Source organism: Zingiber officinale, chromosome 6B (genome assembly GCF_018446385.1).
Source record: "Zingiber officinale cultivar Zhangliang chromosome 6B, Zo_v1.1, whole genome shotgun sequence".
Lineage (NCBI taxonomy): Eukaryota > Viridiplantae > Streptophyta > Magnoliopsida > Zingiberales > Zingiberaceae > Zingiber > Zingiber officinale.
In genome coordinates, this window is record NC_055996.1 from 10,114,160 (window position 1) to 10,185,371 (window position 71,212).

General features: G+C 40.0%; 5 protein-coding genes across 7 annotated transcripts; all 5 read left to right on the forward strand.

Annotated features, from left to right (window-relative positions):
• The first annotated feature begins 8,299 nt into the window (after positions 1–8,299).
• On the forward strand, positions 8,300–8,815 carry LOC121990747 (zinc finger MYM-type protein 1-like). Its single transcript, XM_042544825.1, has one exon. It carries the CDS (start codon positions 8,300–8,302, stop codon positions 8,813–8,815), a length of 516 nt encoding a protein of 171 aa, XP_042400759.1.
• Positions 8,816–9,419: 604 nt separating this feature from the next.
• LOC121990748 lies at positions 9,420–16,964 on the forward strand. Its single transcript, XM_042544826.1, has 2 exons — positions 9,420–9,599; positions 16,419–16,964. Exons 1-2 carry the CDS (start codon positions 9,420–9,422, stop codon positions 16,962–16,964), a joined length of 726 nt encoding a protein of 241 aa, XP_042400760.1.
• A 785-nt stretch (positions 16,965–17,749) lies between these two features.
• Positions 17,750–21,777, forward strand: LOC121991928 (zinc finger CCCH domain-containing protein 31-like). The gene is made up of 3 exons (XM_042546011.1): positions 17,750–18,023; positions 19,095–19,155; positions 20,811–21,777. The coding sequence occupies exons 1-3, from the start codon at positions 17,951–17,953 to the stop codon at positions 21,574–21,576; spliced, it is 900 nt and encodes a 299-aa protein (XP_042401945.1). The 5' UTR covers positions 17,750–17,950; the 3' UTR covers positions 21,577–21,777.
• Positions 21,778–22,130: 353 nt separating this feature from the next.
• On the forward strand, positions 22,131–26,830 carry LOC121991929 (probable plastid-lipid-associated protein 13, chloroplastic). 3 transcript variants are annotated; one of them, XR_006114776.1, is made up of 7 exons: positions 22,131–22,489; positions 23,076–23,197; positions 23,429–23,512; positions 23,744–23,840; positions 24,437–24,674; positions 25,897–25,949; positions 26,534–26,623. XR_006114776.1 is itself a non-coding variant. In XM_042546012.1 (7 exons), the coding sequence occupies exons 1-7, from the start codon at positions 22,262–22,264 to the stop codon at positions 26,618–26,620; spliced, it is 888 nt and encodes a 295-aa protein (XP_042401946.1). In that variant the 5' UTR covers positions 22,132–22,261; the 3' UTR covers positions 26,621–26,830. The 3 variants fall into 3 exon arrangements, 2 of the variants coding, with proteins under 2 accessions (XP_042401946.1, XP_042401947.1); XM_042546012.1 differs by having other exon boundaries at positions 22,132–22,489; positions 24,437–24,653; positions 26,534–26,830; XM_042546013.1 differs by having other exon boundaries at positions 22,351–22,489; positions 23,025–23,197; positions 24,437–24,653; positions 26,534–26,830.
• A 30,112-nt stretch (positions 26,831–56,942) lies between these two features.
• Positions 56,943–61,443, forward strand: LOC121991930 (CMP-sialic acid transporter 2-like). The gene is made up of 15 exons (XM_042546014.1): positions 56,943–57,145; positions 57,523–57,586; positions 57,692–57,749; positions 57,888–57,999; positions 58,181–58,260; positions 58,657–58,732; positions 58,806–58,906; positions 59,937–60,008; positions 60,084–60,132; positions 60,234–60,275; positions 60,481–60,602; positions 60,710–60,769; positions 60,839–60,887; positions 60,978–61,072; positions 61,194–61,443. The coding sequence occupies exons 1-15, from the start codon at positions 57,119–57,121 to the stop codon at positions 61,249–61,251; spliced, it is 1,065 nt and encodes a 354-aa protein (XP_042401948.1). The 5' UTR covers positions 56,943–57,118; the 3' UTR covers positions 61,252–61,443.
• The last annotated feature ends 9,769 nt before the right edge of the window (positions 61,444–71,212 follow it).

The following is a 71,212-nucleotide window of genomic DNA, read 5'->3' on the forward strand; positions in this document are numbered from 1 at the left end:
GCTACAATCCCAAATTAAGGCATCTCATAGCGCAAAACAGATATCATTGAATTTTGAACTACGATATGAAATAACAAAACAAATATGAAATTAAACCTAAGGAACAAAAGAGCAAAGCAAGTATGAAATCTAATCCTAATTAATGAAAGACATCTTATCTATCCATTAGTAGTGATCTCATAATGCATTGTCACTCTACACTACGATTTCACCATTAACGGAACCAAACTAAGGAATGAAAGAGCAAAATATTAAATGAACCAAACCTAAGAAATGAAAGACGATGCAAATAAGACAACCTAGTCTAACTTAAGCTATGATTGCAAGGAAATTAAAGACAACATAAAGTAAGCAACTAAAGAAATTAAGCATAGAACGTAATCTAGAGCATTAAAGAAATCTAATCCTAATTGCATACAATAAAAGGACAACTATCACTAACATTTAACCAAACAAAGCATTGAAAGAAATTAAGGAACTAAAATGCATTAATCAAAGTGTTTGGGGCATTTCGTCGAACACATCAAAGGCATAAATTGAGTTGAACAAAGTGCATGCAAAAATGAACATGGGAGATCATCAATTACAAGCATTCATCAACGTTTAAACAAACATCAACAATCAATTCGAATCAAGTGAAGAAAAACTGCAACAAACAGAGCTGTCCAAATCTAATGAAGGGAAGTGCTGCTTTGTTCGGAATTTGATGAAGGAGCTTCACACAAAACACCCAGCTCCTGAACTCCCAGAACCGATGAACAACAACCAAATACCGGCTGTGCTTGCTTCAACAACGGTGATGATGAACGAATCTTCCACCAAGGAACCCCCTCGGATGGAAGATGAACGGAAGTAATGGAGGTGCTGGAATAAACCGTAGCCAACCTCTGCCTCTACCGCCCGAACCCCAGTAGGAAGAAGTGAAGAAGACCGTCGTAAGGTGAAGGATCTTGTCGGAGAACCCCTCCGACAAGGTGGATGCTCGTTGCTGCTGTCGTCGCTCGCTATTGCCGCCAAGAGATGTTTGCTACTGCCGTCACCGATTGGAATCCAGAAGAAGAAGATTGGGCAGTGGATGGCCGGCCGGCGGTGGTGTGTGGCCAGAGGTTTCCGCCGGCCGTTGGTGAAGGAGAAGAAGTGGAAGGGCGGTGGCGTCGCGAGCCCTAGCTCGAGGAGAAGCCGCGCGAGATCAGAATCGGGGGTTCTGGTATTGTGCCGTGCGAAGAAATAAAGGAAAGGGAATGGTTTTCTCCTCCTTTAATCTGGGCCATCCGATTTGATGAAGATGGATCCATTTGATCTAGCTGATGAAGAGATGAGTGGTGCGGATCTAGTTGCCTTCTTGCTTCGATCCAATGGTCCATGTAGCTTCAAATCTGGATGGAGGGTTGGATGGCTTAGATCTGAATGAAGGAGGAAGATTTCTCTTGATCTGGATCAACGGCTCATATGAATTATGCTTGATATTCATCATTTGACCTCCAAATAAGTCAAATTTGGAGGAGGAGCGTCTTTCGCGGAGGAGTCGCGAAGGAGGAGTCGGAGATAGGTTTTTGTTCGTTTGAAGAGTCACAGAGAAGTGAGTTTTAGGTTTTTTTTCATGAAGTTAAAAAAACTGTTGTGTTTTTAGGATTCAACAACATTCAATAGACAACAGTTTAATGAAACTGTTGTATATTATCACATAAGCAACACTAAAAGACAATAGTTTTTTAAAACTGTTGTCTTTGACACACATTAGACAACAGTGTTTTGAAAAACTATTGTTATTTAAAAAACATTATGGTGAACAACAACAGTTTTCAATAAAACTGTTGTTAAATGAAAAAAAGATAACAATTTCTTGAAAAACTGTTGTCTATTAGGTGTGGTTAAATCTAGAAATTCTTGTAGTGCTTCGAAGTTTTCCAAATAGTCCTATTTACTGAACTTAATACAAAACCTTAGTCTAACTGGTTAGGATCCATAAAGGGTAGCTTCGGTTAGTTCCACTTAGCTAAATGCACCAGGTCGAAGTCATATCTTCCTAGACATGCATAGATTAAGCTTCCCTAACGTACTATCATCCAAAATTTCACCAGTATCATAGGTCAAGTTAAAACTTGTTCCCTTTCTAATTAGTCCTAGTTATCGTGCCGGGTAGATTAGTTTGGGTTACCCTGTCGGGTAGGTTAGTTTTGGAGGTGATAGTATTCTGGAGCCTCCCCCTGAATTATTGGCATTTATTTTTGATTTTTAGTTCTTGGTTTATGTCTGTTCTTTTTATAGTCATAATTGACTTGGTGATATTCTAAGTCTTGGTGGAGTTTAAAATATTTAGATTTCGAATTTGTTGATCTAGGTTTGTATTTTGGTTTTTGAGTTGATTTATTTGATTTTACATAATATATTTTTTCTTTGAGTATGTAGTATTGATTAAGTCCTACTTACGTGGTTAATCACGTTTTCAAAACCCAAGCTTTACTTGATTGTTTGTGTTGATTTATTAATGATTTAAATGTTTTATTTAAACTTAACTTGTAGCTAAGTCCGATTTTGTTGTAGATTGCCTTTTGATTATTTAAAATTAGAACTAAATTCTTAGATCTTGTTGTAAATTTTTCTAAGAGATCTTTTAAATTATTAACTTCTATTTTTAAATTTTCCTCCTCAAGTGTTGGGGCTTGAGCTAGATTTGAATTTTTTATTTGTTCTATGAGGTTTTGATTTTCCTTAAAGAGCAATTTTTTTTTCTAATGTAATTAATTTACTATTTAGATATGCAATAATTTTAAATAATTTTTTTTATTTAAATTAAAATTTACCTCGTCGGGACCTTCAGAAACGAGTACGGACTCGTGGCTCGATTCGGGTTCAAACCCGTCTTCCAATTCTTCGTCCGATTCTTCTTCGAGGCCCATCAGCACGAGGTGGCTCTGGTGCTTCTGATCTTCGGCTTCCGATTCGTCCGAGGAAGAGTCGTCACAAGTCGCTTTGAGAGCCTTCTTCTTGGATGTCTTTGCCTTGTCGCTCTTAAGTTTCGGGCACTCGTTCTTGTAGTGACCCTTCTTGTTGCACCCGAAGCACGTTACGTTCTTTGGTTCGGGGGAGTTGATCTTCTGCAGGTCCTTCTTGCTGAAGCTCTTCTTTCTCCCGGTGAATATCTTCCTTACCAGGTTCACTAGGTACTCTTCATCTTCAGTCTCTTGATCAGACTCTTCTTCGGGTTCAGACTTGTTTTTAGATCTCTCCTTGGAGGAACCTGTAAATAAAGCAACACCTAACTCACAAAATAATTCATCTAGTTTTAATTTGGATAAATCTTTCGAAATTTTGTAGGCATCCACGATAGATGCCCACAAAGTGTTGCGTGGAAATGCGTTTAACGTGTACCTGATTAGATCTCGGTTTTCCATTTGGTGTCCTATCGTGTGGAGTCCGTTGAGGATATCTTTAATCCTCGTGTGAAGCTGACTCGTCGTTTCTCCTTCCTGCATTTTAATATTAAATAACTTGTTTAACAAAAGATCGTGCTTCATTACCTTGGTGTCGCTTGTTCCTTCGTATAGCTCGATCAATTTGCCCCATAGTTCTTTCGCATTCTAGTGCGGTCCGACCCGATTTAATTCTTCCTTCATCAACCCGCATTGTAGCGTGTTGAGAGCTTTGAAGTCCGTTGATGCTTTCTTTTTCATGTCGAAGTCCACTGTTCCGGGTCCAGTGGAATTCCAGAGTTGTCAACTAGTGCTCTGTAGCCTTTTGTGACGCAGAACCATTGGTCGAAATCTGTCTTTAGATAAACTTCCATCCGCTTCTTCCAGTACGGAAAATCATCCTCGTTGAACAGGGGAGGACGTACTGTGCTGAAGCCTTCAATTTGAGACATCCTACACATGAGAAAAAAGTAGACAAAAGAAGGTCCCAAGACTAGTAGTGCGGGATAAGATAGAAATAATTTAAGAACTGAATTGGTATTGCACCAATTCAGATTGATTGCGACGAAAAAAATTTCCAAAAAGGTAATAGTACCCGTTTGGAAAATTTCGAAAATATGAAAATCGAAGAAAAAAAAGAAAATGAAAAACAACTAGTTTCACCCCCAGTCTGATTGGTGGTTGCACCAAATCAGAGTGACACCTTCTCTGATACCACTTGTTGGACCGTGAATTCGATAGAGGGGGGGTGAATATCGATAAAAAATTTTGAGTAATTAAATACGCAGCGGAAAGAGTAAAAAGAATGACACAAGTAATTTTTTACTTGGTTCGGAGCCTGTGTCGACTCCTACTCCAAGGTCCGCATGCAAGGGTACTTTCGATGGGCAATTCACTAGCAATTCGAAATTGTTTACAACTTAAAGTACACGAAGGCTAATGAAAAAAACAATACTGATAAGAAAAAGAAGAATGAAAAGAGCAGAGCGTTGTCAGACTGTCTTCGCAGCGTCGTAGGAGCACCAGAGAGTGAATCGTGAGTTGTTTTTCTGACTCCAGTCTTGACCCTCCTTATATAGGAGGTTCGGGACGCTTGGAACCTTCAGGGTGCCCTGAATATGACGCAGTCGAGCCAACCAGGGTGCTGCACGTGGCAAAATGACGTTGCGGATAGAAATTCACCTCCGGGCGCCCGGAATCATCCCGGGCGCCTGGACCCTCATTTTCCAGCAGATTCTGTTGGGACCTTGACGCCCGCTAGAGGAGGGTGAATAGCGTCTCACCCAAATCGATCGCTTCCTATAATGTTAGTGCACAGCGGAAATACAAAAACAAATACTAATAAGAGAAAGCAAATCTAACACGTTGATTTAACGTGGTTCGGAGATAAAGCTCCTACTCCACGGTTGTCCGTAAGGTGGACGATCTCGATCCGTCAGTGGATGACTCCCCGGAAAACCTCCGGCTAGCTCAAGCTCTTTGTCGGTGGAGAAACCTCGCCACAAACACTTGAATACAAGCACACCGATCACACGAAGGCTTCGGAGACTCTAATAGGCTTTAACCAAGTTTATTTCATCAACCATGTCCAAGCACCTCGAGCTCTATTAAATAGAGCTCGAGATGAAAACACTAAGCTGTTTTCCCGCTACCAGTCGACTGGTGTATGCACCAGTCGACTGGTCCTTTAAGTGAAGTTGACCGTTACCCAACAGTCGATTACCAGTCGACTGCTACAGTGTATCAATTGACTGCTACAGTAACCAGTCGACTACTACAATGTTGCTACAGTGAACCTAAAACCATAAGATTGTTCCCCGAGTACAATCACTCAGCACTCGTCCTCGCCCGACCAACCTAGACCTAGCCTTCTAGCCTCCTCCATCAGCCTCGCGTCCCTCGGATGTCTCCCCATCCTTCACGTCTTGCCTTCTGGAGTTTCCTTCGGCCTTGTCTTTATTGTCGGGTCTTCCTTTGCCAAGAGGCTCTTCACTTCCGGGACTTCATCCATTGCCAAGTCACACTTGGACTTACGTTGCCAAGACTACATACTTGGACTTACACCGCCAAGACTCATCCTTGGACTTTTCTACTTTGCCAAGATCACACTTGGACTTTCCTTGTTGTACCTGTATCCTGCACACTCACAATGCATATCAAATACAACAATAAACCTAACTTAAACCTTTACCCAAACATCAAAACCTAGGGCACCTAGATTGCTCCAACAGATTCCTTCCTGCAAGAAAACGTTAGTCCAGAGGCAAATATAAGATATATATCCTGCAAAATAGAGTATTAGCACAGTTAAAAATCAAACAGAATATTAATTAGATTCCGTCTCCTTGAGACCGGAATCTAGTCATGATCTCGACTTAGATATCCGAAATGGGTCTAAGTCGGATCGACAATTAATGTTCCCTTCCCGGGAACACTGCCTCACAGTCACTCCCCTCCAGTGACTTACCTCCACTTACCTGTCAGACATCCGGTCAGCCCTTCGACCAGTCTGGGCTTCGTGCCAACTATCCGGTCAACCCGTCGACCTAACTGGACTTCGTGCCAAACGTCTGATCAGCCCGTCGACCCATTTGGACTTCGTGCCAACTATCCGGTCAGTCCGTCGACCTAGCTGGGCTTTGTACCAGATATCAGGTCAGCTCGTCGTCCTGTCTGGGCTTCTCCTGCACACTCGGTCAAAGTGTTAGATAATAACAAAACTAACTTAACCTATTTTATCATTCATCAAAACTTGAGTTAGACCGTTAGTGCTAACCGCACCAACACTTAGGAACTAAGAAAAAAATGATTAAGCAAGTTAGGTAACGTCGAGCTTGGGGTGACCGGTCCGGCCCAACGGAAGTTTCTCATCGGCCACGAGGATAAATCGAGAAGCGCTCGCAGCGGGCAGCCCAACATCTTTTAGTTGTGTGCTCTATTTAGAGAAGAAATTCCTGTAAATTCGCCATAGTTAAGGCTTGAATCGTAGATACCTGGATGATAACCTGAATGTTCTGTCGTTGCACCATAGCCCCGAGGGCGACGTAGAAGCTAAGAAGGAAATTAGGTTCGTGACCATTTATTTTTATTGGATTTTCCTATTTATATGTAAACTTCAGACGACCTGTGCTTTAGAATGGACAATTAAATTGGACTACCTCTACCTCATTTGCTTTCCATTTAAATTTTAAAGTGATATTTTGAACGTGACCCAGCGTGACGTTCCATTCCTGGCGTCGATTTTTTTATACAAATTGTTTTTCTCACCCCTCGGGCACCCCTCCTAAATGATCTTTATGCCCCTCTTTCACCTTTAAAATAACCACTCCTTTACTTGTATTGTTTTTATTTTTTAATTTGTTATTTAGTTTTTTAAATCAATTTTATTTGTTATTTTTTCATCAAATATTTTTTTATTTTATATAATTTTTAACCTATGTCAAATCTTTTCTTTAAATTATCTTCCTAATCCATATTTCATTTTTTTAATATACATTTTCATGTATTTTTTTGTTTGCAATCGCAACAGCCAGCAGGAGACGGAGAAAACGAAGAGATGAAGAAGAACAGTTCATTTTGTTAATTGTGGACCACGTGTCCACTTTGACAGAACACGTGTCCACTTTGTCATATTTCCATTCCATATATAATTTATAGAAAGGTTTATTTTTATATTTGTTTAATTGTTTTTATCTCTCCTCTCTTTGTTTTGTTTCCCCTGCCGCTCACAAAACCTTTAGGCTTTAACCTTGTGATCTTGGTCTTGCCCTTTGTTTCTTCTCTCTGCCGAGCACCGACCAAAATGGCAAAGCCGGAAAGTCCTGCGCCAAAGGCTTTTTTTTCCTCTCTTCCGAGTTCCGAGTGCCGATCAAAGCGACAAAGCCCAAAGGTGAAGCCTTCAACCTTCAAGTAAGTGGATTTTATTTTATTTTATAACTGAATTTTATTATTTTTTTTAATAATTGTTTGATTATTTCTTGATTACCATGTATGATACAATTAATAATTTAAAATTTTAATTGTTTAAATGTTTAGTTGCTTTTTATCACCTCTCTTGTTAAATTGTTCATATTACTTTATGTTGATAATTTTTTCTCATATATTATAATTTGTAGAAAATGTTGAAATATTTTGCAAAGAGACCTAGGAGTTCAATTGAATCGTCTAGTGTTCCGGATGAAGAGTCTACTCCTGCACCACAACCACCACCACCTCCTCCTCCTCCACAAATTTTATTTGAAAATATTGAAAATCTGAGTAGTGAAGTAGAAATTGTTGTTGATCCTGGTTTACGAAAATTGATTGAAGAGTATGATGTTGGTGCTAGAGATCGTATTCGAAAAGAATATGTTGCTATGGGCCCTTGTCAACCTCGAGGCCATAATTTTTCAAGAAAAAAAATGGGTAAAGACAATAGATGTTTCAGAGAGGTTTGGTTTAAAGACCGTGATTGGTTGGAGTATAGTGTTTCAAAGGATACAGCCTTTTATTTCTGGTGTTATCTTTTTAGACCTAGTAATATAGGGTTTGGAGGAGATGATGTGTTTATGAGATCTGGTTTCATAAATTGGAAAAAAGCAATTGAAAAATTCAATGAGCATGTAGGTGGAGTTGGTAGTGCGCACAATGAGGCAAGAATACAGTTTGAGGGTTTCAAGAATCAAAGACAAAGTGTGGAGTATTCATTTTCATCGGGGAAACATGAGCTTGAAGTTGCTTATCGCAAACGCTTGACTTCCATTTTAAAAGTAATTCGATTTTTGTTGTTACAAGGATTGCTTTTTCGGGGACATGATGAGTCTTCGACATCATCCAATAGAGGAAATTTTTTAGAATTGCTCAAATGGTATAGTTCAGAGTGTCCAGAAGTTGCGGCAGTTGTTGGAATGAATGCACATGAAAATAATCAAATGATTGCCCCAAAAATTCAAAAGCAATTGGTGAATGCTTGTGCAGTTGAGACCACAAATGCTATTCTAGCTGATCTTGGAGATAGGTGGTTCACTTTACTACTTGATGAGGCTCGTGACTGTTCAGTGAAAGAGCAAATGGCAGTTGTTATTAGATATGTGAACAAGCATGGAGAGGTGATTGAACAATTTATGGATGTAGTTCATGTTGCAACAACTATAGCTGCTTGTTTGAAGGAGGCAATCGACTCTTTATTTGCTAAGTATGGTTTATCAGTGGCGAGATTGAGGGGTCAAGGATATGATGATGCTTCAAATATGTCTGGAGAATTTAATGGCTTAAAGTCACTGATAATGAAAGAAAATCCGTATGCATTGTATGTTCATTGTTTTGCTTATCAAATCCAGCTAGTGGTTGTAGCTGTTGCTCAAGCAAATCAATATGTTTGTGATTCCATGTGGATTGTGTTGGGATCGTTCGTACTCGGCTAGAGAGGGGGGTGTGAATAGCCGCCCCAAATTCTCGCGTTCTTCCTACAGTTAGGGTTAGTCGCAGCGGAAATACAAGGAAGAAACTAAGGAGAAGAAAAACAAACCGATGTAACGAGGTTCGGAGATGAACTCCTACTCCTCGGCGTGTCCGTAAGGTGGACGAAGCCTACCAATCCGTCGGTGGATGAGTCCCCGGAGAACCGGCTAAATATGAGCTCCTTATGGGTGGAGAAACCTCGCCACAACTACTTCTTGCAACAGCAAGATAAGGAGTACAAATACAAGAGAAACAAGAAGTAAATACACAGCAAATGTAAACAACCCTTGCCTTCTTGTCGACTGTTGAAGAAGCAACAGCTTCTCAGACGCCAACCACAGCAGCAGCTCAGTCGGAGTCCCAGCCGAAGGAAGAAGCTCACGCGAAGCTTGCGAAGAAGAGCTCGAAGCATAACCTCTTGCAATAGCGCGAAAAAACATAGATTTGCTTCGAAATTGTGCGGCCGAACGGCATCTTCTCTTTTCTTTATTTAGAAGCCAAAGCGGGGGAAGACGAAGATCAATAACGGCCCCTGTCGAATCCTTTCCGAGGTAGGGTTCCGCTGCAATGGAGCCCGTCCGATCCCTTCCTTTCCTTCTCCTCTACGTCTCCGCCATCGCCATCGCAATCGCCATTGCCTCCGCCGACTCTTCGCACTCCCTCCTCCGCATGCGCATCGATCACGCCGGCGGCGGAGGAGCCGCCGACGGCCTCTTCTGCGACAGCTGGAGGCCGATCCAGAGCTTGGTTTTTGCCCAAACCAAGTCCCAAGACTTCAAACCAATATCCGGTCAACCTTGACCTATTGGTACTTCATCCCTAGCATCGGGTCACTCCCTTGACTGCTAGAACTCCTCGCCAAGTGTCCGGTCAATCCTTTGACCTACTTGGACTTTCTCAACACCGGATGTCCGATCATCCCCGATCCATCTGGATTTTCCCTGCTGGATTCACTCACGGGACTTTCCACACCGCCTAACATCCCGTTAGGACTTTCTCATTGCCTAACATCCCGTTAGGACTTTTCCTGTTAAGCTTCACTCACCAGGACTTTCCAACCGCCTAACATCCGTTAGGACTTTCCCACTGCTCGGCTTCACTCACGGGACTTTCCAACCGCCTAACATCCCAGTTAGGACTTTCTCACCGAGCTTCCTCCCGGGACTTTTCCGTGCCAAGTCTCCATACTTGGACTTTTCGTGCCAAGCTCCCTGCACTTGGACTTTTCCAGCCAAGTCTCCATACTTGGACTTTTCCAATGCCAAGCTCCTGCTTGGACTTTTCAAGCTCCTTGCTTGGACTTTTCCATGCCAAGTCTCCATACTTGGACTTTTCCAATGCCAAGCTCCCTGCTTGGACTCGTGCCAAGCTCCTGCTTGGACTTTTCCCGAATCAGTCAACCAGGTCAACCTTGACCTAAGGTTGCACCTACAATCTCCCGAACACCTATTCTTGTCAAACATCAAGAATACAACTCTCTCCTCGTCAAACATCGTCAAACATCAAAACACAACTCGAGTCAGGTCAACTCGAGTCAGGTCAACCAAGTCAACCTTGACCTAAGGTTGCACCAACAATCTCCCCCTTTTTGATGTTTGACAAAATCCAAAATCAAGTTAGGTTAACCCGATAACCTAACTTAGGTTTTCCAACCATCTTCCAATGTCCAATGTTCTTTTCTTGAACATTCTCCGGACATTCTCCCCTTAGGTTAACCCGATAACCTAACTTGGGTTCTCCAATAATTCTCCCCCTTTTTGACACACATCAAAAAGTATTCCAATGTTCTTCCTCGAACATTCCTTGACATTCTTCCCCTAGCTTAGGTTAACCCGATAACCTAACTTGGGTTCTCCAATAATTCTCCAATGAACGCTCTCCCCTTTTTGACACACATCAAAAAGAAAAGGAGGGTATCAAGGTCAAGAGTTTCTTCCTAATGAAAGTCCCATACCTTTCATTGAAACTCTTAATTTCCCCTTGATACTAAACTCAACAACCAACTTAGTGATAATCCCATATCACTAATTCTCAAGGAGTAAAAACTCCCCCTAAAAGTCAACTCCCCCTCGACCATTGCACCAACAATATCTTGGAGAGTTTCAAACCTTTAGAAATCCACAAAACCCAACTTCCAGCTGAAATTTCAGACCAACAGCTGAAAAATCAGAAATTCGGCACGCCCTGATCGGTCCCCAGACCGATCAGAAGCCCCCTGGATCGGTCCCCAGACCGATCCACGCTTCACCGATCGCACTGGATCGTCACTGATCGGTCACCAGACCGATCAGGCCTTCCCTGGATCGGTCCGGTGACCGATCCAGCCTCTGAAATCAGAGATTTCTGATTTTCTCCCCGGAAGAAGTTCAGAAACTCATAGAGAATTACAGAAAATTTCAAAAATTACGAAACTTTGAGGATACATTCCTCATGTCATACACTATCAAGGAAAAATAGTTTTCTATGAAAATAGTTTCCATTTTTCAATCTTGATACAAAGTTCAAAAACTTTGAAATAGTTCAAGTTTAAGTCATCTTTGTATCATCTTGCTCAATGAAGAATGCTATCACTAGGAAAGCTTCATCAAGGTTTTTCAAATCAATTTTAAAATGTTTTTAAAACCATTTGAATTTAGGACCATAATCTTAGGGCTAGATGTACATGACTTGTACGCAAGCTTTCCCTATGATCCTTAATTTCTTGAATTAAGGTCATCTAGGTACAATGACTATGCACCTTGATCCTAACTCATGATCCTAATATCTCACACACATCTAAGGTGCATCAAACCACATTCAAGTCAATTTGATGTGAGATATGGGTTAAGGTCAACTTAGGCTAAGGTCTCATGCATTTTCTAAACACAAATTTGATCTCAATATCAAGATGTGTTCTTCATCCTTAAATCAATTCAATTGATTATTAATGCAAGAGATGATGACATGGCATAAATGATATCATAAATGGAAAACATGTGCCAATGTCATGATGTCATGGCATAAAGTATGAAAACTTAAATAGAGCATGACATATAAACTAGCCTAAGCACTATCATGACATTTCAAATGATGATAAAACTAAACATGATGTCATGACATGTCATATGGCAAACAACCATGGTAAGTTAACACAAATAAAATACCTAGATTACCTATCTAAGTATCCTTAATCACTTAGTTAACTTAAATTCTAATCCTAGATTGCCCAAAGTGCTCCAAGAAAATGTCAAAACCCAAATTGGCATTTCTTGATCTCTTGTTTGATTTATACCATTTTAAAATTTTACAAGAGTAGCACTTCTAAATTAAGGCCCGGATTGCCTTGATTACCTAAGAGAATATCAAAAATCCCAATTTGATATTTCTCTAGGTTTTTCCACATTGTGTCAATTTAAAGTAAGATTAATATATTCTCACTTTGGCACACTTTACTCTTCCAAGGAGTGAATGATAAAGATTATTCCATTTCATTTTCAAAGGTTCCCAAAAACCTTGAAAATGCTCCTTGAGTGTCAATTTCCTCAAAGTTGGGTTAACTACCCTTCTTATTGGAGTTGACACTCTCTAACCCATCTATGGGGTAGAGAAAATGCTCCTAGGAACCCAATACCTACTTGAGCTCATTGGGTTCACTAAAAATTCACTAGGGATGACTTCCCTAGCAACCCTCCTAATGACCCTCTTAGGCTTTAAAGCCTTGGTCATTTGGGACTCATCAAGATCAACTCTAGGGGTGACTCCCCTTGTGACCTTGGTGATGGTCTTCCTAGCCCTAGATTTTGTTCCATAATCGAATGGAACATTATGATAAGTGGGCTTGACCACTTGGGACTTAGGTTTGTGACCCAAACCTTTCTTGTCCTTGGGCTTTGAGATTTGACCCTTAGACCCTAGAGTTGACTTCTCTAAATTCTTTAGGGCCTTTTCTAGAGTGTTAAGTCTTGACCTTAAGACTTGATTTTCTTTCTCTAAAACCTCAAGTTTTAATTTATCATTCTTTCTTGAGGTGTTCCTAGGCATATGTCTAGTTGTCTTGGGGTTTCTACCTAGGTTCTCCTTAGCCTTAGATGAGTTAATCCTAGGGTTGACCTTCCTAGTATTGTTCTTATCTAAGCTAAGATGTTTAGCACCTAAGCACACATGTTGATTTCTATGATTATCATGCTTATCATTCTTGACAATTGCAATAAGACTACTAGCATGTATCTTATTAGAAGTGCAAGAATGAACCTTAGAGGATACCTTAGGGTTTGCCTTCGCTCCCCCTTTACACGTGCTTGGTCTTTTGTCCTTGTGAGATTGCCTCCCCCTTGGACATTGACTCCTATAGTGTCCCCGTTGCTTGCATTGGAAGCACACCACGTGCTCCTTGCCCTTGCGTTTTGGGACTCCGACTTCCTTGATCTTTGGCGCCGGTGGAGTCTTCTTAGTCTTCTTTGGACATTTACTCTTGTAATGTCCAAATTCCCTACACTCAAAACACATTATATGCAATTTACTTGAACTTAAAGTGTTTGAGTTACCTAGGGTTGAGGATGGATGGATGCTCTCTTCTTCATCCCTCCCGGAGGTAGAAGCTTCTTCTTCGTGCTCCGATCTTGAAGAAGAACTCTCCTCCTCTTCTTCCTTGGATGTTGAGTAGCCCTCAACTCCCAATTCGCTTCCTCCATGATGTGAGCTACTTGGCTCACTAGGCTCATTTTCATGGAGTTTTGCCAAATTGTTCCATAATTCCTTGGCGTTGTTGTACCTATCTATCTTGCACAAAACATTATTAGGTAAAGCAAATTCAATAATTTTTGTTACCTCGTCATTGATTTCGGATTGTCGGATTTGCTCTTTCGTCCACTCCTTCTTCTTGATAGGTTTTCCTTCCTCATCCATCGGAGGGGAAAACCCTTCTTGTACACAAAACCAATTTAACATATTAGTCCTAAGAAAATACATCATCCTTACCTTCCAATATGTGAAGTTGTCGTGAGACTCGTAGAAGGGTTGAATCGTGACATCTTCTCCATAGAGATCCATCTCTAGCCCGTGCTCCCCCGGGTGTTGATCCGTCGAAGAGCGGCCTCGCTCTGATACCACTTGTTAGGATCCTTCGTACGCGGCTAGAGAGGGGGGTGTGAATAGCCGCCCCAAATTCTCGCGTTCTTCCTACAGTTAGGGTTAGTCGCAGCGGAAATACAAGGAAGAAACTAAGGAGAAGAAAAACAAACCGATGTAACGAGGTTCGGAGATGAACTCCTACTCCTCGGCGTGTCCGTAAGGTGGACGAAGCCTACCAATCCGTCGGTGGATGAGTCCCCGGAGAACCGGCTAAATATGAGCTCCTTATGGGTGGAGAAACCTCGCCACAACTACTTCTTGCAACAGCAAGATAAGGAGTACAAATACAAGAGAAGCAAGAAGTAAATACACAGCAAATGTAAACAACCCTTGCCTTCTTGTCGACTGTTGAAGAAGCAACAGCTTCTCAGACGCCAACCACAGCAGCAGCTCAGTCGGAGTCCCAGCCGAAGGAAGAAGCTCACGCGAAGCTTGCGAAGAAGAGCTCAACAAAGCTCAAGCACCAGAACAGCAGCTCTGTAGCAGAAGAGAAGAGAAAGAAGAATACGCATAAGATGCCCTCGTCTCCTTTATACTGCGAAGAAACAACGAAGAAACTAGCCGTTGCGTTGCAGCTAGAACCCCGATCGGCGTGGACCGATCATACCGATCGGTCCCCGATCGATGCACGTAGACATTCTGCGTCGATCGTGGACCGATCAAAGATACCGGATCGGTCCACGACCGATCCCTTCCTTCCTTCGCGATGCCGTCTCGATCGGTCCACGCATCGGACATCGATGCGTGGACCGATCGGTACGCTTTCTTTCGCCTCTGTTTTCCGATCGGTCACCGATCGACAAGAATCGAACAGAGATCGATCGGTCACCGATCGATCGAGAAAACAGACACCGGATCGGTCTGGTGACCGATCCAGAGCTTGGTTTTTGCCCAAACCAAGTCCCAAGACTTCCAAACCAATATCCGGTCAACCTTGACCTATTGGTACTTCATCCCTAGCATCTGGTCACTCCCTTGACCTGCTAGAACTCCCTGCCAAGTGTCCGGTCAATCCCTTTGACCTACTTGGACTTTCCTCAACACCAGATGTCCGATCATCCCTGATCCATCTGGATTTTCCCTTGCCTGGATTCACTCACCAGGACTTTCCACACTGCCTAACATCCCAGTTAGGACTTTCTCATTGCCTAACATCCCAGTTAGGACTTTTCCACTGCCTGGCTTCACTCACCAGGACTTTCCAACTGCCTAACATCCCAGTTAGGACTTTCCCACTGCCTGGCTTTACTCACCAGGACTTTCCAACTGCCTAACATCCCAGTTAGGACTTTCTCCCCGGCTTCACTCACGGGACTTTTCCGTGCCAAGTCTCCATACTTGGACTTTTCGCCAATCAGCTCCCTTGGACTTTTCCAGTGCCAAGTCTCCATACTTGGACTTTTCCAATGCCAAGCTCCCTGCTTGGACTTTTCGCGTGCCAAGCTCCCTGCTTGGACTTTTCCAGTGCCAAGTCTCCATACTTGGACTTTTCCAATGCCAAGCTCCCTGCTTGGACTTTTCGCGTGCCAAGCTCCCTGCTTGGACTTTTCCCGAATCAAGTCAACCAGGTCAACCTTGACCTAAGGTTGCACCTACAATCTCCCGAACACCTATTCTTGTCAAACATCAAGAATACAACTCTCTCCTCGTCAAACATCGTCAAACATCAAAACACAACTCGAGTCAGGTCAACTCGAGTCAGGTCAACCAAGTCAACCTTGACCTAAGGTTGCACCAACAGATTGTTGGTTCGATTGTGAACACATCTGCATCATCTTGCAAAAGGGCTGACAAACTTCGACAATTTGAACATGACAGAAAAGTTAAACTTCTTGAAAGAGGAGAGATTAGTTCTGGTAGAGGACTAAACCAAGAAACTAGTCTAGCTAGAACTGGAGATACACGATGGGGGTCTCATCATTCAACTTTATGTCGTATTGAACAAATGTGGCCATCTATTATAGAGGTTCTTCAAAATTTGATTGATGATGGTGATCGTTCTTTTAAGGGTTTAAGTAGAACTTTGGTTGAAAGAATGGAGAGGTATGAATTTGTGTTTATTCTACTATTGATGAAACGTATATTGGCAATCACAAATCATTTGTCAACCGTTCTACAAGAGAAAGATCAAAATATTGTGAATGCGATGCGTTTGATCAATAATGTGAAATGCAAATTGCAAAAGTTGAGAGATTCTGGATGGGATATTTTACTTGAGGATGTGAAGAAGTTTTGTAACACTCATTCCATTGAAATAATTAATATGACAGATAACATCAACAGCCGTAGTCGTTTGAAGAGAGATGGAAAAAATGTTAATTTTTATCACTATTACCATGTTGAAATCTTTTGTGAGGTAACTTCATAATTCTTTTTTTGTTTACCGTCAATTAAATTCTTTTAAACATTAACATATTTATTAATTTTTACTTTTGTTGTTTGATTTTTAAATTGTAGGTTATCGATATTATTCTACAGGAGATGGATATTCGTTTCTCTGAAACAACTACAGATTTGTTGATTTATATGTCATGTCTTGATCCTGGGAACTCGTTCTCTAGATTTGATGTACAGAAGTTAGTGCGTCTGGCTCATTTTTATGAGGATGATTTTTCTTGGAATGAGCGTATGTTGGTTGAACAAGAGCTTGAAACATATATTGATGACGTCAGATTAGATGAACGGTTTGAAGGCATTTCAGATTTGGGAGCTCTTGCAAAGAAAATTATTGAAACAATGAAGAACCGTGTGTTTCCTTTGGTTTATCGGATGATTGAGCTAGCCTTACTTCTTCCAGTTGCTACTGCAACTGTTGAAAGAGTATTTTCGGCAATGAATATTGTCAAAACAGATTTGCGAAACAGGATTGGAGATGAACGGATGAATGATAGTTTGGTAGTATATATCGAGAAAGATGTTTTTAATACTGTCGACAATGAACCAATTTTACAGCGTTTTCATAACATGGAGTCTCGAAGAATGCAATTGTCACGTATTCGTTAGTAGACTGCTTTAATATTTTAATATTATTGTACTAGTTTCTTTTCATAATATTGTACCTTTTTCTCCTGTATGCAAGTTATTTAAATTTTTTTTAATTATATAGAAGTTATTAACCGTTCAAAAAAAAATCGCCGCGCTCAGATCGCGGCCACCTCTCCATGATTGAATTCCTGGATCCACCACTGGTAATAGGTTCACCACCAAACGCGTCAGAGCTAAATTTGGAGACATTAAATTTCTATTTTTATATATTTTCGTATATTTTTTTTATATCTATAAATGCGTTTACTATTTGTTCGTTTGAATAAAAAATTATTCGTAAGTTATAGATATGTGTACTATTAATTGTTAGAATTTTTATTAATTTCATATATATAATTTTTATTTTGATCCATATTTTTATACTTTTAAAATTTTACAAATAATAATTATTAAAATTTACAATAAAAAATAAACAAAGATTATAAATATATAATAAAAAAATTATTCAAAAAATAAAACTGATAAAAAAAATAAAATTAGTTTAAAAAAACAAAACTATAAAAAAAACGTTAATAAAAAAACGTGAATGAGGAATAAGGAAAAGGGTATAAGTGTAAATATAATTGTAGTTTATGATGGACCGAGGAAGGGAGTATGTCAGCGGGGTGGGAAAAACAGCTATTTTTTTAAATTTAATCGCAATGCGGTGCGGAATTTAATACCTTAACATCCGAATCCGATTTAAATCCGAAGCTCCGAATTCGTGCTATAAATAACTCTCGTTCGTGCCTCGCTGTCCTCCACTTCGACGCCTCTCCCTCTCTCTATCTCCTTTCGCGTTCTCTGGAGGCTCGGCAGCTGCGTTATCAGACAAACCCTAGTTAGGGTTTCGGCCGATTCTTCTCTCTCTCGCTCTTCCTCTATCTTTTGTGCTGAGAAGAGTCCTTCGTTTCTTTCGCCTCTCCCCGCGACCTCTTCGTGTTCCGGATCTGCCCGCTGTCGCCATGGATGCGTCTCGCAAGAGATGGAGGCCTGATGCTGCCAATGGAAATGGCGTTGGATCGAAGCGGAATAAAGGTGAACGGTCTTTATTTTTGCGGCCTCTTTTTTCCTCCTATTCACCGAGGTTAGAGTGAATGATTATTTGAAACGGCGACATGGTACCGGGTTGGACGTTACCTTTCCTTTTATCTTGCTTGATTTCATCATTAAGGAATTATTTTTATGCTTCCATGATTGTATTTGCTGTTCTTTCTTATTGTTCATCTTTGTCGTAGAAATAGCGAGTTTTCCCTGTCCATCTTATGCTTCTTTTGGGAATGCCTTATTTGCAATAGCTGACATGAATGAGGCAATTCCTGTTACTATCATTATTAATGCTTTTATGTGACGGTTCTATGACGGTGCCAAATAGAAGCTCGTTTTGAGTTTACTGGAATTTCTTCCTTCTAAGAGAAAAAATAATGCAGAGTAATTATTTTTGCAGATGTTCTCATTGAAACTCTTTCATTTTTGATGCGTGTCTATTTTGGAATATAGGAATTTCAACAAGCAGCATAGTATTTTTAAAAGTGGTTTTATTCATAAAGATGATTCCTTAACTTAAATTCGTTTCTCTCTGTTGCTTCTTCAATTCCTATAGGAGATCAGACACAGACAAATACTTGCATTAACTTAAATATTTACATTTTACCCTTGTCTTTGGATGCAAAGATATTTTTGGTCTTTGAAGTTAAGTTTTGTCTAGAATATCTAAACCTTGAGGGACCATAAAGTTTTGCTCTTGAATCATGTGCTTTATGGAATGTTACTATTTAAAATATAATATCTCTGTACTCTTTAATACTTTAAGTTCACAATAATCATGAAATACCCAATTAATGTGGCATTAATGAACTAATTTATACAAATGATGTGGGTCGGGGGTAAACAGCAGTAGTAAAATTTGCATTCAAATTGAATAACTCTAAACCTATTATATTTTCTTATCACTGAGATTGTTATAGTATTTCAGCCTTTCATGTCTTTAAAATTTTGTTTTACTAGTTTATGTTCCTAATCATATGTTAATCTATTGAATAAATATTTGAACCATCAAGACTAGTAAATGGTCAGAACTTAACTGAGGACACAATCAATTTTATACAGAAATGGACTCTTTTCAACCTGGTTTAGGAGGCAAATCGAAGCCATGCACCAAGTTTTTCAGGTTATAATCTTAACTTATCTAAAATCAACACCGTGTAACATTTTTTATTGCAACTTTCTATTGCAATTAAAATAAAATTCTTGTACTTCATGAACTAATCATTTAGTGTTAATCAATCAATCAGTCATTTTAAGATTGTGATACAGGTTTATGTTCTCTAAGCAAGTTAATGGTACCAAATAAAATAAATTGGTAATTGGAAGAATTCTTTGGTCATCTAAATTCCGAAGCAACATGGAACTTCCTTGCAGCTACTGTTCAAGTTAATTTTGTGATGTGCTATTTATAATGTTATTCGTGAAACAAACTCCATATTTCTCAGTCCAATCTCTGATTCGGATAACTGAGAAGAAGCTTGGTGGGACAAGTCACTCTATGTGTCTTGTATTCACCTTGGATAAAGTATAAGAAAATTAGTACTCTTGATTGCCTCTGCTTTGTCTAATGATATATGTTAGTTCTGATCTTAGTTTTTTGAAGTATAACTAGTGCTATTGCTTTTCTGGCTTGACCTAGCAAAAAGTTGCTCAATTGAGCCAGGTGAAGCTGGTGTTGAAAATTGCTTAATTGACGAGATTTGAAATATTGTTAAACCGTTATGCAAATAACTTGAAATTGATTCATATACCTTTCACTTTCTTTAATTTTTTATGCTGATGTTGCAAATTTGTAGTGTTAAGAGATTCCATTTCCACCATATCTTATTCTTCTATTTGATTATGCTTGGAAAATAATTGTAATCATTATGATTGACAATATAGGACTATGTGACCATTCATCTCACTGTAGCGATTATGAGTGGTTTGCCTTTGCATGCTGAGTATAGATTATCTACTCAATATTACAGTGCTCTGAATAGGAACAGCTAGAAGCACTTGCTAGTTCATAGTAGCGTTATCTTTAGTGCTGCCCCCTCCTCATCTATGTTTAATTGTTTGTTAGGCTTCAGAAAATAGAGATACTTGATTGTTTCCCTGATTTGTCAGTGACAGATTCTCTGTAATGCCAGTGGCATAAAATGCAAATCTAAGTTGCAATAATTTCCATCCCTTCAAGTCATTAAAGTCAATGAAATAAAAAAACAATTAGGTATTGGTATCTTCTCGGTTTCTTTTCCCATTTAAGTGGGTACTTCAGTTAAACTACAGAACAATTAAGAGTTGGATGCAAAAACCATTTTGCATATATATATGTAAAAAAACTAATGTTTTCCCAATAGATTATTCAATTGCATTGGTACTAAGGAAAATATGATAAAATAATTTGGATGTGCTGTGGTTTTGTTTTTTGAATACCGCAAAACATATAAGCAACCTGGCATGTTTTTTTTTTTCCTTTTATGCAAGGGCTTTGGGATAAGTTGTTTTCTAGTTTCCAATTTTTTGCTTCTTTCATTGGATGCTAATTTATTCATTAACAGTTAACATTTGTGAAACCAAAAAGGATATATGGTTAAGATTCTTTGGTAAAGACTCGGATGATTTTTATTTTCATTTGCTATTTATTTAGTTCTTAGCTTTTAAGTTTTTTGTGACCTTTCTTTGAGTTCATTTACTTGGGGAACTACTTTAAACACTTGCTTTGTTCTTTTTTACAATAGTTTAATTTTATTAACATACAAACTTCTCCTTGATCTGTGAAATGCTACTTTACAGCACTGCTGGTTGCCCATATGGAGAGGGTTGCCATTTTCTGCATTATTTCCCTGGTGGCCTTCAGGCCGTGCAACAGATGACAAACCTTGGCAACCCCGTAATGGCACCCCCTGCAAGGACCTCAGTTGCCCTTCCGCCTTTCCACAATGACTCGTCTGCACCACTTGTGAAGACCCGTATATGCAACAAATACAACACCGCTGAAGGCTGCAAATTCGGGGAGAGGTGTCGTTTTGCCCACAGCGAGCGGGAGCTTGGCAAGCCAGTCCTACCATCCAATGAAGCTTCAATTGCAGCGCCACTGTCTCTGGGTGGAAGGATGGGGCCTCGATTTGATCTGGCACCTCCTGGTGTAGATCCCGCCGCTAGTTTTGGAGCCTCGGCCACTGCAAAGATCAGCGTGGATGCATCCCTGGCCGGTGCCATCATCGGGAAGGGTGGGGTCAACACGAAGCAGATATGCCGGTTGACAGGTGCAAAGTTATCAATACGTGACCACGAGTCAGATGCTAACCTGAAAAACATCGAGATGGAGGGAACTTTTGATCAAATTAACCAGGCTAGCGCAATGGTAAGAGAGTTAATCGTCAACATCTCTGCTAGCACTAAATTGCCGCCTAGGAATCCAGCTCCAGCAGCTCCGACCGGGCCTGGAAGCAACTTCAAAACCATAATGTGTGACAACTTTGCAAAAGGGTCTTGCACTTTTGGCGACCGGTGCCATTTCGCACACGGGGAAGCCGAACTGCGCAAGGGGCTTGCCTGAGGCTACTTTTGTTGTGCAAGTTGTTTTTTCAACGTTGGATTCTGAGTTAGAGACATCTTCAACTTTTAGCATCTGTGCCACTGATTAATGCTGCTGCATTTGTTGTTGTTGATTCCTTTGTGTTGGTGCTGACAAGGCTGGATCTTTGTTGTAGTCAAATTAAAGAGACAGGTTTATTGAACTGGATGCTTGTTTGCTTAATTTCTTGTGTTAGTGTCACTGCCATTATCTTCTGAATTTTAATTATCTAGTTATAATACACAGTGTATTTATCCAGGTATATGAATTTAGATTAATAATTGCATTTCGTTATCTTTTTTCTTTAAAAAATGGAATATAATTGTAATCAATAGAATATATTAGCTACAATTTAATTAATTGTAATTTAAGCTAAAATAATTCTTTCCTGGTAGCAATCTGGTATTGGTTCAAGTAATCATGGCTTCAAGGGTAATGATTTCTCTTCCATTTTTTGCGTGAGTTATTTCCTTTCTCTTGTTTACTCCCGTCAAGTAAACACCACGTACAGGGTAGACTGCTTGGTGTGCCACGGAGGACGGAATTGCCCTTGGCCGTAGATGAGGACGGCAGGCCGCCACATCACTCCGTGTAGCTCCCTCCTCTCGCTTCGTTTCTAGGGCTCCTATTTCGTTTCTCCTTCTCCTCCTTCGATCAGCCATCGTCGATGGCCACCGCTTTCCTCCCTGGGATCTCTCATTCCTGCACCAATTTTCCTCCGCCAGCACCGGCTCCGGAGAAGAGCCGCCGATCGGTCCGACCCTCCCTCCGCAGGTGCCGCAGTGGGGCAGGGCGGTTTCGGGCCATGGTGCAGCAGCAGACCTTCCAGGGCCCCCCGGCAGCCTACGCTAGGGAGATGGAGCGCCTGTCCGCCAAGGAATCGCTTCTGCTAGCCGTGAGCCCTCTTCTTTGCTCTTTTTTGTACGTTCAACAAGTACCTGTAGAAGATAAAGTTGGACGCTTGTTTTGGATTCTACACCATAAAATAATGATGTTTGTTGACGGAATGGGATGGAACTTAGTGAAAACTATACTGTACGAAGTGTGAATTTCGCTTTCTTGGCGAAATGGGATTTAACCTTGGTAAAAATGTCCCATTCCTTTTCGAAGTTTCCTATGAAAATTCAGATTTTAGTTTTAGGCTTTTTTGGTTGAAAATTCTTGTTTCTACATTAAGAAAATGTAAATCACGCTTGATTATCTGAATGAAATTAGCCCTGCTCAAAATTTTCACTCCTTTAAAATTTGAAAGTACAATATGAGGATTTGAGATGTTTCCCTCCTTTCTATTGCTTACGTGTCTTCTGTGTTGGAAAAAGGAAATTTATTTTTCTTGTTATATAACAATATTTAGCTTGTATTGTTCTTCTGACGATTTTAAATACTATATACCAAGCTAAAATAGTTTCTCGTTCTTTACATTTTGTCAGTGTATTATCTTTGAAGTGTCCGTGGCTTGATTTATGTAACTATGATATCAGTTCAAGGATGCTGGTGGCTTACAGTCGTTGATCAGTGGGAAGACAACAGAGATGCAGCGGATTGATGTCAATGAGAGAATAGTTGGTCTCGAGCAACTGAATCCCACTGCCCGTCCTACGACGTATGTTTAATTGTAACGAGAGTTTGCAACAGTTGTAAGGATCAGATTTTATCCTTTCAATGTTTGGAATGGATCAACAAAATCATTTACCACCTTATGAGGCAGTTGGTAGAAGGAAGGATAAATAAACTTTCCCTCTTTTGCTTATAGTCAATAACTCAAATTTCTTTTAGCTTATGTCTAACAAATGAATAACTGGTATTTTTACATTTTTGCTTATTGTTTTCTCAGATCACCTTTTTTGGATGGTCGATGGAACTTTGAATGGTTTAGTGCTGGAAGCCCTGCATCATTCGCTGCAAGATTTGTGTTTGAGTAGGATTTTCTTTTTTTGAAATATTACCCTTGAGGTCATACACATGGTGTCTAACCATTTTTGTAGTGAAAAATAATCATATGTGTATCGTTCAATATTATTTCTAATTCTTTGAGTTGGTTTGTGTTCATATAGATAAGAGGCATAGTAGCTATAAAACATGGTCATGGTATTCTGTAGCAATATAATTGTTGTTGGACACATTCTAATGCAAAATTTAATATTTTCAGGAGATCACCTACAACACTAGCAAATTTATTAGGCTTGGATATGCTGTTAAAGGATGGGTACTCAAAGATCACAGCAAATCTTAGGTTTTTGAACTCTGTAAGACCAATAAAATGTCTTCATGTTTAAAGATTTTCACTTTTTATCATGCATATGTACACATCAAGGAATTAACTACCATATATTCCTTCTATTTATGCAGTTAAATGGTCTGAATAAGAGATCGGTGTTTGATATGATGTAATATAATTTTTTCCTTACTACTTTCTTGGTTTCCTCTTGTCTTTGCTAGTGAAAGTTCAGCTTAGATGTGCTGATTTTCTGTGCTTTTAAGATATCACATTAGCACATTATTAAATTCCCCACATTTCTTTTGACTTGGAGTTTTTTCTAATCTTGTTGACATTGATTTTTATGACAGAAATTTCATTTAGAGTTTCATTTAATTTTCTTTAAATTTTAATATAGACAAGCCATGTATGATGATTAGCATCTCTTGTATTGCATTATTCTTAAAACTAGCAGCAGTATTTGCTAATGAAAAATTGTCATTTGATTTTCTTCTGCTGGCCTTTTGTTCCTAAGTGTTTAAACAGGAATTTTTTAAAAGAATTTATATTTATTGGCCACATTGTATTTTTTTTTCCAGAATATTTGTTCCTTTCTCAACAATTTGATGTGCAATTTGGATGCAGATAGAGAGCAAGTTCTTTCTAACCACCAAATTGTCATTAGAAGGTCATATGCGGATGAAAGAAGAGTATGTTGAGGCTTTGTTGGATACACCAACAGTTAGTCAAGAGGTCGTACCTGAACAGTTGAAGGGGCCACTTGGACAAGCAACGGGTGCTTTGGAACAACTTCCACTACCAATTAGAGATGCCTTTGCAAACGGAGTGAAGATTCCACTGAGTAATTCCAGTTGAATTAGTAGTTAGTTACAATATCTTTGGAATTTGTTTGTTAAAATATAATTAATTTGGTATTATAATATGAATATGAAGTATGAAATTTTAGATGTTATGTGGGTCTGTGCCTAAAAGTTTACTTACCCACATGTGGCTATCAGCCAGGTCAATTGTTTTGGAACAACCCCATGCCAGGCTGGGGCAAAAGTTAATCAACTTTGGTTCCAAAGTGCTCTGTCAAATATCTCTTTAGTGTTTTTTTTCTTATTTTTTTTAATTCCTACAATATCCACACTATATGAGAGTAAAATAGTGTTTCCTTTGACAAGCATAATGATCTTTTTTGTTAGCTGACGACCTTCAATCAGATTGGTTTCCCTATGTTTCCCTTCCCTGGTTAAACATGGATGTTAGGTAGTGTAATGACCCATAGATCCTCATAATTATGGTTCTGAAGGAGGTATTTGCAACATTTTTTTTTTTTGTGTGTGAATATTGAAGAAATTCCCTATACAACAATGCCAGTTTCTAGATAGTCAAGCTATTTCTTAGCTGCTTAATGATGTGTTTCTATGGTTCTAAGTTGAATTTTGAAGGGGCAAGTAACATTATCCAGCTTTTGCCTGATTCACTTGGCACAAATTTTTCTTTACAGACACCATTAAAATTGTAGCACATTTCTTTGCTATAAATCTAGAGAGAACAGAAATGGAAGAATTTATCTATGAGCACTAAATTTGGAGAACATTATGTAGGTTGGAGATATACACTCAATGCAGCTTTAGATGCCAAAATTTAGAGGAACTAATGTTAGTAACTAGCTCATGTTCACATTCTTGATTCTTGCATCGGAAATCTCTACTGTAAGCATCATTGCATCTTAACTGAGAGTTGTTTTCAGACTTGAACTATGGGAACCTGAGCTCATCAGGTGCAACATTTTCTAGTTAGAATTTCCTAGAGCATCCATCTCGTATATGATTCCATGTATCATGCCCTTTGACGTAAGAAGACGTGATGTCAAAACATCAGTTAGTAATTTCAAGCACTGCCAGATGTAAAATGAGTTTTGATGTATTATGGAAGTTGCTGTCACAGTTAGAATTTATTTTTCTCTGGAGCTTCAGTATATGTTTTTATTTATGTTTCTTTGATACACCTCGGTATGGATGTCAACCTAATTTTCATTTTTATTTTCAATGTACCTACTGCTATCTGATTTTCTGAGATCAACCATCTCACTTCAGGTGGAACTTTTCAACGCCTGTTTATTATCTCCTACTTGGATGATGAAATATTGGTAAGTGATGTGTCATGTTCATAATTTGTTGAGCTTTTCTTTGACTATCATAATTCATAAGAACACATTTTTGGAAATACTCCAGTCTAAATTTCAGATCATGTCTTTGATGTCAACTTGACAATTGGTCATTTTGCAAACCCAAGATTTCTGGGTTGGCCGCCGCGTGCGCTTCCCGATTTATCTTGGTGGCCGGTGGAAAATTTCCGTGTGGCCGGGCCGGTTACCCTCAGGGATAGTCAATGAAGTTAATTGAGATTATCATTTTGCAAACCCAAGACCTGTGATTATGCTTTTTAGGTTCAAGTTGCTGTAGTAGTGAAAAGTATCCGTTTGTTCGTATATTTCAAGTTCAATAAGCAAACTCCTGCAATATTTTTTAACGAGTACTTCCTTTCCCATCTGAATCTGTTACATTCTTCTCATGATTTGCTAACTAAACCTGATAACGCTAAATGTTTTTTTCTGTGCCAAGGCCTTCCTATTTGATACATGGAACATTTGTTCTTGCTAAATGATTTAAACAGATTTAATTTTATCTGTCAATAACACTGAATAAACTATCTGGTTGTCCTTGCCTTCAGATCACAAGGAACTCAGCCGGAGCTCCTGATGTTCTTACAAGATTGGAAAGTTCTCCGGCATCGGCACCATCAGACACAGTGATCTAGGAGCATGAGAGTTGAAAAACTTCTGGGAAAGGCATCCTCCTGCTTAATTATTTTGCTTCTACGATCAATATTGTAGGTTAAATATTTTTCTTTTTTTGGTTCAGCAGCAACTAAAACCCTGCTTCTGTTGTTGCATTAATTGTTCTTAGAGCATCATTTTAACCTTTTATTTTCCATATGTGAAAGGGTCTCAAAGTCTATTTGTTTTTATGCCTGTTTGCTCGAGGAAGGAGGCCAGAGAAATTAATGGACGAAATTGACAAGAAAAAAAGTTATTGTAGAAAAAATGTTATTGTAAAAAAGTATATAAATGAAGGTGTTTTTTAGTTTGGTTCACAAAGTGGACAGATGGTTTGCGATTATCTTTATGTTTAATTTGTAGAAATAATTCAAGTGATGAGATATTAAGAAAATTGTTGTATTGCCCCCCACATCGGGATCTTCTGTTGGGGGGCATGTGTCGACGTTTAATTTGGGAAAAACTGGGTCGAGATACCACAGTCTGAGACTCTGAGTAAGCGGTTTGGTGGAAAAAGACTGGTCTAGCGGAAAAGATTGTGTACCTAATTCCACAGTCCAGTACCTAATTCGGGGTTAGCACAGCCTTATAGGGATGGTAAAGAATGCGGAGGCTGGTTATCGGCATATTATTGCATATGATACTGGAGATAATCAGAGGGTATCTTATAGTTTAGGGAAAGTCAATAGTCATATTGGGATGAAGATCAAAGTCAATGAAAATATGATACCTGATTCTACCCAATCCCGACTTTAAATAGCTCCCGAGCTTTTGACTCCGTATAATCCCCAATCCCCGACTTTGTACAATCTCTGACTCCACACAGTCCCCCCTGACATTTCACACATCCTCCGACTACAGATTTTTTTAGAATCAGACCGATGACTAATGTACTTGACTTCTGACGAGCAATGTGTTGCATCATTACTTACAGAAAATATGGACAATGCGGTCGTTTTCCCCCTAAGAACATGGGAAACACAACTATTTAACCCGGAAGAAGTGGCCAACGTAATCATTTATTTTAGAAAACGTGAGTAATATAAGCATGGATTTCGGAATACGTGGAGAATGCGAGAGCACATCTATCATTCTATAAAAGGTCGTCGGCCCTCGCGGGCGCAAGGGATAACTCTCTAAACCTAAGCAACTTCTACTACTCTTCTTCTCCGTTCTCCTTATTGTACAATGACTTAAGCATTGGAATGGATAAACCGGGATACCCTCGTCCATCATTCTAACTCTCTCGTTCCTTTACTTCTAGAAAAGATTTTGACATATCTCTCTACAAATCCTTATTGCCTCTGGGTGATTGACGGCTTGGTCAATGTCAACGCCAACTCACCAATGGTTTGCTCATCGGTGATCTCAGGTAGGATCAAAAAGGACGCAAGGCCACTTCTGGGACTATAAATGAGCAGAATGCCCAGTTGACCCTTGCAATTGATGTAACCAATGCACAGGGAGCCTCATCTTCACACCAGCAGCAAACTCAGCAAGTTCAGAAGGATGGAACTGATACAAGGGATGGATTGCAGCGTGCCAATGAATCTCAGCAAGCCAAGCCAATCACTGGGAAGCAATCTGATTATTGCTTGGGATTTCTGAAACCGGAACAAATAGCTAAAGGCGGTAAGGTGACAAGATTGATTCAACAAGAAGTACCATATGGAGCTCCATGTGTACCTCTAGAGAAGCATTTCCAGTTGGCACTACAAAGGAATCAAATACAAAAGAACCAACTAAGAGTGGGCTTCAAAGTGAGTAGCAGAAGACCAAAATCAGTGCACCACAAACTCAACTGCAGGAAAAAGCAGAATCTAGATAAAACTTTTGAATTACATCAGAATATGGCACAAGACTTGCTTCACCACTTAGGCAATGCAGCCATAGCCTCTCATTCCAACAGCAAGGGACCAATTGGAGCAAACCAAATCAAAACCCAAATGCAGGAGGGATTTTCAAACACTGAACGTTGCTCTCGAAACATTGCCCAGCTGGGAATTTTAGATACTGGACAATGTAATCAAACAACTGAATACTGCACAGATGGGGACCTCAGTTACTGGACAGTGTGTTCAGGATAGTGTACACATGGTTGTGCCACCTGGACCAAAAGGAGCACAGATCACTGCTGAACAACAAGCTAACTATGACTCACAGCAATCACATTCACAGAGCAGGGTAGAGAATCAGATGGCTCTGGAACTTGTCACTAGTCAGCCCAACTAAGCTCGAAATCAGTTTGAGGCCAGTGAGAGCACAAAGTCCAGGTTAGATTCAAGTAGCTCACAAAATTCAAAAACAGGAGGCAGTGGCTGCTCATCACCAATGTAAGGCTTTCTTAATACTAGTTATAGCAATACTCTCACTAGTGATCCAGAAAATGGCATAGCAGTAGAGATGGACTCACAACAACAGTGGACAGTGCAGACCAGAGATAGATCAGCCAAAAGACATATGCTTGCAAACCAAACACATGTCAGTGTACTGCATGGACAAGAGATTCAACTTGTTTCAGCATTGCCAGCATCAGACTATCACCAAAGTCTGTACATGCAGAAAACAGGAAACACATTGCTGGATTCTGCAGCTATACAGGAGCATGGTCCTGTCAAGAAAAAGGGTAACAAGTAGCAACACACTAACACCCAGCACCTATCTGAGCAGCAGAGAACAAAAGGACATGATGGGCAACGAAAGAACAGATTTTCGACAAGCAAACAGAAGGCTACAGCAGGGAACAAGTCTGGTTTTTCACTGTGCAGCAATGAGGGTGGTATAGATGAGAGGGTTCAAACTCGAAACCAAGTGGCAAAGCGGCCACGACCGTCTACCTCTACATGAAGATTGCGTCATGGAATGTGAGGGGCTTCAACCAAGGCCCCAAATAGAAAGAAGTTCAGAGCTTCTTTCTGAAACACAGATTAGCAGTGATGGGCATCATGGAAACAAAATTGACGGCTCAAGCGTTTCAAGGAATGAAATTAAGAAGGTTTCATCATTTGGAAATGCAATAATACATCAAGAAGGGCCCCTCTAGAAGTAGAATGTTGCTGATTTGGGACCCTTGCAAGGTTACCTTGGATATAGTAGCCTGTGATGAGCAATATATACATGGAAGACTCACTTGTCAAGCATCACAGAAATCTTTTATGTTCACATTTGTTTATGGTCAGCTCAACATACGGAATAGAAGGAGATTATGGGAGGGTTTAAATACGCTTGGTACTGGTATGGATGCCCCTTGGATACTACTTGGGGATTTTAACTCCCCACTCTCAGTTGAAGACAAACAAGGTGGAATGCCGATCACTACTTACTAGGTTACCGACTTCCAGGATTGCGTCATGCACAATGGGCTAGAGGATCTTCCTCAAGTGGGTTGTAAATACACTTGGTCTAACAATGAGGTCTTTTGCAAATTGGACCGATGCATGATTAATAAGATGCGGTTAGAGCATAACATAAGAGGGATGATTGATTTTCTGCCGCTAGGTTTTATCTCTGATCATACCCCATGCTTGGTCACCTTAATGGGAATTATGGATCACATCAACAAGTCATTCAAATACTTCAATATGTGGACCACTCATGACACTTACAACAGCGTGGTGGAGGAGAAATGGGCCAGCTTAGGATCGGGTTCAAGGGCAAGAACATCACAGTATCGACTCAAGCTAAAGATGCAAGGTTTAAAGGCCACGTTAAAGAGTGCAACAAGCTCCATTTTTAGCACATTAAAGAAAGAGCATGCTGGGCACAAGAGGAGCTTCAACAAATGCAACAATTGGACTATACTACTCGTGTTTTTACAGGAAACTACCAAGCAGCCCGTAAGCATGCCGATCAACTCAGTCGTGCTGATTTTCTATTTTGCGCTCAAAAGGCCAAGTGCCAGTACTTCCGTGAGGTGGATAGGAATACATCCTAATTCCATGCCTTAGTCAAAAGAACAAATAGGCGGAGAAAAATAGTGGTGCTTGAGAGAAGAGATGGTGGTACCACAAACACCTTGGATGGGATTGTAACCGAGTTCATAGAGACATTCAAAGAACTGCTCGGCACTAGTATCCCACGGACACACCTTCAAGCCGAATGCCTTTTTTTGAGAAAACTCTCAATTCTGAATAGCAAGCAGCCTTGATACTTATGCCAACGGAAGAGGACATCAAAAAGGCCCTCTTTAGCATCGGTGATCAAAAAGCCCTAGGGTCGGATGTGTATGGATCCAAATTCTTCAAGCATTCATGGGACACTATCAAAGGAGATTTGGTGGCTTCCGTACAGGAGTTCTTTAGACATGGAAGGCTCGTCAAGCAATGGAACCACGCACTCATATTACTAGTACCAAAAGTACCACAAGCTAGTCGACTTGCAGATTTTTGATTTATATCATGATGTACGGTCTTCTATAAGATAATTTCGAAGCTATTCGCATCTAGACTTGTTGATGTTGCTAAGCACCTTCTTCACCTGGCCCAGGCTACATTGGTCAAGGGGAGAACCATCACGGATAACATACACCTAGCACAGGAACTGCGAAATTACACAAGGAAGCGAATCCCCAATGCATCATGAAGATAGACCTCCAAAAGGCTTTTGACACAGTACATTGAGATTTCCTACTGGAGGCACTAGTAGGGTTGCAGTTCCCACCCACTTATATTGTTTGGATACGAGAGTGCATCACTACGACCAATTTCTCCTTGTCCGTCAATGGTGGCATGTATGGACATTTCAAAGGCGCTAGAGGACTACGACAAGATGACCCTCTATCTCCTTACCTTTTTGGGATATGCATGGAATACTTGGCCCGGATGATCAGTCAGTAGACACGACATGCAGATTTCCACTTCTATCCTAAGTGTCATGGACTCCGTATAGCCCACCTTGCATATGCTGATGACCTCTTGCTATTTTTCAAGGCGACTGTTCCTCCACTAGTATTCTCATGAGCTATTTAGGGAGCTTTGGCATGATGGTAGGCTTGCGGCCGAACCTGAGTAAATCCTGTATCTACATGACTGGAGTTAAGGAGGACGTGAGGCAGGACCTGCTCACCATCATGGGGTTCTAGGAGGGACACATGCCTTACAGATATCTAGGGATCCGCTTGGCCTCAAAGAAGTTGAAGATTGTGGAATGCACCCCCTTGATTGATGCTTTGAGTAGGAGGATCAGTGCATGACCGAAGCTCACACTCTCCTATGCGGGGAGAGCGTAGTTGATACAGTCGGTCCTGCAAGGGGTGGAATGCTACTGGATGTCGATTTTGCCACTGCCGATTGGAGTTATTAAGATTATATATAGCTTATGTCAGAGTTTTCTTTGGAGATTCAAGCACCCCCCTATAGCTTGGCTTGAAATGTGTAAACCTATAGAAGAAGGAGGACTGAGATTTAGAGAGTTAAAGGCGTGGAATACTGCTATGGCACATATATGATAAGCAGGACACCCTCTAGATTCGATGGGTTCACCACACATACTTACAAGACACGGATATATGGAGGTGGAGGGCCAAGCACACTGATTCTCCGCTTCTTAAGCGAATAGCCCAGATACGAGACCAGATGATCACCTCAGTTGGTTCCATAGCGATGGCGCAACAGACCCTGGCTGACTGGTTTGGCCAGCATAGTCCGAGCAGCTGCGGGACCAATCAGGCATATGATTTCTTCCGAGATACTGGAGTCCGTACACTGTGGGCAGGGACAATATGGAAGAAGCACATCTAGCCCAGCCACAGATTCACTCTATGGTTAGTCGCGCACCGTAGGTTGCCTACCAGGGATCGATTGAAGTACCTTGAGGATGTTGACCGAGTCTGCATCTTCTGCGGCATTGCGGAGGAGACACAGGAGCACCTATTATTTGGATGTCTACAGACGCGACAGATGTGGGACCATATCAGAGCCTGGTTATGCATGACACATAAGATGACGACTTACCGGAGGATGCTACGAGTTTATGCGTGCCATTTTCGAGGGAGAGGGATACTCATGCGTGCACAACATGTTGCTATGGCTGCAATGATACACTATATCTGGCAGGCCTGTAGCCACTTGAGGTTCAAGAGTGAACTGTTGGACTCAGACCTGGTCTTCAGGAGGATCCAGACCCACGTCTACCATACTTTGGACGCCTGCCAGGACCAGATACCGCGCCAGCCACCTTGATGCGCCACTTGAGGGGACCTGTTGTATTTTGTGAGGAGAGGTCTTGCATGTGAGGGATATATATATATATATAAAGAGAGAAAAAAGAAAAAAGAAAGAAAAGAGAAAAAAACATTGTACTCAGCTTTGGCCACTTTTGGACACTCTTTTCACTCCTCTGGAGATGGTACGCATGCTTATGGCGCCTTACTAGAGAGATGACTACTTGCCTGGAGTCTGCCGACTATGGAGGGACACGTAGGTGATCAGAGTCACATCACCATTGGAGACCTGCACTGACACCTACGGATGTTCCTGCACTGCCATGGAGTCCTGCAGCGGGGCTTGCTTTTCTATGGGTACCTCTTCTGTCGCACTATGATGCTCTCAGGCATTTCCTCAGAGATTGTTGCATTTTCTATGGGGCCCCCACCTGTTGAGCGATCACCTTCTTGGAGTCGCTTGACGGAGGGTCGCATCACCCATGGAGACCTGCATGGAGGCTATCTTGGAGCGATCACCTTCAGAGTAGACCTACGTGGATAGAGTTATATAAGAGGGGAGTACGGATATGTGACTGTGAGGGCCCCACAACTTGTTTTGTGTGGTGGGGTCATTCTTGTATTGTACAATGAGGGAGATTGTATAGTGTGCAGTGAGGGGCCATTATGTTGAGAGGGGTGGTTGTGTGGCATTGTACACTGGTCTGTGAGTGGGGTAGAAAAGGTGAGATATAGGTGAGGATGATGAATAGATCCACCATAATGATCTATCTAGTCCGCAACAAACAACTCGTGGTAAGGACAAGACCAAATCTGTTGATGCTGGGGGCTTTGGCAAAAAGCCTAAGAGGGTTCATAGATCGACCAGAAAGATCTATCTAATTCACAACAAACGGCTCGCGGTAAAGACATGCCAAATTCGTTGATAGCTGACCACTTACTAAAAGTGGGGTGACGACACATTGCGGGATGACAACCTTCGTCTGGGTGCCCTCATTACCCTATGTGGATTGGTAGTGACACTATATACTGGGGATGGACTGAGCACTATAGCAGGTGGATGCTGATACTGTAATGGACAGGGTGATACCAGCGAACGAGGTTGAGGATGAGATACGACCAGGGCTGGATACACCCATGATGCGGATACTAGTGGGCCTTGTACTTCTGAGTTGCAGGATGCGGATACTAGTAAGTTGCAGGATGCGGGTAGCACTGGGACACACATTGCATCGTGCTGGGATTGACGCCTTATTGGCATCTTCAAAGGCTAGTGCGGTGGAGTGCATGATGTTGATTGTATTTGGGTGGATAGTATAGTGAGAACATGTGAGACTTGATGTATTTTGAGAGGATGGTACAGTGAGAGTACATTGCATGTATATGGGCCTTCTAGAGTCCATATCTCAGATAGCCAGCTGGATCTGACACTTCGTCAGAATTGACTGGATACTCGAGGACATGTAGATTTGCACACCTTTTCTTGATGATATATAATTTACCATTCATAAAAAAAAAAGGGGCGCAAGGCTTACCCATGTCAAAAACTACTTGGGTCTAAGGATCTAATAAACAAACACAGATGCACCTCAGTCTTGGTTTTAAGCAGCTTGGTGGGGCATATACAATTAGCTATCAGGTAGATAAACCGAAGGATGACCAAAATGCTGCCACCACTATTAGACTAATGGTCATTCTTGTTAGAATGTATACTAAAAGTCTAGCTTTTTGTAAATATTTATTTTGAAATAAGAATCACATTGGTCAAATGTCTACTATGTAGTTGTCCATTTAATTTATATTATAGATAACATGGTGTTTGGTGTGATATAGAAGATCATGTTATCAATTTCTTATTAATTATAAATAGTAGCTCACAACCAAGATGGAATGAGGCAAACCATTGGAGTGATTATAGTGCAATTTGGTATTAGTTTATTTTAACTATAAAATTACACTAGTACACTATGTGTGTATTGAGCAGGACCATTTGAGGTTGTTCTTTTATATTGACTGCATAAAAGAACAAGACCTCTGTTATTATGAAAGTGTGTGCTCTTAATCCTGATATAATAACAAGCACATATACTTAGTATTTATTTCTTTAATTTATCAATGGGTGAGATTTATTCAGTTGGATCAATAGGCCCGATAAGTTGGGAAATAATATTATTTATATGGTGTGTTGTTGATTATAAAAGAAAACTGTGTCCTAGTAAATCTAGGCTGATGATGTCCCCTTGAGGAGCTCATAAGGATTGTCATGTAAATTCTGCAGGTGGACCTAGTCCAGCATGACAATGAAGTTGAGTGGTACTACTCTTGGAGCTAGATGTTAATTAAGTGAATGTTAGTAACTTATTTGATTAATGGACATTCGATATCTTAAACACAGGGAGATTAACACACTCATAATAAGAAGGAGCCCATAATATAATTTGGGATTGGTACGGTAGTTCAATAATAACTCTTTAGTGGTATGAGTTATTATTGATAAACTTGAGTTGGGTGTTCGGGGCGAACACAAGAAGCTCAAGTTCATCGGGAGACCAAAACTAATTTCTCCTCTCGGTCCCTGTTGTAGCCTCTATAAATCCTTATATCCATAAAGTACACTTCTTACCCAAGTAATGGGTCGGCCACATCCTTACTTGGTGCAAGGGGATCGACCAAGCATGGGCTTGGAAGCCAAGAGGTGGCCGGCCAAGTTTGGTGCCCAAGCTAGGGGCCGACCACTAGAAAAGGAAAAGGAAGTTTTGTGTTTAAAACAAAATTTTATTAAAATTTTTTCTTATTTGTAGTTATCTATAATGGTTAAAAGAGAGATTTTATTTTGTTAAAATCTTTCCTTTTTTGTAGTTATCTACAATGGTTAAAAGAAAGTTTTTAATTTTCCTTTTATAGTCATCCTCATGGTTTTAAAAGAGAGTTTTAAAATTTTAAAATCTTTCCTTTTATAGCTATCTACAAAAGATTAAAGAGAGATTTTAATTTAGTTAAAAATTTTCTTTATTTGTAGTTATCTGTAATGTTTAAAAGAGAGATTTTAATTTTTGATTAAACTTTCCTTTTTTGTAACCATGATTTAAAAAGAGAAGTTTTAATTAATCTTTCCTTTTTTTGTAGTTATCTACATGTTTTAAAAGAGAGAGATTAATTTTTAAAACTTTTTTTTTATTGCCATGTATAATAGGAAATTTAAAAGAGAGAGATTTTAATTATTTTTAAAATTTCCTTTTTTGCCATGACCAAGGATTATAAAAAAGAGAGGTAGAAGTTGCCTTATGATTATTGAATTGATCTCTCTTAGCTCCTCTCTTTTTCTTGGTGTGGTCGACCATCCTCTTCTCCGTTCCCTCTTCTTTGTGGCCGGTGGCATTAAGGAGAGAACCTCATCCTTGGTGGCCGGTTGTATAGAGAAGAAGAAGAAGAGAAGGAGGCATTGTATCCTAGCATCCCTTGGTGGTTGGTGGCCGGATTTTCTCTCTTTTCTTCCTTTCTCTTTTACTTCCTAAGGGACGGCGGCACATCAAGTTGGCATCTTCTTGTGGTCGGTTGCTTGGAGAGGAAGAAGAAGAGAAGGAAATTTCCTATTTTAGCATTTCTTGGTGGCTCGAGTTTCTTGGAGGCAAAGAAGTGGTTCGGTGGAGTTATCTTGGTAGATCGTCCCCCACACGACGTCCAAGAGGAGTAGAGGAATACAACAGAAGATCAAGAAGACATTAACTACAAAAAAAGGTATAACTAATTAATGGTTTCCGCTTTGAATTAATTAGTTAGTTTTATTTGCATGGATTCTGAAACACCAACACAAGAGGCTAGCGATTTTATGTTTCGATTTTGTGCTATCGATTTTGTATTTCGATTTTATGTTTCGATCTTGTGTTTCTATTGTAGTCTCTGTAGTTAAACCTAGGGTTACTGTAAGAAGTTAAATATCAATTTCTTTAAAAGACTTTGTCTAGGAAATGGTGGATGATCCCATAACCAAGAAGATCTAGTGTCTCGCCATGTTTAACCTGGAAGTCAATCTTTGAAATAGATATTTAATCAACTTCTGTAATATGGTTTGACTTAGGAAGATCACATCGGTTAAACTTGGAGTAAAAATGTTAAGTATCGTTTCCAATCCAAGTTTAACTTTTGAAGAGCAACTTAGATTAATAATGTTAAGCATTGTTTGCAATCCAATTTTAACTTCAGTAGAGCACATGGATAGCTAGGTTAAGTTCTGTGATTGTACAAATTTTTTTACAGGGGAAATAGAACGGTGTTCTGAGTAGCAACCAACAATTCTAAACTTAATTGCTACAATGGGTCAACTAGATTGTAGTATAGATCAACTGAAGGAAGCACAACTACTGGCTATATTGGCTCAAGCAACAATAGAATATGTTCATAAATACATTCAGAAAACTAGTGGGAATAGTGATGTGTAGAATTTTCATAATTCAGATGTGTAGATTTTTCAAAATTTAGATGTGCAGACTCTCCATACACTAGTCGTGATTCCCAAGAACCAATAGAGTTTGAGTAAAATCCTCACAAATCATTTGTTGATACTCATGGATGTGTTGGAGCCGTTGTGCATAATTTTCAAGGATCACAGGGTATTGTTGGGAATGTACCAGTCCAGGATTTTCAGAATGCTGCCCAGGATATTGCAGTCTAGAATTTTTAGAATGCTGCAATCTAGGACTTTCAGAATGCTTCTGTGCAAGATATTCAGAATGCTTCTATGCAAGATACTCAGAATGTTATTGTGCAGGTCTTCCAAAAATCAGATGAGTTAGAGGGAAATGATATTGTGCTTCAAGTTGATGGTACTGATTAAAATGTTCAGAATTGTAATGTCGCACATATTGCAAGTGTCAGTTAGGGTTTTCATAGTGCAGATGTGGTTGGAACTACTCACATCATCTGGGATTTAAAAACTCTTATCACTTCACTGAGTCGGCAGTTGCAAAATAAATTGTTATAGCTTGTGGATGACTAACCTGAACCTAAACCTGCATTAGAGTCAGAAATTGCACACTCTAAATTTGAGTCAAAACCTGCACAAACAGTATAGTCACAGAAGGTTCAAAGCCTGCATGTATTGAACAAAGATCAAAACGGTCAAAATATGCAGTTAGTGCAGAATCACACTCACAAACAAAAGAGTCTTAGGATTGCCACATTTCAGCAAGACCAGAAGGGGAATTGCAGGCATAATCAACTAGTAAATGAAAGGAAAAAAAATATGAAGGAGGGGCATGTGGGCACCTCAAATTAGGGGACTAGTGTTGGAGCTGGGGGAGGGTTGGATAGGCCACATATACCCCCCTCACAAGGACAGGGATGGTACTCATGGAACTGAGCATATCATACTATAAAGTTTGAGACGACCAAGGTTGTCCTCATCCACATGAAGATTGCCTCATGGAATGTTAGGGACCTCAATCAAGGCCTCAAGTAGGAGGAAGTGGTTGGCCTCCTTCTTAAACATAAGGTTGCAATAATGGGACTCATGGAATATAAACTCATGGATCAGACTTTCAACAGAATAAGAATCAGGCGATTTCAGCAATGACAAACTCAACATTATCATATTTTGAGTAACTCAGGAAGGAGTAGGATTACGTTAATTTAGGATCCTCAATAGGTTGATTTGGATGTAATTGAGTGGCATGAATAGTTTATGCATAATATCAACAAATACAGGGTGAACTAACAGAAATCTTCTATCACTTCATCTGGGCAGCTCTTGTTGGAGCAATCCCAATGGTCCGCAGGACCATGTGTTTTGGTGTTTGGGCAAAGGGTTTAAGTTAGGATTACCCTCGTTATTTGATATGTGTACTTGAGTTGTGCAGGACTGCAGGTGACACATGTGACTCAGGTTGACGGCTTCGGGTCCGATGAAGGATGGAGCATCCGAGGGACCGTGGACAAGGCAGCGAGGACAAGGGCCGAGGGAAGCGACTTCGAGGCATACACGAAGGATGACATTGGGGACGAGCCGCGGGCTTAGATGCATTCGAGGGACGAGAGCCAAAGGAAGTAGACTTGAAGGAAAGAGGTCAAAGCTGCAAAGAAAGCGTCAAATGAGTCATAAGGGTGAGGGTACAAGTGCATGAGAGATTGTACTCGGAGTAAAATCCTAGTTTTAGGGTTTTACTGTAGCTGCACTGTAGCAGAGCCGTTGAGAGAGCCGTTGGGCTGGCACCAGTCGACTGGTGCAAGAACCAGTCGACTTGTAACGGGCAAATCAGGTTCTGATTTGTTCCAAGCTCTATAAGAAGGAGCTTGGTATGGCCGGCCAAGGTGACGAAATTAGACTTGGTTAAAGCCTAATTAGTAGTCACTAAGTGCTCAAGGTTTCCCTTGTGTCCAAGAGATCTTGGTTGGAGTTGTGGTGAGGTTTCTCCACCCACAAGGAGGTTGAGCTAGTCGGAGTTTTGCCGGGGACTAATCCACCGACGGATTGAGGGATCGTCCACCTTACGAACACGCCGTGGAGTAGGAGCAAGTTATCTCCGAACCACGTAAACACCTTGTGTTAGGGTTTGTGTTTGGTTTGTTGTCTTCTTCCTTATTGTTTTTAGGTTAGCTTTCGTATTTGTTAGTTTGTTTTTGTATTCTGCTGTGCACTAACATTATAGGAAGTAAAGTTTTGGGTGAGACGCTATTCACCCCCCCTCTAGCGGACGTCAAGGTCCTAACAAGTGGTCTCAGAGTGAGGTTAGCATCGGAAGAACTAACCATCGACCGAAGCATCAAGATGGCGCTTCAAGAGGGATATAGCACCGCTCGACCACCTTTCTTTGACGGCAACGACTTCGCATATTGGAAAGGTAGGATGGAATATTACTTAATGAATGATATTGAAAATTGATTTAGTGTTGTAGATGGATTTGAGAAACCAAAAGATGGGTCGGGAGCGCCTCTTCCAACCAAGGATTAGACAAAAGAGATGGCAAGGAAAGCTCAAGCAAATGCAAAAGCCACAACAACTCTACAATGTGGACTCTCCAAGGAGCAATTAAGCAAAGTAGGACCATTCAACTCCGCTAAAGAGCTTTGGGAAAAACTCATTGAATTAAATGAGGGATCAAGTGAATCTAGGAGGGCCAAGAGAGATCTTTTGGTGGGGCAACTTCAAACCTTTGCCATGAAGACCAATGAGACCGTGAGTCAAATACACGGTAGATTCAAGAAGATAGTAAATGAACTTCATGTAATAGGTGAGAAGGTTGACAATCGAGACCTAGTAAGGTATGTGCTCCAATCTTTTCCTAGAACCACCTTATGGGCATCGATGGTTGATGCGTATAAGGTATCTAGGGATCTTTCCTTGATTAAGCTTGATGAATTATTTTCCGAGTTTGAACTTCATGAACAAGCTAATGAGCCTTCAAAAGAGAAGGGAATAGCTCTTGTTGTAGAAAAGAAGAAGAAGAAAACTTCACCCCCACCATCCTCCGACTCCGAGGATTCAAGCGCCTTAATAGATAGCGATCAAGAGGCGTATATGGTAAGGAAGATGAGAAAAGCATTTAAAACCTTTTCTACTAACAAGTCTCATGCTAGAAGGAGTTCAAGAAGCAAGAGTAGGACAAGAAGAGTCATTTGTTATAATTGCCAAGGAAAAGGACACATGAGGGATGATTGCCCCCTCTTGAAAAAGAAAGAAGGAAAGAAGAAGGAGGAGAAGAAAAAGAGAAAAGAAAAGGGAAAGAAGGCTCACAATCTAAAAGCAACATGGGATGATCCATCGTCATGGGAGGAAGAAGAGCATCATGTGGTAAATTTTGCTCTAATGGGAATTGATGATGTAGCCTCCACCTCATCCGAACAAGAAGATGAAGAGGGGAGTTCAAGTGAAGGGGGAGGTCAAACTTCGGATTTGGACTTCTCGGTAAGTGAGGTACATAATCTTCCTCCTCATATTTTAATTAAAATTATTTCAAGCACAAATGATGACTTGTTCAAAGCTAAAAGGAAAAACAAGTCTTTGAAACATGATATTTGCATGCTTGAAGAAAAATTAGAATCCATGACTCTTAAGGAAAATAATATGCATGCTTCTTCTTCGTCTTCAAGATCAAACGTATCATGTTTAGAAGAAGAAAATAGGGAATTAAGGGAAAAGGTAGACTACCTTACCAATGCCCTTAGGAAATTTGAAATTGACTCTAAAACCATAAACATGATTATTGGGAGCCAAAGGACAAGTTTTAAGAAAAATGGGTTAGGATACAATGAACCAAACAATGAAAAGACCTATCATTGTCTACTTGCTAGGGGGCAATCCAAGACAAAGACCGTAGATAGGAAATGGATCCCCAAGGAGTACTTGGTCAACCCAATTAGAAAGAACTTCTATTGGGTACCAAAATCAATCCTCAAGGGTTAGAGGATTTGGGTTAGTCAACCATTGAAATCATAATTCAAATCTTTGAAAAATGGTTGATTTGAGACCTTAAGGGGGAGCACTTAGCCTTGATAGAAATTCATGATAAAAAGGGCTAAGTAGAGGTTACCTTTATCTCACAACGATGTGCATTATTTTCTAATCATAAATGTGAGATAATAGGATAATACAAATAATTCACTAATGTTTATAGCATTTTGATGAATTATGAAATGTATCAAATTTTAGTAATCATTAGCCATAATGGAGAAAGCATCTAAGAAGATGGCTAAGGTTAAGAGCTCTAGGGGGAGCTCAAAGAGTCAAATTGGGACCCATGGCCAATGGATCGCAGGTGGGTACTACTTGGGAGTCTAGAGGAGCCATGGAGTGTGCCAAAAGGTTTGGAGATGGATTTGAGTCTCAAACCTAGGGATTTGGCACACATGGTTTATGTTTCATGCAAGAAATATGACATTTGGGGGTCATATAGTATGATAATTGGTTTTGGATGTATAGATGCCATATAAACCAATGCTAGGGATGCATTGTGGGTTGGTATGGGCAAATATATCAAAAGTAAGCCAAAACTAGGACTTTAGGTCAAGGTTCAATTGAACCATTTAGCTAGTTTTGGATTTTGTGTCAATCTTGGGATTGGTAATAGATACATTTTGTAATGTATTTTTCCCAAGTAGACAAGGGTACAATAGACCTCTCCACAAAATTTGGGAATTTTTGGAGGTCTAGGGAATTTCTGGTGCATTTCTGAAGTTGGCCTGAAAAGACTGATTTTTTTCAGAAATAGGGTACCAGTTGACTGGTAACAGTGTTTTTGAGCACAGAATGTCTCTGTAAGCTCATTTTGTCGATACCAGTCGACTGGTAACAGTAGATTTCGACCACAGAATGCTTCTGTAAGGTTGTGTCAAAGGGGGCAGTCGACTGGCACTTGGGCCAGTCGACTGATACAAGCCTGATATTGTTTTTCAGAGCTGTTCTTGATCGTGTCAACTTGTTTAAATGTATGAGATCCATGGGGGATAAATACATGAGTTTAGAGTCAATTTAGATGACAAGTTTTCAACAATTGGGATATTGTTGGAGAACTTTTTGGATGTTAGGCAAAGGGGGAGAGGTAAGGTTTAATTAGGAAAACCTTAAGTTCCTTTGCGTAGGGGGAGCCTTGGGATAGGTTCTTAAAAAGCCCTGTGATAAAATCCCAGCTCAATAGGGAGCTTAGGTGTAGGGGGAGCCTTGTGATAGGTTCCAATACTTGGTGCATTGTTTCGGCGGTTGCCAAGTGTGTAGCCTTGGCGATGTAAGTTCATTCGGCGGAGTAAGTCCAAGTGTGTAGCCTTGGCATAGTAAGTTCATTGTTTTTAGCATGTTTATTTGCTATATGTTTTCCCTAATTTAAACGTATTGCCAAACACCAAAAAGGGGAGATTGTTGGAGCAATCCCAATGGTCCGCAGAACCATGTGTTTTGGTGTTTGGGCAAAGGGTTTAAGTTAGGATTACCCTCGTTATTTGATATGTGTACTTGAGTTGTGCATGACTGCAGGTGACACATGTGACTCAGGTTGACAGCTTCGGGTCCGATGAAGGATGGAGCATCCGAGGGACCGTGGACAAGGCAGCGAGGACAAGGGCCGAGGGAAGCGACTTCGAGGTATACGCGAAGGATGACATTGGGGACGAGTCGCGGGCTTGGATGCATCCGAGGGACGAGAGCCAAAGGAAGTAGGCTTGAAGGCAAGAGGTCAAAGCTGCAAAGAAAGCGTCAAATGAGTCATAAGGGTGAGGGTACAAGTGCATGAGAGATTGTACTCGGAGTAAAATCCTAGTTTTAGGGTTTTACTGTAGCTACACTGTAGCAGAGTCGTTGAGAGAGCCGTTGGGCTGGCACCAGTCGACTGGTGCAAGAACCAGTCGACTTGTAACGGGCAAATCAGGTTCTGATTTGTTCCAAGCTCTATAAGAAGGAGCTTGGTATGGCCGGCCAAGGTGACGAAATTAGACTTGGTTAAAGCCTAATTAGTAGTCACTAAGTGCTCAAGGTTTCCCTTGTGTCCAAGAGATTTTGGTTGGAGTTGTGGTGAGGTTTCTCCACCCACAAGGAGGTTGAGCTAGCCGGAGTTTTGCCGGGGACTAATCCACCGACGGATTGAGGGATCGTCCACCTTACGGACACGCCGTGGAGTAGGAGCAAGTTATCTCCGAACCACGTAAACACCTTGTGTTAGGGTTTGTGTTTGGTTTGTTGTCTTCTTCCTTATTGTTTTTAGGTTAGCTTTCGTATTTGTTAGTTTATTTTTGTATTCCGCTGTGCACTAACATTATAGGAAGTAAAGTTTTGGGTGAGACGCTATTCACCCCCCCTCTGGCGGACGTCAAGGTCCTAACAACTCTTAGTTACTAGTAGGAAGAGGCTATGGGAGGATCAAGGCAAATTGGATTAGAATCATCATTGCTATGGTTACTTATGGATGATTTTAATTCTCTACTCACATCCCTAGATAAATAGGGAGGTCAAGTTGTGACCTCATATCAAATTGCTGATTTTCAAGAGTTTGTGTTGCTTAATGTCTTGGAGGACCTCCTACTGTAGAATCGTAAATACGCTTGGGGGGAGGGGGAGGGGGGTAAATAGCGTTCATTGAAAATCAAGAGTTAAAACGAATTACGTAACGAAAAAGGGAAACAAAAAAAATAATGCTAACAATGTCAAGTTTTACTTGGTTCGGATCTTGTGATAACTCCTACTCCAAGGCACGCGATCATCGATCGCTTTCATTGGGAAATCACTATCAATTCGTAAATGGATTACAAAGATTGAGTACAAGAAGTGAAAATAAAACTGTTACCGACAAACAGAAAGGAAATTGAAGAAGTCTTCGTTCTTCGAACTTCGGAGCAACTTTTCTATGTTGTCAGAGTCTTTTTGGAGCAGCACTTGAATATAAAAGTTGCAGCAGATGATGTTGAGAAGCTGCTGGTCGAAATCCCTTATATAGGCTCATTTCGGGCGCTTGGAACCCTTCCGAGCACCTGAACCATGCTAACGTGGCGACCTCTCATCGAAACTTCATCCACGAAGTTTTATTCACCTCCGGACGCTTGGACCGTTGACGTGGGCTCGACCAGTTGACGCGCTCCAACTTAGCTCCTGGATAACTTTTCTGGTCCGGACGCCTAAACCAATTCTGGGCTCCCGGACTGGTCGGATGCCTGTCCAGGCACCCGCCCGGGCTAGCTGGTTCGAGCGCCTGGACCAGCTCCGAGCGCTCAGAGTCCAGACTCCCCTTTTTTACACTTCTTCTTCCCTAAAAAAGAGTTAGTCCAGACAAATAAAAATAGATTTATATTGCAAAATAGAGTTAGCACAATATAATAAGATAGAAGTGTATGATCGAAAAGAATTTAGATATCTCCATAATTGTATAATATTGTCCACTTTGGACCTAAACCTTCATGGTTTTGCTCCTTGATTGTACCTAAAAGACATTATGCTAATGGAGATATCTTTTTCTTATAAACTCATGATTTTTCCATGTCTTTTCAATGTGAGACTATATTTGCAACCTTATAACCCAACAATCCCCCCCCTCAAATAAAAGATTATAGGGTCCCCTCAAATATCGCGTCACTCTTGACCTGCTCAGGATCTTCCCTTGAGCATTAAGTCACCTTGACCTGCTTAGGGTCTCCTTTACTTTGTTCAAGGTTTCACCCACATGATTCGATCTTGGATCATGGCTCTGGCTCATTCTTCCTGCGGTTAGTCCGGTGAAGAGTCACCTCGCTCTGATGTCAATTGTAGGATTAAAAAGAATCTAGATATTTTCATAATGGTATGATATTATCCACTTTGGATCTAAGCTCTCATGATTTTTCTCTTGGGCTCTATCCAAAATGTCTTATGTCAATGGAGATATCTTTTTCTTATAAATCCATGATCTTTCCTATGTCTTTGCAATATGAGACTATATTTGCAACATTGCAACCCCAACAAGGAGTAGTAATTATATCCTATCTCCTCGAGACTAGGATCTAGGTAAGGTCTCAGCTTAGGTTTTTCAAATGGACTTAAGCTAAACCGACGCCTACAGTTCCCTCAACCGGGAATGCGTCTTCACTGGATCTCTCCTCCAGTTGCTTACTTTTACTTACCAACTGCAGTTGCTTGATTTGCCTTTAACCCACTAGGTCTTTGCGCCAATTGTCAGACCTGCAGGCCCAATTAAATTTTGGCCGATTGTCAAGTCCCATGGATCCAATCAAACTTTTCACTAGATATCGGGTCCTGTGGACCTATCTGAACTTCGTACCAACTATCGAGTCCTATGGACCTGGCTGAATTTCAGTCTGGTGTTAGGTCCTCCAGACCCGTCAACTCTTGTATACTTGGTTAAGTAATTAGATCATAACACTCTAACTTTAATCCATTTGTTATTCATCAAAATTTGAGTTAGATCATTAGTGCAAATTGCACCAACACCTACAAGTAGGGTGTAGATATACATGATCAAATGGTAATATGTTTTGTAAATTAGATAGGGCAATGGTAAACAAATTGTTGTTGGAGTAGGAAATGAGAAGCATGGCTGAATTTCAACTGTCAGAGCATTCCTTGCATACTCATGGAGGATGGAGGACAAATGAAAAAACCTTTTAAAATTTTCAATATGTAGACCTTACATGATGATTTGGAACATTAGTGCACAACAATTAGACATCATCACAATGACAAGCAATCGAATCGTCTGCATTTTCAGCATATTCAGGAGAAATCAAAGTGTGCACAAGAAGAACTTCTCCAATTATAGCAAGTTGGGCTAACAATGGGGAATTTTGAGGCCAACTACAAGCAAGTTCAGAATCTGGTAACCGAACTTAGTAATGCTGACTACCTTTTTATGCCCAAAAAGAAAAAGCAAAATATTTTAAGGAAATAGATAGGAACACTACTTACTTCCATACACTTGTCAAAAGGAATAACAAAAGAAGGAAGATTGTGGTGCTTAAAAAGCAAGGGGGAGACCAAACAACAACTCGGAATGAAGTAGTTGCTAATTTTTTTTTTTGAAAAGTTATAAGGGGCTCCTTGGTACTAGCATTCAAAGGCAACCTCTACATTAAAGTTACTTGCCTTTTGGTAAAACACTATCCACAGAACAACAGCAATCTCTGATTAGGGAACCAATAATAGAAGAAATCAAGCAAGCCCTCTTTAGCATTACTGAATAGAAAGCTTAAGGGTCGGATGGTTATGGAACAAAATTTTTTAAGCATGCATGAGATTCTATTAGAGAGGACTTTGTGAATGCAGTTTTTGGATTTTAGTAATGGGAAGCTATTGAAGTAGTGAAATAATTCCCTCATCTCATTGGTTCCAAAATCTGATCATGAAAGCAAAGTCACAGATTACAGGCCTATCTCATGCTACACGGTGTTCTACAAGGTTATATCCAATTTGTTGAAAACTAAATTGGCTGGGGTACATAACACATCTTCCATCCAACATAAAATGCTTTTGTGCAAGGTTGTACAATAACTAACAATATCCACCCTGCACAAAAACTTATAAGGAACTATGTAAGGAAAAGAATCTTCTCCAGATGCACCCTAAAGGTTGATTTACAAAAAGCTTTTGATGTGGTCAATTGAGATTTTCTATTAGAAGTGCTTATTGGACTCCAATTTCCTACCAGTTACATTGCTTGGATCCAAGAGTATATTATTGTCACATCCTACTCTTTGAACATTAATGGTGATATGTATGGACACTTTAGAGGAGCAAGAGGGATTAGGCAAGGTGACCCACTATTCCCGTATCTATTTGATATTTGTATGGAGTACTTGGGTCGATTATTGAACTAGAGCATTAGGAGAGCTAATTTTCACTTTCATCTGAATGTGGAGAGCTTAGGATTGCATACCTTGCTTATGTTGATGATATGATGTTATTTTCCAAAGGGGACACTTCCCCAGTAAGCATACTCATGGACTATTTGGAAAGATTTGAACAGATGACTGGGTTGAGAGTCAACTTACATAAATCAAACATTTACATGACTATGATAGATGAGCCTACTAGACAAGCATCACTATACATCACTGGGTTCCAACTTGGAACGATGTCATTCCATTACCTAGGGATCCCCGCATCTAAAAAGCTAAAAATAACATATTATTCCTATGTGATTGATGCCTTGGCAAAAAAGATTAATACTTGGCCAAAACATACATTGACTTATGAAGGAAAAGCTTAGTTAATCAAGTCAGTGCTCTAAGGGTTTGAACATTATTGGATGTCTATATTGTCATTGCCTATTAGGGTCATTGATCGATTCTATAGCATATGTCGTAGCTTTTTATGGACTACCAAGCACCCTCCAATTGTTTGGTCAGAGTTATATAAGTCAAAGGAGGAAGGAGAATTGGACTTAAGGGACCTCAAGGCTTTGAATATTACCTTTTTAGCCAAAGTACTGTAGAGGATTTAGGACAAATAGGACACGTTGTGGATTAGATAGGTACATCATGCATACTTGCAGCAAGTAGACACCTGACATTGGCAAGCAAATCACATTGATTCTCCACTCATCAAAAGGTTACTTCAAATTATAGATCAAATGGTGACATCATTGGGATTTGTAGAGCTGGCACGACAGAAGTTAGCAAGCTGGTTCACTCAGTATGGTCAGGATCACAGAGGGATAAGTTTGGCATATGACTTCCTCCGTAATACAAGAGCCCACAAGCCATGAGCAGGGACAATATGGAAGAAATATGTGTCTCCTAGTCACTCTTTAACCCAATGGCTACTAACCCACTATAGGTGATCTACCAATGATCAATTGGAGTACCTAAAGGATGATAATAGAGTTTGTGCCTTATGCATGATGGCGCGAGAGACTCAGGAGCATATTTCTTCAATCCTTCGCCAGTACGTCAATTGTGGGACCGCATACGAACCTGACTGCATATGACTCTAGACATGAGCATATATCCAAAGATGTTTCAAGTTTTCATCAAATAGTATTGAGGCACGAGTAGGCTAACATAGGGGGTGACATGTAGCCATGGTTGCTATGGTTCATCATGTATGGCAGGCGTGGAATCATTGGATGTTTGAGGGTGGGAGACTAGATCTAGAGCTAGTGTTCCGAAAAGTCCAGGTGCATGTCTACAGAGCCCTTGATGTATACTCAGATATTGCGCTCATATAGGGAGGTATGCACCTTGGGTCCTTGGATGGTGAGAGTTGGTATTGGGTGGGGAGGGTATAGTTCAAGGGGAGGAATACATTATGTGAGAGATACATTATGAGAAGGGGGAGGATGCATTTTGAATACTAAGGGTGCATTTTGTGTTGTGAGGTGAGTACATATTAGTGGAGTGGGTACATTTTGGAATTGTGGTCTTAGAGGTATACTTTGTGTCCATTGTGGGGTTAGGATATATTTCCTTTAAGAGATAAAGAGTTGGTCTATTTGTGTAGAGTATACATTTTGGTTAGGTTGGAGTATATTTTATGATAATATATAAATCAATCAATCAAAAAATAAAAAAAATTAAAATAAAAAACCTTTGATGACTATGGTGTATTCTCATTACATTTATGTTGGGTGTACCATAGAACTCTAGTTGTCATAGTTGCTTAGGTAGAGGCCCCACACAATGGCTACCTGGAGTTACATTGGCTGAAGATTCCTATTAATAGTAGCTATTGGTGATCGCAGTGTTAGGATGTATACTAAAAGCCTAGCTTTTGGTATAAACATTTATCTAGAAATAAGAATCACATTGGTCAAATGTCTACATTTACGATAAATGTAGTTGCTCAATTAATTTATATTGTAGATAACATGGTGTGTGGTGTCACACACAGAAGATCATGTTATCGGTTCCTTATAAATTATAAACAGTAGCTCACGACCAAGATGGAAAGGAACAAACCATTGGAAGGTCGTAGTGTAATTAGGTGTTAGTTTATCTTAACTATATAATTACACTAGTACATTTAGAGTGTATTGAGTAAGACCATTTGAGGTCGTTCCTTTTATACTGACTTTATGAAGGAACAAAGACCTCAGTTATTATGGAAGTGTGTGCTCTTAATCCTAATATAATAACAAGCACATATATTTGATATTTATTTCTTTAATTTATCAATGGGTGAGATTTAGTTCGATAAATCAATAGGCCCGATAAGTTGGGAAATGATATCACTTATAGTGTGTGTTGTTGATTATAGAAGGAAACTATGTCCTAGTGATCTAGGTTGAAAATGTCCCCAAGAGAAGCTCATAAGGATTGTCATGTTAAACCCTGCAGGTGGACTTAGTCCGACATGACGATAAAGTTGAGTGGTACTACTCTTGGAGCTAGATATTAATTAAGTGGGTTGTCAGTAACTTACTTAATTAGTGGACATTTGTTATCTTAAACACAGGGAGACTAACACACTCATAATAAGAAGGAGTCCAAAATAGAATTTGGGATTGGTGCGGTAGTTCAATAATAGTTCTCTAGTGGAATGAATTATTATTGATAAAATTAAGTTGTGTGTTCGGGGCGAACACGGGATGCTTAATTTTATCGGGAGACCAAAACCAATTCCTCCTCTCGGTCCCTATCGTAGCCTCTTATTTATAGAGTACTATACCCACCTTCATACCCATGATGTAGGGGCCGGCCAAGCTAGCTTGTGGATCAAGCTAGGGCCGACCAAGCCTTGGTTCATGGGTGGTCGGCCCTAGCTTGAACCCAAGCTTAGGTGGCAGGCCCCCATTAAATTTAAAAGAATTTTAATTTTAAAATTTTTTTATGTGAAAGATATAATTTATTGGAGAGATTAAAAATTAAAATATCTCTTTTAAAAGGATCTACAAAAGATTAAAGAAAGAGATTAGATCTCTTTCCTTATTTGTAGATTGGAAAGATATTTTATTTTTCTTCTTTGTAAATTATTCACATGTTGAAAAAATTAAAATTATAGAAATTTCTTTTTATCAACCATGAAGGGATTTTAAAGGTAAATTTTATTTTTTAAAAATTTTCGAAGACAAATAAGGAATTTTAATTGTTGATTGAAATTGCTTTGTTTGCTCTTAATGATGTGGCCGACCATGACATGAAAGTTTAGGAAATTTTGTTTAATTTTTTTTAATTAGTTCATGTCAAGGAAAGTTAAGGAAATTTTATTGTAATTAAATTTCCTTATTTGCCAAAGCTAAGGATTATAAAAGAGGGGGTTTTGGGAGCCTTCAAGGTGAACAACCTCTATTATTCTCTCCCTCTTTTCCTTGGTGTTGTGGCCGGCCATCCTCTCTCCCTCTCTTCCTCTTTGCGGTGGCCGAAACTCTTCCTTGCTTGGAGCTTTCGTGGTGGCTGGATACTACTTGGAGAAGAAGAAGAAGGAGGAGAGAAAGCTTGTATCCCTTGAGCTTAGTTGATGGAAAAAGTTCTTCATCCTTAGATTTTGGTGCTTGGCCGAAACTTGAAGGAAGAAGAAGAAGGTGCTAGGTGGTCCTCATCTTGGAAGATCGTTGCCCACACAACGTCCGAGGTTAGAAGAGGAATACGGTAGAAGATCAAGAGGTCTTTCAAAAATGTATAACTAGTATTTTTCCTTTCTGCATCATACTAGTTATTTTTGGAAATAATATCAAATACAAGAGGCATGTGATTCTAGTATTTCGAATTTATTTTTGATGTTGTATTTTTTTATTTTATTTTTTTCCTTGTGATTTGATTGTTCTTTTCGGTTGACCTAAAGTTATTTAAGGAAATTAAATATTAGTTTTCCTTAAAAGGCTTTGTCTAGTCGGTGGTGGTTGTTCCCATATCCAAGAAGGCCATGTGCCTCACCACGTCAGTACTGGAAGCCAATTTTGGAAATTAATATTTAATAGAATTAATAACCTAGGTGATTTGGATCGAAAGTGTTAAGTTCCGCAGGAGATCCAAGTCTAAACCTAAAAGAACAAATAGATTAAACTTTGGATCAAACGTGTTAAGTTCCGCAGCGATCCAAGTTTAATTTAAAAGAACACATGGTAGCTAGGAAAAGGTTCAGACCTTTGTACAAAATTTTTGTACAGTGGAACCATTAGGTTTTCCGAGTAGCAACCAACACGCAATGCATCTTCTAGAGCTCCCTCATGGAGTTCTCTGGAGCTACATTGGTTGGGAGCCCACTTAATAATAGTGGATGGCGGTTAGCATGCGCATGTTGAGCTTCAGACTTGGTAGCAATGGTTGGTGATTAAAGTGCATCTTCTAGAGCTCTTTGGATTTGGGGTGCTCTACTGGGGCGCTACCTAGAGGTGGTTGGATTTGGGAGAGCATTGCTTGGAGCATTTTAGATGCCTAGATGGAGAGTGATGGGGCGGGTTGAGTTATGAGGGAGTGTTTGTATCTTAGACCTATTATGAGGGGTGTGAGGCTTGAGAGCATACATTCTGTTGAGGGAGGGTTTACATTTATGAGAGAGAGTTTGTACTCTATTTCAATAGGGGAGTGCTTTCTCACATGATGTGTGAGGGTGGATATGGGGAGACATGAATTTGGTTGTGGATAGGGGTATGCAGGATTGGTGAATAGATCTATCATCAATGATCTATCTAGTCTATAAAAACGACTATGGTAAAGACACGCCAATTTGTTAATAGATGGCCATTTGCTAAAATTGAACATCAAATTTAGGGTGATAGATCCATCATTAATGATCTATCTAGTCCGTAGGAAAAGGCTATGGTAACGTCAAATCCGTTGATAGTTAGTCACTTGCTAAAAGTGAAGATCGGGTTTATTGGTGATCTTGTGTGAATGGATGGAGGTTCAAAAGGGGGTGGACCATAGCGGAGGACCCTGGCAGAGATGTGAGCTCAGGCACTGATGATGGGGTGTTGACATTGGATGATCATGTACTATGGCCAATCATTATTGCTAGGTTCATAGTGGACATGTATTGTTGACTTTTACCGTGGCTAGGTTCATGAGGCTTGACATCGAGCATGACAGACAGTTTATATATGGATGATGGAGTGTAAACATCGGACATGGTAGAGACATGAGGCACTAGATGGTTACATGGATTCATACCTCCTTGTGTTGTAGATGGATTGTTTGGAGGGTCTATTGTTCATTGATTGCGGCTCGATGATGTTGATATATATGAGCGCTTGCTGGATTGGAATGGTATATGCGATAATGCATTAGATAGTGATTGGTGTTTTGTGAGGATTGTACTCATGAGGGTACACATGCATGCATGTGATATTACATCTCAGACAACTGCATGGATCTGATACTTCATCATATACGAATAACTTTCTTTGGCCACATGTTACATTGTACTATTTTCTTGATGATATAAATATACTTTTCATTAAAAAAAATGACGTCATCCGTGGAAACACTAAGTTAAGAACTGAACTAAAACATTAAGATAGATGACACAAGAATACCCAATGTTATCACTTTGGTAACAGGTGATTTCAATAGGCTGGTTCCCACCACAGTATAGGCGATGCTACAAGAATAGCCCTAAGAGCTAGCATTGCTAGTGCTTGACCGTCCACCATTTGAGATGTCGCCCCAATCGTTTGAAGCACTGCTAGTGCTTTATCAAAGGTCCATCCAACTCACCAAAAACGTCTCAGGCTATGATCCCCATTCTAATTGGGACATCAGTCGCACAAACGTCATCCTTAGAATCTTCGAGGGAGACCACACATTGGGATCCTTTGAAGGGAAAAGCGTCCGCATTTAGCGGAGTAAAGGTCCCCCAAGATCCTCTATTTTCAAGAAGCATCCTTCAAGATAAGTTACCATGACATTTTTGAGTTTTGTAGATCAAGGAATAATTGATCTTGAAGACCAAGTATGTAAATTTGAACATGTCTCTCTGTTACACTAGTATACAGATGACACCAAATGTTGAGTCTTCTTGACAACTCTCTTGGGCTCAACGCAAAGGTAATTCAATCGTCTGCCCGCTTCCTCTATTCAGACCTTCAAAGAATTGAAGACGGTGTTTATACATCATTTTATGACTAGTCAGAGATATAAAAAAACTCCACTCAATCTGTTTCTCTCAAGCAAAAGTCCAAAGAACATTTGAAGGAATACTTGCTACGGTTCAATTGGCGAGCTATAGATGTTCTCTCAGTCAGCTTGAATGTGTTGGTTAGCGCCTTCTCTCTAGGCTTGATGAATGGAAATTTCTTTAGGTTTATAGTCAAGAAGCCTCCAGTCAATTTTGACAGTTTGCAAGCCCGGACAATCAAATATGTTCATGTTGAGAAAGTCAGTTTGCAAGAAAAAAAGAAGTTCCCAATCTGAGTTTTACCTCCACTCAACCAGACTGTAAAGCTCCTCCTTTTCCTTTACGAAATCGAAAACTCGCAAACAAAAGGGGAGAAAAAGTTGAGCAAACAGTAGAAATAGCTCAGGCCTCGACTTCCAAGTTACATCGAGAGTTCTCTGGGATAGATCGTTATTGTGCTTATCATCAAATGGAAATCCACTCTACTCGAGATTACCAACAATACGTGAGGGAGTTGTGGCGAATGACTAATCAATGAAAAGTCAATCGAAGTCGACCGACTATAAGATTTCCTAAGCCCTATTGATGCCCTTGCCATTTTATTTGTCATGTTGATATCGATCGTCAATTAGATCGACGGACTCACTCTCCCTCTAAAGAGCCCCCAAGCTTATTCTGATCCTATATGGAGGAGGATCGAGAGAAGGATAAAGAGAAAAAGGGCAATGGTAAAGATTGATTCCCGAAGAACTGTCCACGTGATTTCGTGAGGTCCAACAGATGAAGACAGCCAGAAAACCTCATAATAGAGAGTAATGGAGTCAACATCAGTCGGGGAAAAGGAAACGACCCTTCAACCAACTTTGGGCCAAAGATTTGGAAGGAGTAGAGACTCCTCATAACGATGCCATGGTGATTGAAGCTCTCATCGCCAATTTCACTATGAAAAGAGTATTTATAGATACGAGAAGTTCTGTCGATATCATCTTCAAAAAGGCTTTCGACCAAATACAAATTGATGGGGAAGAGTTTCGTCCTATACATACCTCACTGTTTGGATTAATAAGGCATGAAATGCAGTCACTCGGCCTGATCGACCTCTCCCTTTTTTTTAGGAAAAGAATCGATGATGAGGACTCGATGCACACCCTTCATCTTTGTAAATATAGCCTTCCCCTACAACGTCATGCTAGGAAGATCGGCGCTAAGTGTTTTTCAAGTAATAGTCTCCACTTTTCATCAAAAAATCAAATTACCTATGAAAGACCAAGTTGGATGATGAAAGGGAATCAGTCGGTGGTCAGAAAATGCTATATTGACGTAATTAGGACTGACTTACGCAAAGTCCACAAAACTTAAGATACCTTAGTACAAATTGTTCAAGATGTGTCAATGTCTTAGCCGATAGAAGGTCAAGAAGATGTGCAAATTCATCTTGACCAACAAGAGGGGATCACCCGAATAGCTATAGATCTCTAATTGGAGCTCGAATAAGATTGATTATGTGTTTTTCGCATAATTATGACGTCTTCACCTGGTCGACTAAAGAAACCACATGTATATCTCCAACTGTGATGGCCTATCGGCTGAACAAGCTTCCAGATGTCCGGCTAGTCCGATAGAAGAAGCAATATTTTCCCCCGAGAAGAACAAAGTGATCCAAGCAAAAATCAACAAGTAAATGAAGGTCAAACATATTCGAGAAGTCTAATTCCATCTTGGTCATCTTCACCACTTTGTTGATAGAGGCTTTTAGTATAGTATCGAATGCCTAAGTTGATAAATCTTCAATTAGAAGTTTTGAAAGGAATTAAGACATGACTTAGCCTAAATTTGCGAAGTAACACCTCTTCTAGTAATAGGTTGCTATTAAATTTCATATCCTCTTGCTTTTGGGATGTAGCAAAATAACCCTGCTCTAAATGGTAATTCCTCAAAGGAGTTGCAGGTAACTCAAGTTGCCATCGAGTGGACAAGACACGGGACTCGGAAGCTTTACAAAGAAAAAGTGGGTCTTCCACCCCTTGCGTAAAGAAGGAAATTTCTTCAAAAAGTTGAGCTCGGGTCGAGAGGAAAAGAAGAATACCCCATCTTTCATTTTCTTCGGATAAAAAAAATAATGAAAGACTAAGGGAGTCAGAGGAATATGATATAATCGAAAGAGGATGATTATACCAGTGAAGATATGGAAGAAGTTTGGACCAAGCTAGTGAAAGAGGATGACTATACCAGTGAAGATATGGAAGAAATTTGGACCAAGCTAGGATAAAAGAATGCGAAAATAATAAGATACCTCAGAAAAAAAGGAGGGCTGCTTTTCGCACCCCTTCTATGCACCCCTCCATCCAACCCCACCTCCATTTTAAATTTCTTCCAATTCTATTCTTTTCTTTTTAAAAAATAAAACTAACTAAAACAACTTGTTTTTATTATTTCTTCAAGAAAACAACTTCTATTTTTTTAAGTTTTTTTTTTTAATCAGTTTTTTATTATTTTTATCAATTTTTATTTTTTTAATTATATATTTATAATTTTTTTTGTTTATTTTTAGTTATAGATGGTAGGAGAGGAGTATTTTGACATGTGTCAAGTATTGGAGGGTGGGTAATTTAAAGAGAATGAGAAGTTCTGACATGTGTCAAGAATTGAAAATGAGATAATTTAAAGGGATGAAAGATTTTGACATGTGTCAAGGGTTGGAAGACGATAATTTAAAGGGATGAGAGATTTTGGCATGAGTAATTTAAAGAGAGTGATAAGTTCTGACATGTATCAAAAGTTGGAAGTGGAGCAATTTAAAGTGATGAAATATTTTGACATGTGTCAAGGATGAGAAGGGGGGTAATTTAAAGGGATGAGAGATTTTGACATGTGTCAAGGGTTGGAAGGAGATAATTTAAAGGGATAAAGATTTTGACATGTGTCAAGGGTTGAAAAAGATAATTTAAAGGGATGAGAAATTTGTCATGCCTCAAAAGTTGAATGAGATAATTTAAAGGGAATAGATGTTCTGATATATGTCAAAGGTTGAAGATGCGTAATTTAAAGGGAGCGGGTGTTTTGAAAAAATAAAAAAAATAATAAACAAAATTGATTAAAAAATAAAATTAAATAAAATTTTAAAAATAAAAATCAAAATTAATTAAAAAATTAAATTAAATAAAATTAAAAATATATAATTATTGATGAAAATAATAATAAACTAAATTAATTAAAAAAATAAAACTAAATAAAATTTAAATAAAATTAAAAAAATATTTTTAAATAAAATTTTAAAAATAATAATCAAAATTAATTAAAAAATAAAATTAAATAAAATTAAAAAATATATAATTATTGATGAAAAATAATAAACTAAATTAATTTTTAAAAATAAAACTAAATAAAATTTAAATAAAATTAAAAATATATAAGTATTATGTAAAAATAATAAATAAAATTAATTAAAAAAATAAAACTAAATAAAATAAAAAAAAATGAAAAAAAGAAAAAGGATAGAACTGTCATTTGTGAGAGAGAGCGCGGCGGAGGAGGGGAGAGGGGTTCGGTGTCACATCGGAGGGGAGAAAAGCAATTTACGAAAAAAAGTTAGAATAAGGAACCGAAACCCGTTCAGTAAATAACCTCAGACGAAGGTCACAAAATGTTTATATTTATGTAGATTAATATTTATCATTGAAAATAGCATAAGAAAAGGCTTGAATTGATAATTTCCCAAACTATCCTGCCGCTAACCAGAGTCGGTGTTTTGGAAGCGCAAGCGCAAGCGCGGTGAGTGGGAGTGAGAGAGAACGACAGATCCATCGCGAGCCAAACAGAGAGCGACCGGATCGCCTCGCCGGGCTCAATCTTTGCTCCGCGATGGAGTATAGAAGGATCAAAGACCAGGTAGCGTTTCCTCTCCCCTCAATTGCATTTGGGTAAGTTAATTTGGCGTCGATTGCTTTAGATCTCTTGGCACCTACAAAATAACAGAAAAAAAAAACAAGGTAGGGTTTCATTGGAATCGAACGTGTCCCTGATTTTGTTTTTATAAGATTGTTACTTGGGGTGTTTGTCTGCTTTTTTGTGTATAAGATGATGATGTTGTTGGATCCGAAATGCCCTGGTTGGTTCCTAGATTTCGCATGCACAAAGCGCAAACATTTTGGGGTTTTCGCATTTTCTCTCATTAACTAGCGATTCTCTCTTGATTTTGTTGATTAAGGTTTTTCTAATGGATTTTCCTTGAATTTACTGGCCTAAGTGATTTTATAAATTCTCAGGATGATGATGATGGTAAACCTCACACCGATCTGGAGAGCCAATATGGGAAGCCTTTCTCTGGAAGTATGCCCTTTAACTCCTAGATAGAATCCTGAAACATTGGTATCATATAATTATATCAGTTTCCTCATTATATGACGTAATTAACTGTGATTTTCTGCAATACAGTTGATAATGTGCTTAACTCTGGAGCTGTCTCGATCAAGAAACCTAATTGGAAGCTAAAGTAATGCATTGAGTTTTTTTTTCATGAAAATAATATTAAGTTAATAATATTGCATGCTATGATCTTACTTATAGAATATGAACATTTATCTTCTGTAGTTTTGTTATGCAAAGCTCCAATTTTGTTGTCTTTCCTCAGGTCAGTTGTGACGCTTGCATTGACATTGCTTACCAGCTCGCAAGCAATACTCATTGTGTGGTCTAAACGAGCTGGAAAGTATGATTACAGTGTAACAACAGCCAATTTCTCAGTGAGTGTAAAATGTGAAACCATTTTTAACTGCACAATCAGTAACAGGACTTTTGATTGGCATGTAATACAATAGTATAATTTGTTATAATATATGATGAAATCAAAGTTATATATGATGCAACAATGTGCTATGACGTAGTAATATAACAAACACATTGCATTTTCCTTATGTGTGATAGGTGGAGGCTTTAAAATGTGTCTTCTCACTTGTAGCACTGCTTAGAATCTGGAAAAGTGAAGGGGTTACAGCTGACAATAAGTAAGCCACTTCATGAATATGGACTTTTTTTTTATACTGATACATTGATATTTGGATGTCTGAAGGAGCACTAAGTGCATATATTTTCCTTGATTTTGTAAGTTGGCTTTTAGGACTTTAAGTTGTTACCCACAAGGGTTTGTAGCAGCTTGTATGAAATTTTAGTTTGATTTTATTAATTGATAGTAAACAATTCAGATTTAGAATCCTCCAATGCTTCTTTGTTTTAAAAATGCATTAAATGGAGTTCATTTTCATATATGAAACATGTCCTTGTTGATTTCTTGGTCAATGTGCTGATATCCTTTATATTTTGAATTCATCCTCACGGAGGATATTTCAATGTGATTGTATTTCTTGTCCAACTAATTGTTTATATTGATCTCATGATGCTAGGTTAGCAACAACTTTTGATGAAGTCAGTGTTTATCCAATCCCTGCCCTGCTATACCTTGTTAAAAATTTACTGCAGGTACCCAAGTTTTCTTCTCTTAGTAGAATTTTGCATCAGAATATAAAGATCTAATGATATTTTGTGAAAACAGTATTACATCTTTGCATATGTGGATGCTCCTGCTTACCAGATATTGAAGAACCTGAATATCATCAGCACTGGTGTTTTGTACCGCATTATTTTGAAGAAGAAGTAAGACATATATTTGGTAAAATTTACCATCTAATTAGCTCCCTTAAAAGTTTATCTTCTTCGTTTTGAAAAACAATTAAAATAGTTTATTGTTCTAGTTACGGTTCATCACTGATCTTTATTTTGCAAATACATTCAATTTTAATTTTTTGATCAATCTCTTGCAACATTTCTTTTTAGAAGTTTCTAAATGATGATCTTTCAGACATCCACTTATTTACCCACTGACATTTTCATAATCAAGTAACTGACTGTTGTTATCTCCATCAATGTGTATCTTTCATTTGCTTAAAAACCTTAAGTTTTATAATAGTTTCTGTATGAAAATTTCTTGTAAACATAAAGTATTGATGAAGTCATTTATGAACATTGATGCTGATCATGTGGGATTGAAACCCCTTTTGTGAAATATTAATTGCAGGAGCTACAAAATTTATTTCATGCGTCATGAGAAAAATTCGAATGCTAATGTTTATGCTGTTCCTTGGTTGTTTATTTCTGTATCTGTTCAAGTTTCCTGTAACTATGATGACCGAACTTAAGACAGGAAAAAGTTATTGTGTAAATATTCATCAAAATTACAGTAATCTTTTAATAATTGTGCTCAAGACATTGAAGGTAATGTTTTCACTTTTATCTTCTGTTCCGGGTTCTGTTAATTATCTATTGCGAGTTTGAGTCTGGGTGGTAATTAGACTGGAGATATGGATCTTGGAACAGTAGCGCTTTATGGTTCTTCAATTCATGAAGTATTCTGTTTTCCACTCATTCAGTTGAACCATTTGTTACTTAAAATGTCTAAGGTGAAGGATATTCTAACTCCACTAGATCAGTATTTTAAAATGCATCAACAAACTAATACATGAAATTTCCATGTTCCACCAAATCCTATGTGACTATAATCCTTTGGTTCAAGCTGGAAATTGTTTGTGTAGCTGTGCATGTTATTGCCATCTTCACAATCAAGCATAATTATGTCTGAAAAGCCTAATGATTGGTACTTCTTGATTATGGTAATTCTTTGTTTCAGGTTAAGTGAAATTCAGTGGGCAGCTTTTATTTTGTTATGTGCAGGATGCACAACAGCTCAATTGAACTCCACGTAAACTCAATAATGTTCATATTTCCTTTTGTCTTGTTTGTTCCAATTTGTATTTTAATGCTGTCTTTCATGCAGTTCTGACCGGGTTCTTCAAACTCCTTTTCAGGGTTGGCTGATGGCCATTGTGAGTCTTAAAACTAATCAATCTATTTGGAGTACCTTTCCCCTTTAATCATTGCTTTTGACTCTCCGGTACAATTTCAACCTATGAAATTTGCTTTCCAGGTCATGGCTCTTCTAAGTGGCTTTGCTGGAGTGTACACAGAGGTACATTCTATGTCTGATAACTTGGACTATGTAGCGTATGGCCCTAAATAATTGTGAACCTTTGGATTATGGCTATCTTTTGGTACTGGCTCCATGACGGAACACCAAATTTAATCCCTCAGACAAAAACTTACGACAGTGTCTGCAGTAAACAAGATCTATTACTTATGTTAAGCAACAAGAATTATCTCTTTTCAACTTGCAGGCTATCATCAAGAAACGCCCTTCAAGAAATATCCATGTGCAGAATTTTTGGTTGTACATATTTGGGATGATTTTTAACATAATTGCAATTTGCGTCCAAGACTACAATGAAGTTATGAACAAGTAATGCAGACCTTTTATTTCCATTTCCTCAATGCCATCATCTAATTATCTGGCTAGTACCGTCTCTAACTTGATTGGGCAATTTGTTTTTTTTTCTTCTGTGACAGAGGATTCTTTCATGGCTACTCCTTCATTACAGTTTGTATGATTCTGAATCACGCACTCAGGTAGACACAATGAAGTTTAGTTATCTAATATTAATTTTTTTGCACTGAATTCTGCTGTTTTCATTGCAGTGGTATTGCAGTTTCGATGGTTATGAAATATGCCGATAACATTGTGAAGGTAAAAGCACCTCGACCTTTCGGTTGTATAAAACGTAGTAGTTATCGTTCCAAAGCAAATCTTGGAGTTGCCTAAACCCAATTTGTGCAGGTATATTCCACTTCAGTTGCAATGCTTTTAACGGCCATTGTGTCAGTGTTCCTTTTCAGCTTCCATCTGTCACTCGCCTTCTTTCTCGGCTCCACGTAAGTATTCTTGGAAAACTGATTATATCAAGAATCAACTAAGTATGCTAAATTGCCCTTTACTGCTCCACACCGACATTCTTGGTGCACACATTGAAGTTCATTGATTGTTTCCTTTTAGGGTTGTTTCTGTCTCTGTGTACTTGCACTCAATCGGAAAAATACAACCACAAAAGTGAAGCTTTTTGCTGGGAGTTTAGAAGTTGAAACAAGTTCCATCTTCCAAGTGTGGTGCATCAGAACTTGAATGTCACATTCTTGTAAGAAACAAAATGGTAGTAAGAATTGTTGACAATCTGGAAATGAAGCCTTGCATGAACTTACTGATCTATTTTGGAGAGAAGTCAATGAGCAATGACAACTTTTTTTTATTATTATTGAAAAACAAAGAAAGAAATAGCATCATCCATTAGGGTAACTGTTCTTTCAGTCATGGCAGACAATCTTTTATATTATTAATTTCGTCCGGAAGTTGAAAAGATGGAATGATCAGAATGATGCGGTTAGAATATTGATTGAGTTGTCATGACCCGAAGGGAAGGGTATGATGAACTATCTTTTTTATGAACCAAGTCGTTAGAAGGTTTCTGATCAATGCTACCTGTAAATAGTGGCCGAGTTGTCTCGGTCCTTGATACCTCGATCCTCGAGGCAAGTCTTAAAATTATATAAATCGAATAAATAGTAGAATAATGAAGTGCGTGTATGAATGTAAATGAACTAAACAATTCGCGAGCTATTTGGAGCTCGATTCAGTAAAAAGTTCGTTCGAGTTCGTTCGTTTAGCTTATCGAGCTGAGCTTGAGCTCGATTTCAAGCTCGATAGTTTTATTGAGCCGAACTCGAGCTTAGGAGTGTAAACGAGCCTTAAAACGAACCCAAAAATGAGCTCTAAAAGGAGTCTGAAAATAAGCTCGAGCTTGCTTAACGAGTTAGTCTCGTTAACTATGATAATCAAGCTAATAACGAGCCGAGCTCGAATTGTTCGTGAGCTTAGTAATTCCAAAACGAGCCGAGCTCGAGTCTTGTGATAAAAGTTCGATTTAAGCTCGAGCCCGAATATAACTTAAACGAGCCGAACTCGAGCTTAATACTATTCATCTCGATTTGGCTCATTTACATCCCTAAGTGCGTGGAGAATAAGCATGGAAAACATACCCTGGCCTAGGGGGACGCCCTCTCGTAGACCGATGAACTGGTCGTGACGTTGATCAAATCATCGTGACCTAGAAGAGTAGATGAATGTGGATCGGATGAGGAGTTGGATCTAACGGCATGGAGCTGGACGCGACATGGATCCGGAAAATGGCATGTAAATCGAAATATGACAGTAGTACGTAGGTCGAAACATGACACACAGGCTGAAACACGGCAAGGCAGACGACGCAACGACCAGAACACTTTATTGGCTCGAGGGCCAAAACATTACATCAGCTCGAGGGCCAGAACACTACATCGACTTAAAGGCTGGAACACAATATCGAGGTGGCAGCGGTGACTCAGAGGAGGTTGGATCACATCAACGTGGATTGGGGGCTGGATCAACGCTGAAATCGTATGGCAGCGTGGATCGGTGGTCGGACAGGCGTTGGAAACGTGCGACAACAATGCTGGATGGTCTGATTTAGCGGCGGTGAGGGGGAGTTGACAACGCCCTTGAACAGGGAGAAAAGGAGGGTGGTTGTCGGCGTCAGCATGGAGAGGGGAGTTGTGACGACCTTCTTCCTTTTCAGGAGAGAGAACAGAGGAGGAGGGGGAGTGGTGGCTACTCGGCGACGAGGTCGACAGTGGCGGTGCGAGGAGGGTGGCAGCGTGCTTCAGGCCAAGAAGCATGGCGACAGAGACTAGGAAGATGGAGGGCGGCGCTGGCAGAGGAGCCAAACAAAAACTCTCACGTCCCCAAAAAAGCCCCTCCTCTTTGTAAGGCCAAAAAATGAAGAAATAAAGAGGGGAAGAGGAAGAGCCAGCGGCGGTGCATGAGCGTCCCTAGAAAACCAAAAGCCTCCAAAACCTCAAGTGAGGAAAATCATATCTCAATGACAGAAATGCCCTTCTTTCCCTCCCTAATTCCTCTGCGATCCTTAAGATACATCCGCATCACAAACCTCCCCTTCAAGTCTAGTCGAAGGAGGTGCGAGTCCGACTAACTATACCAAGCCTATTGTAAAGCGGAATTGCTCCTGACTACGGAGTCAAATCACTGGACCTGTCATATGATGTAGAGTGAGAAGTGATAGTGGTGCCAAACGAGCGATGATAACGGTGCTAATCGAACGGAATGCTGACCAAGTAGGCGATCGAGCGAATATCGAGCGAGCAATCGAGTGAATGCCAAGCGAGCGATCGAGCGAATGCCTAACGGATAATCGAGCAAATGCCGAGAGAATAGCCTAGCAGAGGCCTAGCAGATGCCAAGCAGAGTGATAAGGTGAATGCTGAGCCGGCGATCAGGTGAATGCCGAATGAGTGACCGAGCCAATGCCGAACAGAAGATCGAGCAGGCAGCTAAGCGAATGCCAAGCGGTAAATGTGACAAGTGTTGGTGCAACATTCCTCAGGTCAAGGTTGACCTGGTTGACCAAGCTTGAGTCTTGGTTTGGATTTCGATGTTTGACAATGCAAGGTTGATTGAAGAAGAGTCAAGTAGGTCAAGGATGACCGGATACTTGACTGGGAAGTCCTAACTGGGATGTTAGGCAGGAGGAAAATCCTGGTGAGTGAAGCCAGGTGAAAGACCTAGTGAGTGAAGCTAGGCAATTGGGAAGTCCTAGTGAGTGAAGCTAGGTAGGAGAAAAATCCTGGTGAGTGAAGCCAGGTGAAAGACCTAGTGAGTGAAGCTAGGCAATTGGGAAAGTCCTGGTGAGTGAAGCCAGGCAAGAGAAATCCAGATGGGTCAAGGTTGACCAGACATCTGGTGAGAGTCCAAGTAGGTCAAAGGGATTGACCGGATACTTGGCACGAGGAAGAAAAGTCCAAGTAGGTCTTAGGGAGTGACCGGATACTTGGCAAGAAGAGAAAAGTCCAAGTGGGTCAAAGAGATTGACCAGACACTTGGTGAGAGAGTCCTAGCTGGTCAAGGGTGACCGGATGCTAGGTCTTATGTACCAACAAGTCATGGTTGACTAGATGTTGGTTTAGGGGGCTTTGGGCTTGGTTTTGGGCAAAAACCAAGATCTGGATTGATCAGCCGATTGATCCAGCAGGTTTGGATTGATCCGTGGATTGATCCAGCAGGTTTGGATTGATCCGTGGATCGATCCAGCAGATCTGGATCGATCAGTGGATCGATCAGTGGATCGATCCAGAAGATCTGGATCGATCGGCCGATCGATCCAGTGAGTCCCCGCGAACAGAACCCCTCTGGATCGATCGGTGGATCGATCCAGAGGTCCCAATCGATCAGTGGATCGATTGGGACACTGCTGCTTCGCGCGATAAGCGCTGGATCGATCCGTGGATCGATCCAGAAGTTTTTCCAGAGCACAGAGGCGCTCTGGATCGATCCGTGGATCGATCCAAAGCCTCCCCAATCGATTGGGAGCAATCCAATCGATTGGGATTCGACCGTTGGCATCGTTTATAGCTGTTGGCGTGCGGTTCCTTCAGTAGAACTTTATCGATTCATTACAGATTCATCACAGCTCCTCCCCAGCACTCTCTAAGCTCCTCACCGCCAGTTCTTGAAGGTTCTTGGAGGTTCATCCAAGTCAAGAGGCGAGTTGCAACGAGAAGAAGAAGAAGCTAGGGTTTTTACTGCATCTCTTGTAAGCTTTTGCTTATTCTTTACTACCCTTTCTTCTACTTGTATTGAGAGTCTTGTAGGGCTTCTCCGCCTTCGGTAGTTACCGAAAAGGAGTGTTTATTAGTGGAGGTGTGTGTGTGTGCGTGGATCCTTGGACTAGTCACCTCTTGTGAGGTGGATACCAAGTAAAATCCTATTGTTAGCATTGTTGTAGTTTGTTTCTTTGTATTCCGCTGCGCATCACTTTGAAGAAACAAGCAACGAAGCACGACGAGCACACGCGAAGCTATTCACCCCCCTCTAGCTACTTTTCGGTCCTAACAAGTGGTATCAGAGCCAGGTTGCTCTTCACCGGAATCACCGCCGGAAGGGGCAAACATAACAAGCAAAGCTAGAGGGTGAAGAAGTTGGAGCAAATTCATCAAAGTCAAAGAATTCAAGAAGCTCAACTTCAAGATGCAATTCCAAGATGGACTTGGATTTGATACAAGGGTGGCTCCACCATACACATCCACAAGCTTCGATTCTTGGAGATCAAGAATTGAAAATTTCTTGATGATGGAGATAGAGCAATGGTTTGCTCTAATGGAAGGTTTTAAGGCTCCAAGGAATTCAAAGGGCAAAGTTCTCAAAAGGAGCAAATAGAGCCAAGAACAAATCCAAAGATGTGAGGCCAATGACAAAGTGACCAAGCTTTTGGTCAATCTATTGCCGAGCAACATCTTGGAGAAAATTGGAGAAGTTGAAGATGCCAAAGAGCTATGGAGCAAATTGGAAAAGGCTCATGAGATCCCCTCCACTGTACCTAACCAAGAAGAATCCAAAGAGGGTGACTCATTGGAGCAAGATCAAGAGGAGGACTCCGAAGTTGAGAGATGCTCAACTTCCGAAGAAGAGGAAATCCAAGAAGCTTCATTCTCAAGGGAGTGTAATCAAAAGAGCAAGGAAGGAGCATATTCCTTGTTTCATGTACAAGAGGATGAAGAAGAAGGTGAAGCCTCCACCTCTAGGATTGAGGGGGAGCAACTCTTGGTGACACCGGATCAAGAAGAAGGAGAATCCTCCACATCCGGGTCAAGAGAAGAAGAGGATGAAGAAGCTTCCACCTCCACAAGTCAAGATAAATCAATTGGAGGGAAATCGATTTCGGATCAAGAGGAAGCCTCTACATTCATATCAAATGGAGGAGCAAGTGTCACCCCTACACAAGAAGGTATAAATAGTTCAATTAATAATAAGAATCATATTATATGTTTTGAATGTAGGGAACATGGGCACTACAAAAGCAAGTGCCCTAAATTGGCCAAGAAGAAGGGCCAAGTGGCACCTAAGGGCAAGGAGAAGCCAAAGGAGACCATCCCCGGAACAAAGCAGAGCAAGGAGCACATTGTGTGCTTCTCTTGCAATCAAAAGGGGCATTACCGGAGTCAATGCCCTAAGGGGAAGAAGATGGTCAAGGCTCAAGGAGGAAGCTCAAGTCAAGGGGGAGCCTCTAAGGTAAAAAGGAAGGTAACTTTTATTGAGTCTACCCCTTTACATTATGGTAAAAAGCATGCTAGTTCTAACTTATATCATTTTAATGCTATTTACCATAAGAATAGAGAGCATGGTAAAATTAAGGAAAATAATGTAGCTTACCATGCTAAAACTACCACACCTAGGATTAAGAAGGTAGATAAAAATCTAGGCAATCACACTAAGGACCTTAGCTACAAGCCTAGAAATAAAAATGCTCATAAATTTAATGGAAAACCAAAAACTAAGGACTTAGTGATCGAAAATCAAGTATTGAGGTCAAGGCTTGATAAAATGGAAAAGACCCTAAAAAGGATGGAAAATATCCTTAAAGGACAAAATGAGCATAGCCTAGGTCTAGGAGCACAAAGGTCATCTAATGGCCATAGGGGTTTGGGATACAAACCAAAGGCTAAGAAGGATGTAATCTCTTACCATAGGGTTCCATATAGTTATAGAACCAACCCTAGGTCTAGTGGTCAAGCCAAAAATACAAGGGAAGTTATCCCTAAGAGTATTTTTACAACAAATGTGACTAAGACTTCTAAGAAGTCTAAGAAAGTCACAAAGAAGGTTACGAGGGAAGCAATCCCTAGAGTTGACCTAGAAAAAGTGACCAAGACTTCTAAGAAACCACACAAGGTCACTAGGAAGGTATCTAGGGAAGTTATCCCTAGTGAATACCTAGAGCATCCAAGGAGCACAAATAGGTTTTGGGTTCCTAGGAGCATTTTCTCTATCCCATAGATGGGTTAGAGAGTGTCAACTCTGAGAAGAAGGGTAGTTAACCCAACTTTGAAGAAATTGACACTCAAGGAGCATTTTCAAGGTTTTTGTTAACCTTTGAAAATGAAATAGATTTATTGTTACTCTTGGAAAGAGTAAAATGTGCTATAAAAGAAGAAATTTAAGATGACTTTAAATGGCACAAGAAATCAAGTGTTAAGAAATACCAAATTGGGACTTTGGTATTGTCTTAGGAATTTAAGGCAAATCTAAGTCTTAATTTAAAGTGATTACTCTTATGGGAAAATGAAATATGCCAACATTTGAGGAATGTTTTAAATTTTTAATTGGCATAATTAATTCAAGAGATTAAAGAAATGTCAAGTTGGGTTTTGGCATTTTCCTAAGGAAATTGGGCAATCTAGGGTTTATGCTTTAGGATTAGCTAAGGGTTAAGGATATTTAGATAGATAATCTAGGTATATTTTAATTATGCAAAATCTTGCCATGTTTGGTTGCCCATTATATGCCATGACATCATGTTTTAGTTGTGCATTCATGACTTATTATGAAAAACTCAAAAATACCATGTCATGACATACATACATCATGTAGTTATAGGAAATTTTCTTCTGAAAATTATTTATTTTTGATGTATGCCATAACATTATCATGCATTATGTTATTTCCTTAAAATTAAGGACAAATGGCAGTTATCATCAAGTGGCATACCAAATGACATCCTAGGTGGATGGTCAATATCCACAAGATGACTAGATAAATATGCATGAACCCTAGGTTAGAGCAAAACGAAAATTAACATCTCACAAAGACCTATAAGATGACTTGTATGTGTTTTATGCACAATAGATACAAGTGAGATGTTAGGAAGACGAACAAAACTCAACATGCTGAGTTAGTGCATTTCCTTGAGTTTTAAGTTCATCAAAACACATAGTTATGTGTTTTCCCATCATTGGGAAAGCTAATGTACAAGTCATGTGCATTAAGCCCAAGGAACATGGTGGGATATTGGTTTTGAAAATATTTTTAAAATTCTTTTGGAAAACCTTGGTGACGGCTATCTTTTGATAGTAATCACCATTGAATAGTTAGACACAATCTTGAAGAAAACACTAAAGTTTTTGCAAGTTTTCAAGTTTGTGTCAATCTTTGAAAATATGAAGTATTTTCATAGAAAACTATTTTTCCTTGATAGTATATGCCCTAAATAATGCCTACACGAAATTTCATGATTTTTGTAGAATTTTCTAAGGGTTTCTGAAGTTGGCTGATTTTGAAATTCAGCTACTATCAGAGCTCCGATCGATCCATGGATCGATTGGAGTGCCTGAATCGATCCGTGGATCGATTCAGAAGGCAAGTCTCCCGCGAGCAGAAGCTCGCTGGATCGATCAGTGGATCGATTCAGAAAGGTTCAATCGATTGGAACCCAACTCCAATCGATCCAAGTTGCTGATTTTGGCTGGGAAAGCCTGATTTCAGCATCTTTAAACCTAATTTAGTCTAGATAACCTTTCCAAACCCCTAAAAATACATGTGTATACATAAAAAGGGTGTTTTCATGTGAAAACAAGGATGGATTGGTTAAGGAAGGCTAAGTTGAAGTTTAGGTTGAGGTTTGTTTCAGATTTTGAATATTTGAACCTCAAAACTTCTACAATAGGGTTTCCTAAAGTTTTAGGGAATCCAGGTCATTGTTGGTGCAATGACAGAAGTTACCACCATGTATTTATGGGGAGGGACTCTTTAAAGACATAAAAATTATTTTTCATTAACCTTGAAAGGTGGTTAATCTTCCGTTAAGAACATGCTCAAGGTTGAGCGTTTGAACTTTAATGGGGAGTGGATATCTTCATTGTTCAAGTGGTTTCAAGTGGATAATGCTCAAGGATGGGCATTTGCCTACATTGGGGGAGAATGTAGGGTTAAGGTTAATGAAGGGTATGGGACCTTCATTATCGTGCTGATCACAACGAGTGAAGTTGTGAACGACGATGAGCAACTCTTCAGGGGGAGAGTTTTCAACAAGTGAATCTGTTGATGTGTGCCCAAAAATGGGACATGGTTTGATGTGTGCCAATAGGGGGAGAATGAAAGGGAGTAAGTTAGGCTTTTATCACCTAGAGGGAGTTTGCCCTCTTAGGGGGAGAATGAAGGGCTTAACTTATGTATTCATTACCTAGTGGCATGAAGAAGGTTTAGGCTATGGGATTAGCCTAACTTACATGTGATATTGTAAGTGATAGTGTTGGTATTGTCAAACATCAAAAAGGGGGAGATTGTTGATGCAACATTCCTCAGGTCAAGGTTGACCTGGTTGACCAAGCTTGAGTCTTGGTTTGGATTTCGATGTTTGACAATGTAAGGTTGATTGAAGAAGAGTCAAGTAGGTCAAGGATGACCGGATACTTGACTGGGAAGTCCTAGTGAGTGAAGCTAGGCAGGAGGAAAATCCTGGTGAGTGAAGCCAGGTGAAAGACCTAGTGAGTGAAGCTAGGCAATTGGGAAGTCCTAGTGAGTGAAGCTAGGTAGGAGAAAAATCCTGGTGAGTGAAGCCAGGTGAAAGACCTAGTGAGTGAAGCTAGGCAATTGGGAAAGTCCTGGTGAGTGAAGCCAGGCAAGAGAAATCCAGATGTGTCAAGGTTGACCAGACATCTGGTGAGAGTCCAAGTAGGTCAAAGGGATTGACCGGATACTTGGCACGAGGAAGAAAAAGTCCAAGTAGGTCTTAGGGAGTGACCGGATACTTGGCAAGAAGAGAAAAGTCCAAGTGGGTCAAAGAGATTGACCAGACACTTGGTGAGAGAGTCCTAGCTGGTCAAGGGTGACCGGATGCTAGGTCTTATGTACCAACAAGTCATGGTTGACTAGATGTTGATTTAGGGGGCTTTGGGCTTGGTTTTGGGCAAAAACCAAGATCTGGATTGATCAGCCGATTGATCCAGCAGGTTTGGATTGATCCGTGGATTGATCCAGCAGGTTTGGATTGATCCGTGGATCGATCCAGCAGATCTGGATTGATCAGTGGATCGATCCAGAAGATCTGGATCGATCGGCCGATCGATCCGGTGAGTCCCCGCGAACAGAACCCCTCTGGATCGATCGGTGGATCGATCCAGAGGTCCCAATCGATCAGTGGATCGATTAGGACGCTGCTGCTTCACGCGATAAGCGCTGGATCGATCCGTGGATCGATCCGGAAGTTTTTCCATAGCACAGAGGCGCTCTGGATCGATCCGTGGATCGATCCAAAGCCTCCCCAATCGATTGGGAGCAATCCAATCGATTGGGATTCGACCGTTGGCGTCATTTATAGCTGTTGGCGTGCAGTTCCTTCAGTAGAACTTTATCGATTCATTACAGATTCATCATAGCTCCTCCCCAGCACTCTCTAAGCTCCTCACCGCCAGTTCTTGAAGGTTCTTGGAGGTTCATCCAAGTCAAGAGGCGAGTTGCAACGAGAAGAAGAAGAAGCTAGGGTTTTTACTGCATCTCTTGTAAGCTTTTGCTTATTCTTTACTACCCTTTCTTCTACTTGTATTGAGAGTCTTGTAGGGCTTTACCGAAAAGGAGTGTTTATTAGTGGAGGTGTGTGTGTGTGCGTGGATCCTTGGACTAGTCACCTCTTGTGAGGTGGATACCAAGTAAAATCCTATTGTTAGCATTGTTGTAGTTTGTTTCTTTGTATTCCGCTGCGCATCACTTTGAAGAAACAAGTAACGAAGCACGACGAGCACACGCGAAGCTATTCACCCCCCATCTAGCTACTTTTCGGTCCTAACAAGTACCGACCAAGCGACAAGCGAGACCAGTACCGATTGAGCAAAGAGTGAGACGAGTGCTGACGAAGCGACAGAAATAGACACTGAAATGAGTGGTGAAGAGAGTGCCGAGTTGAGCGGCGAACGAAATGCTGTGTTGAGTGGCACACAAAGTGTTGCATAGAGTGATGAATGGAGTGTCAAGCTGAGCGGCGAACGAAGTACAGTGCTAAGCGACGAACGGAGTGCTGAGCTGAGTGACGAACGGAGTGCTAAGCTGAGCTGATAACAGAGTGTCACGCTGAATGACAAATAAAGTGTCGTGCTGAGTGACGAACAGAGTGTTGAGCGGCGAACAGGAGCAGAGCCCAT

Bases quoted from the DNA above. Each gene is read 5' to 3' on its own strand.
- LOC121991930 (XM_042546014.1), top strand. From the start codon at position 57,119: ATGGAGTATAGAAGGATCAAAGACCAG. The intron at 57,750-57,887 runs GTAATGCATTGA...GTCTTTCCTCAG, and splicing joins AAACCTAATTGGAAGCTAAA to GTCAGTTGTGACGCTTGCAT. The intron at 60,770-60,838 runs GTAGACACAATG...TTTTCATTGCAG, and splicing joins ATTCTGAATCACGCACTCAG to TGGTATTGCAGTTTCGATGG.
- LOC121991929 (XM_042546012.1), top strand. From the start codon at position 22,262: ATGGCCACCGCTTTCCTCCCTGGGATCTCTCATTCCTGCACCAATTTT. The intron at 23,841-24,436 runs GTAAGACCAATA...ATTTGGATGCAG, and splicing joins ATCTTAGGTTTTTGAACTCT to ATAGAGAGCAAGTTCTTTCT. The intron at 24,654-25,896 runs GTAATTCCAGTT...ATCTCACTTCAG, and splicing joins CGGAGTGAAGATTCCACTGA to GTGGAACTTTTCAACGCCTG.
- LOC121991928 (XM_042546011.1), top strand. From the start codon at position 17,951: ATGGATGCGTCTCGCAAGAGATGGAGGCCTGATGCTGCCAATGGAAAT. The intron at 18,024-19,094 runs GTGAACGGTCTT...AATTTTATACAG, and splicing joins TGGATCGAAGCGGAATAAAG to AAATGGACTCTTTTCAACCT. The intron at 19,156-20,810 runs GTTATAATCTTA...GCTACTTTACAG, and splicing joins CCATGCACCAAGTTTTTCAG to CACTGCTGGTTGCCCATATG.
- LOC121990747 (XM_042544825.1), top strand. From the start codon at position 8,300: ATGAATGCACATGAAAATAATCAAATGATTGCCCCAAAAATTCAAAAG.
- LOC121990748 (XM_042544826.1), top strand. From the start codon at position 9,420: ATGGAGCCCGTCCGATCCCTTCCTTTCCTTCTCCTCTACGTCTCCGCC. The intron at 9,600-16,418 runs GTTTTTGCCCAA...TTTAAATTGTAG, and splicing joins GGAGGCCGATCCAGAGCTTG to GTTATCGATATTATTCTACA.